Source organism: Rhinoderma darwinii, unplaced genomic scaffold, assembly GCF_050947455.1.
Source record: "Rhinoderma darwinii isolate aRhiDar2 unplaced genomic scaffold, aRhiDar2.hap1 Scaffold_750, whole genome shotgun sequence".
In the NCBI taxonomy this organism is placed as follows: domain Eukaryota; kingdom Metazoa; phylum Chordata; class Amphibia; order Anura; family Rhinodermatidae; genus Rhinoderma; species Rhinoderma darwinii.
In genome coordinates this window covers 4,951-76,422 of record NW_027464312.1, presented here as the reverse complement: position 1 = coordinate 76,422, position 71,472 = coordinate 4,951, and the positions used below count along the sequence as shown (strand labels likewise).

Sequence of the window (71,472 nt, the reverse complement as noted above, 5' to 3'; positions counted from 1 at the left end):
GATATAATAGTGCTGGAGTGTTATAAGAGGAGCGGCTGATATCAGTCACACACATGATGTAATGTCTGGAGGATATAATAGTACTGGAGTGATATAAGAGGAGCGGCTGATATCAGTCACACATATGATGTAATGTGTCTGGAGGATATAATAGTACTGGAGTGATATAAGAGGAGCGCCTGATATCAGTCACATATGATGTAATGTCTCTGGGGGATATAATAGTGCTGGAGTGATATAAGAGGAGCGGCTGATATCAGTCACATATGATGTAATGTCTCTGGAGGATATAATAGTGCTGGAGTGATAGAGGAGCGGCTGATATCAGTCACACATATGATGTAATGTCTCTGGAGGATATAATAGTGCTGGAGTGTTATAAGAGGAGCGGCTGATATCAATCACACATATGATGTAATGTCTCTGGAGGATATAATAGTACTGGAGTGTTATAAGAGGAGCGGCTGATATCAGTCACATATATGATGTAATGTCTCTGGAGGATATAATAGTGCTGGAGTGATATAAGAGGAGCGGCTGATATCAGTCACATATGATGTAATGTCTCTGGAGGATATAATAGTGCTGGAGTGTTATAAGAGGAGCGGCTGATATCAGTCACATATGATGTAATGTCTCTGGAGGATATAATAGTGCTGGAGTGATATAAGAGGAGCGGCTGATATCAGTCACATATGATGTAATGTCTCTGGGGGATATAATAGTACTGGAGTGATATAAGAGGAGCGGCTGATATCAGTCACATATGATGTAATGTCTGGAGGATATAATAGTGCTGGAGTGATATAAGAGGAGCGGCTGATATCAGTCACATATATGATGTAATGTCTCTGGAGGATATAATAGTACTGGAGTGATATAAGAGGAGCGGCTGATATCAGTCACACATATGATGTAATGACTCTGGAGGATATAATAGTGCTGGAGTGATATAAGAGGAGCGGCTGATATCGGTCACATATGATGTAATGTCTGGAGGATATAATAGTACTGGAGTGTTATAAGAGGAGCGGCTGATATCAGTCACACATGATGTAATGCCTCTGGAGGATATAATAGTACTGGAGTGTTATAAGAGGAGCGGCTGATATCAGTCACACATATGATGTAATGTCTCTGGAGGATATAATAGTACTGGAGTGATATAAGAAGAGCGACTGATATCAGTCACACATATGATGTAATGTCTCTGGAGGATATAATAGTACTGGAGTGATATAAGAGGAGCGGCTGATATCAGTCACATATGATGTAATGTCTCTGGGGGATATAATAGTGCTGGAGTGATATAAGAGGAGCGGCTGATATCAGTCACACATATGATGTAATGTCTCTGGAGGATATAATAGTACTGGAGTGATATAAGAGGAGCGGCTGATATCAGTCACACATATGATGTAATGTCTCTGGAGGATATAATAGTGCTGGAGTGTTATAAGAGGAGCGGCTGATATCAGTCACACATATGATGTAATGTCTCTGGAGGATATAATAGTACTGGAGTGTTATAAGAGGAGCGGCTGATATCAGTCACACATATGATGTAATGTCTCTGGAGGATATAATAGTACTGGAGTGATATAAGAGGAGCAGCTGATATCAGTCACACATATGATGTAATGTCTCTGGAGGATATAATAGTACTGGAGTGATATAAGAGGAGCGGCTGATATCAGTCACACATATGATGTAATGTCTCTGGAGGATATAATAGTACTGGAGTGATATAAGAGGAGCGGCTGATATCAGTCACACATATGATGTCATGTCTCTGGAGGATATAATAGTGCTGGAGTGATATAAGAGGAGCGGCTGATATCAGTCACATATGATGTAATGTCTCTGGAGGATATAATAGTACTGGAGTGATATAAGAGGAGCAGCTGATATCAGTCACACACATGATGTAATGTCTCTGGAGGATATAATAGTGCTGGAGTGATATAAGAGGAGCAGCTGTTATCAGTCACACATATGATGTAATGTCTCTGGAGGATATAATAGTACTGGAGTGATATAAGAGGAGCGGCTGATATCAGTCACACATATGATGTAATGTCTCTGGAGGATATAATAGTGCTGGAGTGATATAAGAGGAGCGGCTGATATCAGTCACACATATGATGTAATGTCTCTGGAGGATATAATAGTACTGGAGTGATATAAGAGGAGCGGCTGATATCAGTCACATATGATGTAATGTCTCTGGAGGATATAATAGTACTGGAGTGTTATAAGAGGAGCGGCTGATATCAGTCACACATATGATGTCATGTCTCTGGAGGATATAATAGTGCTGGAGTGATATAAGAGGAGCAGCTGATATCAGTCACACACATGATGTAATGTCTCTGGAGGATATAATAGTGCTGGAGTGATATAAGAGGAGCAGCTGTTATCAGTCACACATATGATGTAATGTCTCTGGAGGATATAATAGTGCTGGAGTGATATAAGAGGAGCGGCTGATATCAGTCACACATATGATGTAATGTCTCTGGAGGATATAATAGTACTGGAGTGATATAAGAGGAGCGGCTGATATCAGTCACATATGATGTAATGTCTCTGGAGGATATAATAGTACTGGAGTGTTATAAGAGGAGCGGCTGATATCAGTCACATATGATGTAATGTCTCTGGAGGATATAATAGTACTGGAGTGATATAAGCGGAGCGGCTGATATCAGTCACACATATGATGTAATGTCTCTGGAGGATATAATAGTACTGGAGTGATATAAGAGGAGCGGCTGATATCAGTCACATATGATGTAATGTCTCTGGAGGATATAATAGTACTGGAGTGTTATAAGAGGAGCGGCTGATATCAGTCACACATATGATGTAATGTCTCTGGAGGATATAATAGTGCTGGAGTGATATAAGAGGAGCGGCTGATATCAGTCACATATGATGTAATGTCTGGAGGATATAATAGTACTGGAGTGAGAAAAGAGGAGCGGCTGATATCAGTCACATATGATGTAATGTCTCTGGAGGATATAATAGTACTGGAGTGATATAAGAGGAGCGGCTGATATCAGTCACACATATGATGTAATGTCTCTGGAGGATATAATAGTGCTGGAGTGATATAAGAGGAGCGGCTGATATCAGTCACATATGATGTAATGTCTGGAGGATATAATAGTACTGGAGTGATATAAGAGGAGCGGCTGATATCAGTCACATATGATGTAATGTCTCTGGAGGATATAATAGTACTGGAGTGATATAAGAGGAGCGGCTGATATCAGTCACACATATGATGTAATGTCTCTGGAGGATATAATAGTGCTGGAGTGATATAAGAGGAGCGGCTGATATCAGTCACACATATGATGTAATGTCTCTGGAGGATATAATAGTACTGGAGTGATATAAGAGGAGCGGCTGATATCAGTCACACATATGATGTAATGTCTCTGGAGGATATAATAGTGCTGGAGTGTTATAAGAGGAGCGGCTGATATCAGTCACACATATGATGTAATGTCTCTGGAGGATATAATAGTACTGGAGTGTTATAAGAGGAGCGGCTGATATCAGTCACACATATGATGTAATGTCTCTGGAGGATATAATAGTACTGGAGTGATATAAGAGGAGCAGCTGATATCAGTCACACATATGATGTAATGTCTCTGGAGGATATAATAGTACTGGAGTGATATAAGAGGAGCGGCTGATATCAGTCACACATATGATGTAATGTCTCTGGAGGATATAATAGTACTGGAGTGATATAAGAGGAGCGGCTGATATCAGTCACACATATGATGTCATGTCTCTGGAGGATATAATAGTGCTGGAGTGATATAAGAGGAGCGGCTGATATCAGTCACATATGATGTAATGTCTCTGGAGGATATAATAGTACTGGAGTGATATAAGAGGAGCAGCTGATATCAGTCACACACATGATGTAATGTCTCTGGAGGATATAATAGTGCTGGAGTGATATAAGAGGAGCAGCTGTTATCAGTCACACATATGATGTAATATCTCTGGAGGATATAATAGTGCTGGAGTGATATAAGAGGAGCGACTGATATCAGTCACATATATGATGTAATGTCTCTGGAGGATATAATAGTACTGGAGTGATATAAGAGGAGCGGCTGATATCAGTCACACATATGATGTAATGTCTCTGGAGGATATAATAGTACTGGAGTGTTATAAGAGGAGCGGCTGATATCAGTCACATATGATGTAATGTCTCTGGAGGATATAATAGTACTGGAGTGATATAAGAGGAGCGGCTGATATCAGTCACACATATGATGTAATGTCTCTGGAGGATATAATAGTGCTGGAGTGATATAAGAGGAGCGGCTGATATCAGTCACATATATGATGTAATGTCTCTGGAGGATATAATAGTACTGGAGTGTTATAAGAGGAGCGGCTGATATCAGTCACACATATGATGTAATGTCTCTGGAGGATATAATAGTACTGGAGTGATATAAGAGGAGCGGCTGATATCAGTCACATATATGATGTAATGTCTCTGGAGGATATAATAGTACTGGAGTGTTATAAGAGGAGCGGCTGATATCAGTCACATATATGATGTAATGTCTCTGGAGGATATAATAGTGCTGGAGTGATATAAGAGGAGCGGCTGATATCAGTCACACATGTGATGTAATGTCTCTGGAGGATATAATAGTGCTGGAGTGATATAAGAGGAGCGGCTGATATCAGTCACATATGATGTAATGTCTCTGGAGGATATAATAGTGCTGGAGTGTTATAAGAGGAGCGGCTGATATCAGTCACATATGATGTAATGTCTCTGGAGGATATAATAGTGCTGGAGTGATATAAGAGGAGCGGCTGATATCAGTCACATATGATGTAATGTCTCTGGGGGATATAATAGTACTGGAGTGATATAAGAGGAGCGGCTGATATCAGTCACATATGATGTAATGTCTGGAGGATATAATAGTGCTGGAGTGATATAAGAGGAGCGGCTGATATCAGTCACATATATGATGTAATGTCTCTGGAGGATATAATAGTACTGGAGTGATATAAGAGGAGCGGCTGATATCAGTCACATATGATGTAATGTCTCTGGAGGATATAATAGTGCTGGAGTGATATAAGAGGAGCGGCTGATATCGGTCACATATGATGTAATGTCTGGAGGATATAATAGTACTGGAGTGTTATAAGAGGAGCGGCTGATATCAGTCACACATATGATGTAATGCCTCTGGAGGATATAATAGTACTGGAGTGTTATAAGAGGAGCGGCTGATATCAGTCACACATATGATGTAATGTCTCTGGAGGATATAATAGTACTGGAGTGATATAAGAAGAGCGACTGATATCAGTCACACATATGATGTAATGTCTCTGGAGGATATAATAGTACTGGAGTGATATAAGAGGAGCGGCTGATATCAGTCACATATGATGTAATGTCTCTGGGGGATATAATAGTGCTGGAGTGATATAAGAGGAGCGGCTGATATCAGTCACACATATGATGTAATGTCTCTGGAGGATATAATAGTACTGGAGTGATATAAGAGGAGCGGCTGATATCAGTCACACATATCATGTAATGTCTCTGGAGGATATAATAGTGCTGGAGTGTTATAAGAGGAGCGGCTGATATCAGTCACACATATGATGTAATGTCTCTGGAGGATATAATAGTACTGGAGTGTTATAAGAGGAGCGGCTGATATCAGTCACACATATGATGTAATGTCTCTGGAGGATATAATAGTACTGGAGTGATATAAGAGGAGCAGCTGATATCAGTCACACATATGATGTAATGTCTCTGGAGGATATAATAGTACTGGAGTGATATAAGAGGAGCGGCTGATATCAGTCACACATATGATGTAATGTCTCTGGAGGATATAATAGTACTGGAGTGATATAAGAGGAGCGGCTGATATCAGTCACACATATGATGTCATGTCTCTGGAGGATATAATAGTGCTGGAGTGATATAAGAGGAGCGGCTGATATCAGTCACATATGATGTAATGTCTCTGGAGGATATAATAGTACTGGAGTGATATAAGAGGAGCAGCTGATATCAGTCACACACATGATGTAATGTCTCTGGAGGATATAATAGTGCTGGAGTGATATAAGAGGAGCAGCTGTTATCAGTCACACATATGATGTAATATCTCTGGAGGATATAATAGTGCTGGAGTGATATAAGAGGAGCGACTGATATCAGTCACATATATGATGTAATGTCTCTGGAGGATATAATAGTACTGGAGTGATATAAGAGGAGCGGCTGATATCAGTCACACATATGATGTAATGTCTCTGGAGGATATAATAGTACTGGAGTGTTATAAGAGGAGCGGCTGATATCAGTCACATATGATGTAATGTCTCTGGAGGATATAATAGTACTGGAGTGATATAAGAGGAGCGGCTGATATCAGTCACACATATGATGTAATGTCTCTGGAGGATATAATAGTACTGGAGTGATATAAGAGGAGCAGCTGATATCAGTCACACATATGATGTAATGTCTCTGGAGGATATAATAGTACTGGAGTCATATAAGAGGAGCAGCTGATATCAGTCACACATATGATGTAATGTCTCTGGAGGATATAATAGTGCTGGAGTGATATAAGAGGAGCGGCTGATATCAGTCACACATATGATGTAATGTCTCTGGAGGATATAATAGTACTGGAGTGATATAAGAGGAGCGGCTGATATCAGTCACACATATGATGTAATGTCTCTGGAGGATATAATAGTGCTGGAGTGATATAAGCGGAGCGGCTGATATCAGTCACACATATGATGTAATGTCTCTGGAGGATATAATAGTACTGGAGTGATATAAGAGGAGCGGCTGATATCAGTCACATATGATGTAATGTCTCTGGAGGATATAATAGTACTGGAGTGTTATAAGAGGAGCGGCTGATATCAGTCACACATATGATGTAATGTCTCTGGAGGATATAATAGTGCTGGAGTGATATAAGAGGAGCGGCTGATATCAGTCACATATGATGTAATGTCTGGAGGATATAATAGTACTGGAGTGATATAAGAGGAGCGGCTGATATCAGTCACATATGATGTAATGTCTCTGGAGGATATAATAGTGCTGGAGTGTTATAAGAGGAGCGGCTGATATCAGTCACATATGATGTAATGTCTCTGGAGGATATAATAGTGCTGGAGTGATATAAGAGGAGCGGCTGATATCAGTCACACATATGATGTAATGTCTCTGGAGGATATAATAGTGCTGGAGTGATATAAGAGGAGCGGCTGATATCAGTCACACATATGATGTAATGTCTCTGGAGGATATAATAGTACTGGAGTGATATAAGAGGAGCGGCTGATATCAGTCACATATGATGTAATGTCTCTGGAGGATATAATAGTACTGGAGTGATATAAGAGGAGCGGCTGATATCAGTCACACATATGATGTAATGTCTCTGGAGGATATAATAGTGCTGGAGTGATATAAGAGGAGCGGCTGATATCAGTCACACATATGATGTAATGTCTCTGGAGGATATAATAGTACTGGAGTGATATAAGAGGAGCGGCTGATATCAGTCACACATATGATGTAATGTCTCTGGAGGATATAATAGTACTGGAGTGTTATAAGAGGAGCGGCTGATATCAGTCACACATATGATGTAATGTCTCTGGAGGATATAATAGTACTGGAGTGATATAAGAGGAGCAGCTGATATCAGTCACACATATGATGTAATGTCTCTGGAGGATATAATAGTACTGGAGTGATATAAGAGGAGCGGCTGATATCAGTCACACATATGATGTAATGTCTCTGGAGGATATAATAGTACTGGAGTGTTATAAGAGGAGCGGCTGATATCAGTCACATATGATGTAATGTCTCTGGAGGATATAATAGTGCTGGAGTGATATAAGAGGAGCGGCTGATATCAGTCACACATATGATGTAATGTCTGTCTCTGGAGGATATAATAGTACTGGAGTGATATAAGAGGAGCGGCTGATATCAGTCACATATGATGTAATGTCTGGAGGATATAATAGTGCTGGAGTGATATAAGAGGAGCGGCTGATATCAGTCACATATATGATGTAATGTCTCTGGAGGATATAATAGTGCTGGAGTGATATAAGAGGAGCGGCTGATATCAGTCACATATGATGTAATGTCTCTGGAGGATATAATAGTGCTGGAGTGATATAAGAGGAGCGGCTGATATCAGTCACACATATGATGTAATGTCTGTCTCTGGAGGATATAATAGTACTGGAGTGATATAAGAGGAGCGGCTGATATCAGTCACATATGATGTAATGTCTGGAGGATATAATAGTGCTGGAGTGATATAAGCGGAGCGGCTGATATCAGTCACACATATGATGTAATGTCTCTGGAGGATATAATAGTACTGGAGTGTTATAAGAGGAGCGGCTGATATCAGTCACATATGATGTAATGTCTCTGGAGGATATAATAGTACTGGAGTGTTATAAGAGGAGCGGCTGATATCAGTCACATATGATGTAATGTCTCTGGAGGATATAATAGTGCTGGAGTGTTATAAGAGGAGCGGCTGATATCAGTCATATATGATGTAATGTCTCTGGAGGATATAATAGTGCTGGAGTGATATAAGAGGAGCGGCTGATTTTAGAATAGTGACAACTACTCTGGATGTGACTGGAGTATAGACATGATGTTAGCAGTAGATTAGTGTCTGCAGCTCTGGATGTGACTGGAGTATACACATAACGTGAGCAGTAGTACAGTAGGGAGTAGTTTCTCAGTGTTATTTGGGGAGGCTTCTGGTTGGTGGGAGTTGTAGTCTTGATTTTGGTCCCTTTCATTCTTCATGTTTTCTTCGGCGATTGCAGCGTAGGAGACCCCCCCCCCCCTGAGGATGAGGACCGGTCGTGGGTCTGCTCTGTCCCTCTCTACATGTGGGGTCGGGGTCCTTCCGTTCGCTGGTGTCTCAGGGGCTCCTGGACCATCACCTGCAGATTCTTCATCCTGAATATTCCTGAGTCCCACGATCTAAACCCTTTCCTTCCTCCCATCCAATCATTCTACCTGTTTTGCGGGGACGCTCATTCCTCCGGATCGCCTGTGCGTGCCGCGCTCATTAATACGGCTAACATCGGGGGAGGGTCGGTAACATCGTATAGCGGAGCTCTCCATGTTACATTTCTAGATCCCTGTTCCATCTTCACCCCCTCCCCTCCTCTATAGCCTCCATTGTTATCATCACTCCTCCCCCTCCTCTATAGCCCCCATTATTATCTTCACTCCTGCCCCTCCTCTATAGCCCCCATTATTATCTTCACCCACTCCCCTCCTCTATAGCCTCCATTATTATCTTCACTCCTGCCCCTCCTCTATAGCCCACATTATTATCTTCACTCCTGCCCCTCCTCTATAGCCCCCATTAATATCTTCACCCACTCCCCTCCTCTATAGCCTCCATTGTTATCTTCGCCCCCTCCCCTCTTCTATAGCCCCCATTATTATCTTCACCCCCTCCCCTCCTCTATAGCCCCCATTATTATCTTCACCCACTCCCCTCCTCTATAGCCTCCATTGTTATCTTTGCCCCCTCCCCTCCTCTATAGCCCCCATTATTATCTTCACCCACTCCACTCCTCTATAGCCTCCATTGTTATCTTTGCCCTCTCCCCTCCTCTATAGCCTCCATTGCTATCTTCGCCCCCTCCCCTCCTCTATAGCCCCCATTATTATCTTCACTCCCTCCCCTCCTCTATAACCCCCATTATTATCTTCACCCACTCCCCTCCTCTATAGCCTCCATTGTTATCTTCCCCCCATCCCCTCCTCTATAGCCCCCATTATTATCTTCACCCACTCCCCTCCTCTATAGCCCCCATTATTATCTTCACCCCCTCCCCTCCTCTATAGCCTCCATTGTTATCTTCGCCCCCTCCCCTCCTCTATAGCCCACATTATTATCTTCACCCACTCCCCTCCTCTAGCCTCCATTGTTATCTTCACCCCCTCCCCTCCTCTATAGCCCCCGTTGTTATATTAACCCCTCCCCCTCTTCTATAGCCTCCATTGTTATCTTCACCGCCTCCCCTCCTCTATAGCCTCCATTGTTATCTTCACCCCCTCCCCCTCCTCTATAGACCCCATTGTTATATTCACCCCTCCCTCTCTTCTATAGCCCCCATTGTTATCTTCACCCCTCCCCCTCCTCTATAGCCTCCATTGTTATCTTCACCGCCTCCCCTCCTCTATAGCCTCCATTGTTATCTTCACCCCTCCCCTCCTCTATAGCCCCTGTTGTTATATTAACCCCTCCCCCTCTTATATAGCCTCCATTATTATCTTCACCGCCTCCCCTCCTCTATAGCCTCCATTGTTATCTTCACCCCCTCCCCCTCCTCTATAGCCCCATTGTTATATTCACCCCTCCCCCTCTTCTATAGCCCCCATTGTTATCTTCACCCCTCCCCCTCCTCTATAGCCTCCATTGTTATCTTCACCCCCTCCCCCTCCTCTATAGCCTCCATTGTTATCTTCACCCCCTCCCCCTCCTCTATAGCTTCCATTGTTATCTTCACCCCTCCCCCTCCTCTATAGCCTCCATTGTTATCTTCACCCCCTCCCCTCCTCTATAGCCCCCATTGTTATCTTCACCCCTCCTCTATAGCCCCCATTGTTATCTTCACCCCTCCTCTATAGCCCCCATTATTATCTTCACCCCTCCTCTATAGCCCCCATTGTTTTCTTCTGCCTCCCCCCGCAGGGCTCTATAGACATTGGCACTGCTCAGTGTCTCAGCCTTGGGCCCCCAATAGACGGCCACTTCTCTCTATGGATAGTGTATACACCGGCCTGGAGCATTATAACTATATAGCGATCCAGTCACAAGGGCTCAGGGCCGTTCCCACCACATGGGATGCTGGGAGTAGTACACGCCACCCCATAACATGGCATGATTAATTACCCCGCTGACAACTCTCTTCCCGTCAGTTGTCAGTCTCCTCCCATTGTCGGTGTTCGGTGGATTGTTGCATGTTCCTCGGGGGCTTCTTGGCCGTCTTTTATCTTCTCCTTTCTCATTTACAGTAAGAACAGGTTTTCGGTGGCGTACGCCGGACAGAAGCCATGGCTGCTCAACGCCACCGTGGAGGAGAACATCACGTTTGGGAGTCCATTCAGCAAGCACAGGTAACCACCCGAATCCATGTGGCCTGAGCTGCGCCCTGTGCCCAGTGTTGGGCTTCATGTACAGTTCTGTGGGGCTCCACTGTACCCCCAAATGTCTCTGATGTCACACAGACTCATACCGAGGGATTTCTGGCGGGTTCCATGTGAATGAGTGTCTAGAGCTCCATAGTACGAACCGTAGGGACTCCACGCGCCTCCATAAAGGCTCTAAATCTGAGCTGCGTAGCATTGTGGGAGATGTAGTGTTTTCTAATCATTACTACTGTCATACACGACCTCTCCCATGTCTATGGCTAATACAGGCTGGAGGGCTGGTACGATCGGATCCTGTCGTTTCCGTTTTCGCGGCGGTCTCCAGTGACCTCGTTTTCCTGGTTTATAAGGACTGAATCCCTATTTTTCTATTCCGTAGATATAAAGCGGTGACTGACGCCTGCTCCCTACAGCCGGATATCGACCTCCTGCCATTCGGGGATCAAACCGAAATTGGAGAACGGGTAAAGTGACTCCGTGGACGAGTGCGCTGCGGGGGAGGGGAGCCGCTCCTCGTATTAGGGATCATATCGTACATCGCAGTACAATGAAACTTTCTGCCGCAGTGTAATAGACTTTGTGCTTCAATTCCTCAGCGTTTCCAAGTCCTCTGCTTGCTGCCACTGAATGGTAATATTGATTATTTACATCCAGAGGTTGAGAACCCATCCTGACCTAATACTTCTCACAGCTGAAAGCTTGTTACAGTGTATCAGTGTAGTCAATGCTCTGAGCAGCAGCACAATCTCTCTCCCGTTCTAATGGTTTGCTACAATGTATCAGTGTCAGGATTATCTAGACTGGATACTATTGTAGCGAACGCCCAGCCTTGACCAGTGTTATATCTGAATGGTTTGGTGCAATGTATCGTTGTAGATAATCCTCTGTAAATAGTAGCACAAATCTCTCTTCTGCCTTGAGCTCCAGGGGTTATATTACAGCTCTTGCCTACACTGATACAGTGTAGCAAACCCTCAGCTGTGTGCGAAGGACAAGGTCTTGACAGGATTTCAATCTCTGGATGTTAACAAGAATGTTCCCATTCACTGACTGCAAGCCAAGATCTTGAAAACAGGGAGGAATTGAAAGACACTCTATTAGACGGTTGCAGATCTCAGGGGATCTCTCTGTGCCGCTTTTTCCTGGTCTATAATTGACAGATCGTTATAATCTGTCCGGCCCCCGCGTCGCTCTGGACGGGAAATATTTCTACAAATCCTGAAAACTGTAAAGATGAAAAGAGAGAAAACATAAATATACGATCAGCCCCTCCCCCATATATACCCCCATTATATACCCCCCCATTATATACCCCCATTATATACCCCCCATTATATACCCCCATTATATACCCCCCATTATATACCCCATTATATACCCTCCATTATACACCCCATTATATACCCCCATTATACACCCCATTATATACCCTCCATTATACACCCCCATTATATACCCTCCATTATACACCCCATTATACACCCCATTATATACCCCCATTATATACCCCCCATTATATACCCCCCATTATATCCCTCCATTATATACCCCCCATTATATACCCCCATTATATACCCCCATTATATACCCCCCATTATACACCCCCATTATACACCCCCATTATATACCCCCCCATTATATACCCCCCATTATATACCCCCATTATATACCCCCCATTATATACCCCCATTATATACCCCCCATTATATACCCCCATTATATACCCCCATTATATACCCCCCATTATATACCCCCATTATATACCCCCATTATATACCCCCATTATATACCCCCCCATTATATACCCCCCATTATATACCCCCATTATATACCCCCATTATATACCCCCATTATATACCCCCATTATATACCCCCCATTATACACCCCCCATTATATACCCCCCCATTATATACCCCCCCATTATATACCCCCATTATATACCCCCATTATACACCCCCATTATATACCCCCATTATATACCCCCATTATACCCCCACATTATATACCCCCATTATATACCCCCCATTATATACCCCCCCATTATATACCCCCCATTATATACCCCCCATTATATACCCCCCATTATATACCCCCATTATATACCCCCATTATACACCCCATTATATACCCTCCATTATATACCCCCATTATATACCCCCCATTATATACCCCCCATTATATCCCTCCATTATATACCCCCCATTATATACCCCCATTATATACCCCCATTATATACCCCCCATTATACACCCCCATTATATACCCCCATTATATACCCCCCCATTATATACCCCCCATTATATACCCCCATTATATACCCCCATTATATACCCCCCATTATATACCCCCATTATATACCCCCATTATATACCCCCCATTATATACCCCCATTATATACCCCCATTATATACCCCCATTATATACCCCCCATTATACACCCCCATTATACACCCCCATTATATACCCCCATTATATACCCCCCCATTATATACCCCCCATTATATACCCCCCATTATATACCCCCATTATATACCCCCATTATATACCCCCATTATATACCCCCCATTATACACCCCCATTATATACCCCCATTATATACCCCCCCATTATATACCCCCCCATTATATACCCCCATTATATACCCCCATTATATACCCCCATTATACACCCCCATTATATACCCCCATTATATACCCCCATTATACCCCCACATTATATACCCCCATTATATACCCCCCATTATATACCCCCCATTATACACCCCCATTATACACCCCCCCATTATACACCCCCCCATTATATACCCCCCCATTATATACCCCCCCATTATATACCCCCCATTATATACCCCCCCATTATATACCCCCCCATTATATACCCCCCCATTATATACCCCCCATTATACCCCCCATTATATACCCCCCATTATATACCCCCCATTATATATACCCCATTATATACCCCCATTATATACCCCCCATTATATACCCCTTCATTATATACCCCCCCATTATATACCCCCCCATTATATACCCCCCATTATATACCCCCCATTATATACCCCCCCATTATATACCCCCCATTATATACCCCCCATTATATACCCCCCATTATATACCCCCCATTATATACCCCCCATTATATACCCCCCATTATATACCCCCCATTATATACCCCTCATTATATACCCCCCATTATATACCCCCCCATTATATACCCCCATTATATACCCCCCATTATATATCCCCCCATTATATACCCCCCATTATACAACCCCCATTATATACCTTCTATTACACCCCCCCATTATATACCCCCCATTATATACCCCCCATTATATACCCCCCATTATATACCCCCCATTATATACCCCCATTATATACCCCCCCATTATATACCCCCCATTATATACCCCCCATTATATACCCCCCATTATATACCCCCCCCATTATATACCCCCCATTATATACCCCCCATTATATAACCCCCATTATATACCTTCTATTACACCCCCATATTATATTACCCTCTATTAAATTCTTCCCATTATACCCCCCTATTAAACATCCTCCGTCTTATTTTATCCCCCCCTCCCGTTCGCTGGCGTGATAAATGATGGATCTCCGGACGTGTAAATGTTTATCAGCCGATCTCGCCCGCCATAAATGCTGCGACGCTCTCTCTGGGGCTGACGCCGCGGCGCGCGATCTGTATATCTGTGTATAGCGCGGTCTGTGTGTAGCGCGGTCTGTGTGTGGCGCGGTCTGTGTGTAGCGCGGTCTGTGTATAGCGCGGTCTGTGTATAGCGCGGTCTGTGTATAGCGCGGTCTGTGTGTAGCGCGGTCTGTGTGTAGCGCGGTCTGTGTGTATAGCGCGGTCTGTGTGTAGCGCGGTCTGTGTGTGGCGCGGTCTGTGTGTGGCGCGGTCTGTGTGTGGCGCGGTCTGTGTGTGGCGCGGTCTGTGTGTAGCGCGGTCTGTGTGTAGCGCGGTCTGTGTGTAGCGCGGTCTGTGTGTGTAGCGCGGTCTGTGTGTGTAGCGCGGTCTGTGTGTGTAGCGCGGTCTGTGTGTGTAGCGCGGTCTGTGTGTGGCGCGGTCTGTGTGTGGCGCGGTCTGTGTGTAGCGCGGTCTGTGTGTAGCGCGGTCTGTGTGTAGCGCGGTCTGTGTGTAGCGCGGTCTGTGTGTATAGCGCGGTCTGTGTGTAGCGCGGTCTGTGTGTAGCGCGGTCTGTGTGTAGCGCGGTCTGTGTGTGTAGCGCGGTCTGTGTGTGTAGCGCGGTCTGTGTGTGTAGCGCGGTCTGTGTGTGTAGCGCGGTCTGTCTGTAGCGCGGTCTGTGTGTGGCGCGGTCTGTGTGTGGCGCGGTCTGTGTGTGGCGCGGTCTGTGTGTGGCGCGGTCTGTGTGTGGCGCGGTCTGTGTGTAGCGCGGTCTGTGTGTAGCGCGGTCTGTGTGTAGCGCGGTCTGTGTGTATAGCGCGGTCTGTGTGTAGCGCGGTCTGTGTGTAGCGCGGTCTGTGTGTAGCGCGGTCTGTGTGTAGCGCGGTCTGTGTGTAGCGCGGTCTGTGTGTAGCGCGGTCTGTGTGTAGCGCGATCTGTGTGTAGCGTGATCTGTGTGTAGCGCGATCTGTGTGTAGCGCGATCTGTGTGTAGCGCGGTCTGTGTGTGTGGCGCGGTCTGTGTGTGTGGCGCGGTCTGTGTGTGGCGCGGTCTGTGTGTGGCGCGGTCTGTGTGTGGCGCGGTCTGTGTGTGGCGCGGTCTGTGTGTAGCGCGGTCTGTGTGTATAGCGCGGTCTGTGTATGGCGCGGTCTGTGTATGGCGCGGTCTGTGTGTGGCGCGGTCTGTGTGTGGCGCGGTCTGTGTGTAGCGCGGTCTGTGTGTATAGCGCGGTCTGTGTATGGCGCGGTCTGTGTATGGCGCGGTCTGTGTGTAGCGCGGTCTCTGTGTAGCGCTGTCTGTGTGTAGCGCGGTCTGTGTGTGTAGCGCGGTCTGTGTGTGTAGCGCGGTCTGTGTGTGTAGCGCGGTCTGTGTGTGTAGCGCGGTCTGTATGTAGCGCGGTCTGTGTATAGCGCGGTCTGGGTGTAGCGCGGTCTGTATATAGCGCGGTCTTTGTATAGCGCGGTCTTTGTGTGTAGCGCGGTCTGTGTGTATGGCGCGGTCTGTGTATGGCGCGGTCTGTGTGTGTAGCGCGGTCTGTGTGTATAGCGCGGTCTGTGTGTATGGCGCGGTCTGTGTGTGTAGCGCGGTCTGTGTGTGGCGCGGTCTGTGTGTGTAGCGCGGTCTGTGTGTGGCGTGGTCTGTGTGTGGCGCGGTCTGTGTGTGTAGCGCGGTCTGTGTGTAGCGCGGTCTGGGTGTAGCGCGGTCTGTGTGTAGCGCGGTCTGTGTGTATAGCGCGGTCTGTGTGTAGCGCGGTCTGTGTGTAGCGCGGTCTGTGTGTAGCGCGGTCTGTGTGTGGCGCGGTCTGGGTGTAGCGCGGTCTGTGTGTAGCGCGGTCTGTGTGTGGCGCGGTCTGTGTGTAGCGCGGTCTGTGTGTAGCGCGGTCTGGGTGTAGCGCGGTCTGTGTGTAGCGCGGTCTGGGTGTAGCGCGGTCTGGGTGTAGCGCGGTCTGGGTGTAGCGCGGTCTGGGTGTAGCGCGGTCTGGGTGTAGCGCGGTCTGGGTGTAGCGCGGTCTGGGTGTAGCGCGGTCTGTGTGTAGCGCGGTCTGTGTGTAGCGCGGTCTGTGTGTAGCGCGGTCTGTGTGTAGCGCGGTCTGTATATAGCGCGGTCTGTGTGTGTAGCGCGGTCTGTATATAGCGCGGTCTGTGTGTGGCGCGGTCTGTATATAGCGCGGTCTGTATATAGCGCGGTCTGTGTATATAGCGCGGTCTGTATATACTCCCGCTGTTTACATTCCTGCGGCTCCCGGCCGGGTCATTATTTCTGGCGCACGGATTGTTTGGACGCGCTCAGTGATAACATTTCCCCAGCGGCTGCCACTGAGGGGGGGCAGGGACTTGTCATGACGTCTCGTTCCTCTCTTTTCTGAAGGGGATCAATTTAAGTGGCGGACAGCGGCAGAGAATATGCGTGGCGCGAGCGCTGTATCAGAACACCGGCATCGTATTCCTGGTAAGACGGGTATAAATGTCTCTGCCCCTCCCCCATGCTGTCATCTGTATACATGTCCGCCTTTATACCTGTTTCTGGGAAAGCTGGGTAACATCAAATATGGCTGCCACTACAAAGACGAAGGGCGTCATCCAGCTTTCCCCGACCTCTGAATGTCACGCGTCCATATGGAAGATACTTCACTGCCCAGCTAGACAGATTTGTCATTCTTTATTTATAAACATATGTCTCAACAGGAAAATGGTTATGAGGGCTAGGTCACCAGCATGTGCGGATTTAAACCTCCCTTTGTCAGAATAGAAACTCCAAGATAATTATGAAAAACACTAGAAACAGGAGTCATGCACTATTGTAATACAATTTGCCAATGGCATAGAAAAATAATTTTTATTAGACAATACAAAATACATAGAGTTAAAAAAGACTACAAATCTGAAGACTGTACACCTCCCAAGTGATGAGGATGAACCTAAAGGAACCGCTCCTTGTATTGGCAGTTGCAGGAGGGAAGAACTTAACTAACAGATAGCAAATACTAACTAGGACTAAGGCAGAGAATACAAAAAAGTAATACTCGGTATAAAAGTTAGGGTATGCAAATGTAAGTAAGTACCAGCATACATACAGCCAGAGTCACAAAAGTAAACGAAGGTAAATATTGTGAATGGATTCCAAACTGAGCAAAACAGTATGTGCTCTCAAAGAATCCTCACAAAAATAGACAAAGTCTTCCCAGAATATTATCGCCACAAGAAAGGAGCAGGTAAATATGTACAGCACAGCATAGAGGGGTCTCTCTGTACTCTGGAAGATACTGAACTACAGGAACCATATGGGTTAGTAACACTCTATGCTGTGCTGTACATATTTACCTGCTCCTTTCTTGTGGCGATAATATTCTGGGAAGACTTTGTCTATTTTTGTGAGGATTCTTTGAGAGCACATACTGTTTTGCTCAGTTTGGAATCCATTCACAATATTTACCTTCGTTTACTTTTGTGACTCTGGCTGTATGTATGCTGGTACTTACTTACATTTGCATACCCTAACTTTTATACCGAGTATTACTTTTTTGTATTCTCTGCCTTAGTCCTAGTTAGTATTTGCTATCTGTTAGTTAAGTTCTTCCCTCCTGCAACTGCCATACAAGGAGCGGTTCCTTTAGGTTCATCCTCATCACTTGGGAGGTGTACAGTCTTCAGATTTGTAGTCTTTTTTAACTCTATGTATTTTGTATTGTCTAATAAAAATTATTTTTCTATGCCATTGGCAAATTGTATTACAATAGTGCATGACTCCTGTTTCTAGTGTTTTTCAGATTTGTCATTCTGTGGTCTGGGAAAGCTGGGTGACAACTACAATGGACACCATAAGGCTTCAAAATGGAACGATCACTCAGCTTTCCCAGAGTCCGGAAGGGCGGATCTGCCTAGATGTGCGGTGACACGGGGTCAGGGGATGTGATTGATTCTTCCTCTCCCTTCTCTTTCATTTACCCTGATGGTGGAATAATCCAGAAATCCCTCTAACCAACGCCTAACCTCTGACCCCACAGCCACTGACTTTAACCTCTGACCCTACCGCAGCCACTGACTTCAACCTCTGACCCTACCGCAGCCATTGACTTCAACCTCTGACCCTACCGCAGCCATTGACTTCAACCTCTGACCCCACCACAGCCACTGACCTTAACATCTGACCCCACCGCAGCCACTGACCTTAACCTCTGACCCCACCACAACCACTGACCTTAACCTCTGACCCCACCACAACCACTTACCGTAACCTCTGACCACACCACAACAACTTACCGTAACCTCTGACCCCACCACAACCACTGACCTTAACCTCTGACCCTACCGCAGCCACTGACCTTAACCTCTGACCCAACCGCAGCCACCGACTTTAACCTCTGACCCTACCGCAGCCATTGACTTCAACCTCTTACCCTACCGCAGCCACTGACCTTAACCTCTGACCCCACCACAGCCACTGACCTTAACCTCTGACCCCACCACAGCCACTGACCTTAACATCTGACCCCACCACAACCACTTACCTTAACATCTGACCCCACCACAACCACTGACCTTAACCTCTGACCCTACCGCAGCCACTGACCTTAACCTCTGACCCTACCGCAGCCACTGACTTCAACCTCTGACCCTACCGCAGCCATTGACTTCAACCTCTGACCCTACCGCAGCCATTGACTTCAACCTCTGACCCCACCACAGCCACTGACCTTAACATCTGACCCCACCACAACCACTGACCTTAACCTCTGACCCTACCGCAGCCACTGACCTTAACCTCTGACCCTACCGCAGCCACTGACTTCAACCTCTGACCCTACCGCAGCCATTGACTTCAACCTCTGACCCTACCGCAGCCACTGACCGTTCCTGCAATTCAGACCCTACCACAACAAGTAACCTGAACCTCACCCCTACACCTCAACTAATCCTTTAACCCCAACCCCTAATTCTAACATTCAAGCCCCTAATTTTAATCCAACCCTCTAACCTTAATCTAATCTCTAACATTTTTTACTCTAAAGGCCCCTTTACAGCGGCCAATTATGGGGCGAGCGCCGGGTCATCGGCTGATCGTGACGGTTTAAAAAAGTGAAATATTCCGGTTGTCGGCGGCTCATCTTGGCGTGTAAACAGGAGACGCGCCGCCGACATGATAATAAAGTAGGGACCGGAGTAACGAGCGCTCGTCCCCATCCAGAGCTCCGTGTGACGGGAGCAAATGAGCACCGATCATCCAGCTGTCTCGGTGATCGGCGCTCGCTGCACCGTCCAGGATGGACCTTAAGGGTATGTTCACATGGCCTATTTACGGACGTAAATCGGGCGTATTAACCCCCGAATTACGTCCGAAATTACGGCTTGAATGTGTTGACAAACATCTGCCCATTGAAAGCAATGGGCTGACGTTTGTCTGTTCACACGAGGCGTAATTTACGCGCCGCTGTCAAAAGACGGTGCGTAAATAGACGCCCGCGCCAAAGAAGTGACCTGTCACTTCTTGGGGTGTAATTGGAGCCGTTATTCATTGACTCTGTAATTTCGGCCGTTACGGACGCTGCCGTGTGAACAGACCCTCACTCTTAATCCTCTAAAATGAACCCCTGATAATTAATCCCAAACCTCTCCCCTAATCCCATCCACTAACCTCTTACCCAAACCTTAATCCCTTCCCCCGGCCCAGCTCCTCGGCTGCCCTTTCAGTAATCGTTGTATAGATGACGGGTTGTGCGGATTAACAAGAAGTGACCTGATAGTCCGGCACTCCGGTCCTCAGCGGGTCTATGGGGCATCGGGGGCCACACCCTCCAGGGCCACACAAGGTGATTCAGAGCGTCTGCACTGACGATGACAGGACTTTGTGTCATCATCTGAGGAGCCCCCAGAAGGTGCGGACCCCAATGCCAATCATCAAGTAAATATGAGCCTGTCCAACGGTCCGAACGTTCTGATAATCTGACACGTTGGTGGTCCGCGGGATGCCGGATTATCGGAATATTCCTGCGTTATTCTGTAACGAGCCCCATGATGGGGGGGGGGGCGAGTGACCCCATAAAACACTGACCCCTGATGTTCCCTTGTAGGATGATCCGTTCTCGGCTCTGGACATTCATCTCAGCGACCACCTGATGCAGGACGGGATCCTGAAGTTTCTGCAGGAGGCGAAGAGGACGGTGGTCCTGGTGACGCACAAGCTGCAGTACCTGACGCACGCCGACTGGGTAATGACCGCGCCGCCGCCAATCACAAACCTCAGCGACGAGGAAAGCTGCGTCACCCCCGGTGCCCGGCATTGCTGCAGAGTAGACCTAGCTGATACCACCGAGCAATAGCTGCTTCTGTAAATAACATGATAGGCTTTGTCTTACAATTCCTCACCATGATCATGATCTTTTGCTGCACTGATACATTGTAACAAAGCATTAGCTGTAGTCAGGACAGGTTTCCGCATCTGGATGTCAACGGTAAGTGTTTCCATTTGCTGTCAGCAAGCAGAGATCTTAAAAATGGTGCTTTAAATAAAAAGTAAAGTCTATGAGAAAGTTGCAGAATGTTTCCCGGATTCTGCTTTATACACAGGAGACCGGCCCGTCGCTTCTGTTAACCCTTCCATGGTTTATCGGTCACGTGACGTTCGTTGCTCTCGTCATGGTTTATCGGTCACGTGACGTTCGTTGCGCTCGTCATGGTTTATCGGTCACGTGACGTTCGTTGCTCTCGTCATGGTTTATCGGTCACGTGACGTTCGTTGCTCTCGTCATGGTTTATCGGTCACGTGACGTTCGTTTCTCTCGTCATGGTTTATCGGTCACGTGACGTTCGTTGTTCTCGTCATGGTTTATCGGTCACGTGACGTTCGTTGCTCTCGTCATGGTTTATCGGTCACGTGACGTTCGTTGCTCTCGTCATGGTTTATCGCTCAGGTCACGTGACGTTCGTTGCGCTCGTCATGGTTTATCGGTCACGTGACGTTCGTTGCTCTCGTCATGGTTTATCGGTCACGTGACGTTCGTTGCTCTCGTCATGGTTTATCGGTCACGTGACGTTCGTTGCTCTCGTCATGGTTTATCGGTCACGTGACGTTCGTTGCTCTCGTCATGGTTTATCGGTCACGTGACGTTCGTTGTTCTCGTCATGGTTTATCGGTCACGTGACGTTCGTTGCTCTCGTCATGGTTTATCGGTCACGTGACGTTCGTTGCGCTCGTCATGGTTTATCGGTCACGTGACGTTCGTTGCTCTCGTCATGGTTTATCGGTCACGTGACGTTCGTTGCTCTCGTCATGGTTTATCGGTCACGTGACGTTCGTTGCTCTCGTCATGGTTTATCGGTCACGTGACGTTCGTTGCTCTCGTCATGGTTTATCGGTCAGGTCACGTGACGTTCGTTGCTCTCGTCATGGTTTATCGGTCACGTGACGTTCGTTGCTCTCGTCATGGTTTATCGGTCAGGTCACGTGACGTTCGTTGCTCTCGTCATGGTTTATCGGTCACGTGACGTTCGTTGCTCTCGTCATGGTTTATCGGTCAGGTCACGTTCGTTGCTCTCGTCATGGTTTATCGGTCACGTTCGTTGCTCTCGTCATGGTTTATCGGTCACGTTCGTTGCTCTCGTCATGGTTTATCGGTCACGTGACGTTCGTTGCTCTCGTCATGGTTTATCGGTCACGTGACGTTCGTTGCTCTCGTCATGGTTTATCGGTCACGTGACGTTCGTTGCTCTCGTCATGGTTTATCGGTCAGGTGACGTTCGTTGCTCTCGTCATGGTTTATCGGTCACGTGACGTTCGTTGCTCTCATGGTTTATCGGTCACGTGACGTTCGTTGCTCTCGTCATGGTTTATCGGTCACGTGACGTTCGTTGCTCTCGTCATGGTTTATCGGTCATGTGACGTTCGTTGCTCTCGTTATGGTTTATCGGTCACGTGACGTTCGTTGCTCTCGTCATGGTTTATCGCTCAGGTCACGTGACGTTCGTTGCTCTCGTCATGGTTTATCGGTCATGTGACGTTCGTTGCTCTCGTCATGGTTTATCGGTCACGTTCGTCGCTCTCGTCATGGTTTATCGGTCACGTGACGTTCGTTGCTCTCGTCATTGCAGATCGTGGCGATGAAGGACGGCTTCGTTCTCAGGGAGGGGACCTTGAAGGATATTCAGAATAATGACAATGAACTTTACGAGCACTGGAAGACCTTGATGAATCGTCAGGACCAGGAGCTGGAGAAGGTAGGGTGAATCCCGGCTCTTAAAGGGATATTACACAGACATGCCAAAAGATTGCACGACCAATGGGCTGTCATGCGGCCAAACACTTCACGTGTATATCCTGCGCAATGATAGAGATCTCAGACCAGTGCAAACCCCTCCTTCATTCAGGGAATCATTGGGGTCCCGGTATATCGCCCTTCTGCCCCCCACCCCACTAATAGGACACCAGGTGATAGGTAAAGGTGGACTTCCCCTTTAATCCCCAACATTTGTAATATGACTGGTTTCTATGTTCATGAATCACCGTCAGAGTCAGGAGAGGACGGGCCTAATAAGGTCCGGACGCTGCGGCAGACGCGGCGTTTATTACCCGACAGTGAAATGTTTACAGCTGTCTATGTAATGTCCTCCACACACACCCAAAGCTTCCAGAAACTCGGCCTATCTGGTATCTACTATCACTGGGCAGAAACACTCCCCCTACAGGATTCAGGGCGGCCGCCATACAGGGTCATAAAGCCCCAGACACATCATTATTTCATGCCCAGACCCCCTAGGACCCCACTATTCAGTGCTGGGATGGAGGGGCCGGTGTTAGTGACTGGGCCCTGAATCTGTCCGTGGAGCAGCCGGTCGTATGACTGAACGTCTCCCGTGGGTGATTTCCCCATCTCAGACTCGGTGCACTATTAGTCCCAGTCTGGGGGCAGAGGGCTCGGTGTCAGCGTCCACTCTGGGTCACCTTATATTCAGACATAATCTGCTTATAATGTTCAGTAACTTGACTTATAATGTGCTGTGCTGCATCGTGTCCTTTACTCTAGTCACATCCGGAGCTGCATTTCTCATACTCCAGTCACATCCAGAGCTGCAGCCACACTTCTGCTATTACAGCATGTCTAATATGCAGGATGCTTGGAGGGCAGTGAAACCTGGAATATTTACTGTGTGCAGTGATCATTATTGTTCCCGGTCATTCACCTGCAGGACACAGAAGCAGATCAGGCCTCATTGGAGAGGAAGACCCTCAGACGAGCCATGTACTCCCGGGAGGCCAAAGCGCATCAGATTGAGGAGGAGGGGGAAGGTAATATAACCTCTCCGTGTGAATTAACCAGCAGGGTATATAGAGGAAACGGGGATGGGGGGGGGGGGGCAGGACGGGGGTGTCATAGTCCTAGGGGGCCCCTCTTATAAAACGGGCCTGTCAGAACTGTACAGAGGCAGCCGATGCTGTGTCATTGTCACATCCGCTATTGTCTCTGGTGTCACTTGTCAGAGTCTTTGCTCTCATCACACAGAGGAAGAAGAGGAGGAGGATGAAGAAGACGACATGTCCACCGCCTTGAGGCTCCGCACCAAGATGCCGTGGAGAACCTGCTGGAGATACTTGACCTCCGGGGGATACTTTCTGCTTTTTCTGATGGTTTTCTCTAAGCTCTTGAAGCACTCGGTGATCGTGGCCATCGACTACTGGCTGGTCTGCTGGACGTCCGGATCACAAAGTGTCAGCGGAAACGGCACCACGTCTAACACGACGGTAATACAGAATATCATACAGCCTATCATACAGCCTATCATACATCATATCATACAGCCTATCATACAGCCTATCATACAGCCTATCATACAGCATATCATACAGCCTATCATACAGCCTATCATACATCATATCATACAGCCTATCATACAGCCTATCATACATCATATACAGCCTATCATACATCATATCATACAGCCTATCACACAGCCTATCATACATCATATACAGCCTATCATACATCATATCATACAGCCTATCATACAGCCTATCATACATCATATACAGCCTATCATACATCATATCATACAGCCTATCATACAGCCTATCATACATCATATCATACAGCATATCATACACCATATACAGCCTATCATACATCATATCATACAGCCTATCATACAGCATATCATACAGCCTATCATACATCATATCATACAGCATATCATACAGCCTATCATACAGCCTATCATACAGCCTATCATACAGCCTATCATACAGCATATCATACAGCCTATCATACAGCATATCATACAGCCTATCATACAGCATATCATACAGCCTATCATACATCATATCATACAGCCTATCATACATCATATCATACAGCCTATCATACAGCCTATCATACAGCCTATCATACAGCCTATCATACAGCCTATCATACAGCCTATCATACACCCTATCATACAGCCTATCATACAGCCTATCATACATCATATCATACAGCCTATCATACAGCCTATCATACAGCCTATCATACATCATATCATACAGCCTATCATACAGCATATCATACAGCCTATCATACATCATATCATACAGCCTATCATACACCATATCATACAGCCTATCATACAGCATATCATACATCATATCATACAGCCTATCATACAGCCTATCATACAGCATATCATACAGCCTATCATACAGCCTATCATACAGCCAGTCATACAGCCTATCATACATCATATCATACAGCCTATCATACAGCCTATCATACAGCCTATCATACATCATATCATACACCATATCATACAGCATATATCATACAGCCTATCATACATCATATCATACATCATATCATACAGCCTATCATACAGCCTATCATACAGCCAGTCATACAGCCTATCATACATCATATCATACAGCCTATCATACAGCCTATCATACAGCCAGTCATACAGCCTATCATACATCATATCATACAGCCTATCATACAGCCTATCATACAGCCAGTCATACAGCCTATCATACATCATATCATACAGCATATCATACAGCCTATCATACAGCCTATCATACATCATATCATACAGCCTATCATACAGCCTATCATACAGCCTATCATACAGCCTATCATACATCATATCATACAGCATATCATACAGCCTATCATACAGCCTATCATACAGCCTATCATACATCATATCATACAGCCTATCATACAGCCTATCATACATCATATCATACAGCCTATCATACAGCCTATCATACAGCCTATCATACAGCCTATCATACACCATATCATACATCATATCATACAGCCTATCATACAGCCTATCATACATCATATCATACAGCCTATCATACAGCATATCATACATCATATCATACAGCCTATCATACAGCCTATCATACATCATATCATACAGCATATCATACAGCCTATCATACAGCATATAATACATCATATCATACAGCCTATCATACAGCCTATCATACAGCCTATCATACATCATATCATACAGCCTATCATACAGCCTATCATACAGCCTATCATACATCATATCATACAGCCTATCATACAGCCTATCATACATCATATCATACAGCCTATCATACAGCCTATCATACAGCCTATCATACAGCATATCATACATCATATCATACAGCCTATCATACAGCCTATCATACAGCCTATCATACATCATATCATACAGCCTATCATACAGCCTATCATACAGCCTATCATACAGCCTATCATACAGCCTATCATACAGCATATCATACAGCATATCATACAGCCTATCATACAGCCTATCATACAGCCTATCATACAGCCTATCATACAGCCTATCATACAGCATATATCATACAGCCTATCATACATCATATCATACATCATATCATACAGCCTATCATACAGCCTATCATACAGCCTATCATACAGCCTATCATACAGCCTATCATACAGCCTATCATACAGCCTATCATACAGCATATATCATACAGCATATCATACAGCATATATCATACAGCCTATCATACAGCCTATCATACAGCCTATCATACATCATATCATACACCATATCATACAGCCTATCATACAGCATATCATACAGCCTATCATACAGCATGTCATACAGCCTATCATACAGCCTATCATACAGCCTATCATACAGCCTATCATACAGCCTATCATACATCATATCATACAGCCTATCATACACCATATCATACAGCCTATCATACAGCCTATCATACAGCCTATCATACAGCCTATCATACAGCCTATCATACAGCCTATCATACACCATATCATACAGCCTATCATACAGCCTATCATACAGCCTATCATACAGCCTATCATACAGCCTATCATACAGCCTATCATACAGCCTATCATACAGCCTATCATACATCATATCATACAGCCTATCATACAGCATATCATACACCATATACAGCCTATCATACATCATATCATACATCATATCATACAGCCTATCATACACCATATCATACAGCCTATCATACAGCCTATCATACAGCCTATCATACAGCCTATCATACAGCCTATCATACAGCATATATCATACAGCATATATCATACAGCATATATCATACAGCATATATCATACAGCATATATCATACACCCTATCATACAGCATATATCATACAGCATATATCATACAGCCTATATCATACAGCATATATCATACACCCTATCATACACCCTATCATACAGCCTATCATACAGCCTATCATACAGCCTATCATACAGCCTATCATACAGCCTATCATACAGCCTATCATACAGCCTATCATACATCATATCATACAGCCTATCATACACCATATCATACAGCCTATCATACAGCCTATCATACAGCCTATCATACAGCATATATCATACAGCCTATCATACAGCATATATCATACAGCATATCATACACCATATCATACAGCCTATCATACAGCCTATCATACAGCCTATCATACAGCCTATCATACACAATATCATACAGCCTATCATACAGCCTATCATACAGCCTATCATACAGCCTATCATACATCATATCATACAGCATATCATACATCATATCATACAGCATATCATACATCATATCATACAGCATATCATACATCCTATCATACAGCCTATCATACAGCCTATCATACATCCTATCATACACAATATCATACAGCCTATCATACACCATATCATACATCATATCATACAGCATATCATACATCATATCATACAGCATATCATACAGCCTATCATACAGCTTATAACACAGCATATCATACATCATATCATACAGCATATCATATCATACACCATATCATACAGCCTATCATACAGCAAATAATACAGCATATCATACAGCCTATCATACATCATATCATACAGCATATCATACAGCCTATCATACATATCATACAGCCTATCATACATATCATACAGCATATCATACAGCCTATCATACACCATATCATACAGCCTATCATACATCATATCATACAGCCTATCATACAGCATATCATACAGCGAATAATACAGCAAATAATACAGCATATCATACACCATATCATACAGCCTATCATACAGCCTATCATACAGCCTATCATACAGCCTATCATACAGCCTATCATACAGCCTATCATACAGCCTATCATACAGCATATCATACAGCCTATCATACACCATATCATACAGCCTATCATACAGCCTATCATACAGCCTATCATACAGCCTATCACACAGCCTATCACACAGCCTATCACACAGCCTATCATACAGCATATCATACAGCGAATAATACAGCAAATAATACAGCATATCATACAGCATATCATACAGCCTATCATACAGCATATCATACAGCCTATCATACAGCCTATCATACATCATATCATACAGCCTATCATACAGCCTTTCATACATCATATCATACATCATATCATACAGCATATCATACAGCATATCATACAGCCTATCATACAGCCTTTCATACATCATATCATACAGCCTATCATACACCATATCATACAGCATATCATACAGCCTATCATACAGCCTATCATACAGCCTATCATACAGCATATCATACAGCATATATCATACAGCCTATCATACATCATATCATACAGCCTATCATACAGCCTTTCATACATCATATCATACATTATATCATACACCATATCATACAGCATATCATACATCATATCATACAGCCTATCATACAGCCTATCATACACCATATCATACAGCCTATCATACAGCATATCATACAGCCTATCATACAGCCTATCATACATCATATCATACAGCCTATCATACAGCCTATCATACAGCCTATCATACAGCCTATCATACACCATATCATACAGCCTATCATACAGCCTATCATACAGCCTATCATACAGCCTATCATACAGCCTATCATACAGCCTATCATACAGCCTATCATACAGCCTATCATACAGCCTATCATACACCATATCATACACCCTATCATACAGCCTATCATACAGCCTATCATACAGCCTATCATACAGCCTATCATACAGCCTATCATACATCATATCATACAGCATATCATACAGCCTATCATACAGCCTATCATACAGCATATCATACATCATATCATACAGCATATCATACATCATATCATACAGCATATCATACATCATATCATACATCATATCATACAGCCTATCATACAGCCTATCATACAGCATATCATACAGCCTATCATACAGCCTATCATACAGCATATCATACAGCCTATCATACAGCCAGTCATACATCATATCATACATTATATCATACACCATATCATACAGCCTATCATACAGCCTATCATACAGCCTATCATACAGCCTATCATACATCATATCATACAGCCTATCATACAGCCTGTCATACAGCATATCATACAGCGAATAATACAGCAAATAATACAGCATATCATACAGCCTTTCATACACCATATCATACACCATATCATACATCATATCATACAGCCTATCATACACCATATCATACATCATATCATACAGCATATCATACCTCCTATCATACAGCCTATCATACAGCCTATCATACAGCCTATCATACAGCATATCATACAGCCTATCATACAGCCTATCATACAGCATATCATACAGCCTATCATACAGCCTATCATACAGCATATCATACATCATATCATACAGCCTATCATACATCATATCATACAGCCTATCATACAGCCTTTCATACAGCCTATCATACAGCAAATAATGCAGCATATCATACAGCATATCATACAGCATATCATACACCATATCATACACCATATCATACAGCATATCATACAGCATATCATACAGCATATCATACAGCATATCATACATCATATCATACATCATATCATACATCATATCATACATATCATACAGCATATCATACAGCAGAAGTCCATTAATCGGGCACCGTCACGTGTTTAGTAGTTCCGTGTAGATGACATGATCCTCTCCATCACAGGTAGGGAAGGATCTGGGCGATCAGAGATATTATGTGATGGGGTTCAGCATCCTCAGCGCCTCCGGGATCATCCTCTGTCTCATCACCTCGCTGACTGTGGAGTGGTTGGGCCACACGGCAGCCAGGAATCTGCATGACAATCTGCTGAAAAAAATCATCCTGGCGCCGATCAGGTGAGTCAATCAGGATCCTGTGCCGAGTGATCGCTGCCATGTTAACTCTCATGGAGCTGCTTTTCTGTCACCTGGTCACCCAAATACAACTTCCCATCCCTCCCTCAATTCTCCCTGGCAGTCAATCACAGTGAAAGATCCTACCGGCTCCTATCTCTCGTTCAGTTCGGCAATGGTTCCCAGAGGTCATTGTGTTGGAGATTTGAGCTGGAATCTCCGAGCCTCGTTAAAGGGGTTTAGTCGCTCTACAAAACCTTCCATTTTGTGACTCTGTGAAGTCTGAGCTCTGCACCGTGGCTTAGAGGATACATTTCAGTGTAATTCCCCTTTAAGTAATGACACGATGCATCTTTGTATCTGCAGGTTCTTCGACACGACGCCGCTCGGCTTAATCCTAAACCGTTTCTCGGCTGATACAAACATCATCGATCAGGTGAGACGGCGGCGTGGAGCGCCCTGCGCCGGCAGCGGGGGAGAGATGCTGCGCTAATACTGATGTGACCCTTGTGTCTCCCCCAGCACATCCCCCCCACCCTGGAGTCGCTCACCCGCTCCACCCTCCTCTGTCTCTCCGCCATCGGGGTCATCAGCTACGCCAATCCCTACTTCCTGATCGCGCTCTTCCCGCTCAGCGTCGCCTTCTACTTCATCCAGAAATATTTCAGAGTCGCCTCTAAGTGAGTATGACGGGACACAATCCCTGCAGGGTCTGGGATCCCCAAATAAAAGTGGGGGCAAGGAAACGCGGAAACGTAAAACTAGACGCAACTTTATGGTTACGGCGGAAAATCCACAAACGTCAGAAGTTTTTGTGACGTCACCGCGTAAATCTGCAACGACCAGTGCGCTGTATAAGGGTCTGTTCACACGGCTTAACAAAACACCTCTGAAAATACGGCGCTCGGGCGAAAACTGCTCCTGATTTTCAGACGTTTTTGTAGCAAGTCGCATTTTTCGCAGCGTATTTTACGGACGTTATCAGTGGAGTCCATGAAAAACGGCTCCAATTACGTCTGAAGATGGGTCGGGCACAGACCCTAAAGCGCTGCCGGGAGGACGTTCCCCACCATCACAGCGGTCGTCACCCAACTTTCCCCGGCTCCTCTCCTCACTACAGCAGCGATCTGGGAGTCATGTCACTAAATGTCTAGGCAGATCTTCTCAGGAGTCTGGGAAAGTTGAGTAGCAACACATGCAGGGCTGCAGGGAGGATCACAGCATCAAGTCCTCACCAAGAATGGAAATCAAGGGGAACCAAACAAATGACCACCAAAAGAAAAAAAAAGAATGCGGATGAACCCCCATTGTTGTGAGAGTCCTGGGGGCCCCTCAGGGACGTTTCAGTCATTTGATCAGCCCCGGCGTCCCCTTCTCTCTGTCTCTCAGGGATCTCCAGGAGTTGGATGACAACACTCAGCTGCCGCTGCTCTGCCACTTCTCCGAGACGGCCGAAGGTCTCACCACGATCCGCGCCTTCAGGTATCCGCAATGCCCCTGTGTTATCACATGTTTAATATATAAGCGGATTATATACAATCTGTAGTCTGGGGGGGCGGCTCGTCAGGGGGGGGGGCGGCTCGTCGGGGGGGGGGCGGCTCGTCAGGGTGGGGGCGGCTCGGGGGGGCGGCTCAGTGGGGACGGCTCGTCAGGGGGGGCGGTTCGTCAGGGTGGGGGCAGCTCGTCGGGGAGGGCGGCTCGTCAGGGAGGGCGGCTCGTCAGGGGGGGCGGCTCGTCAGGGGGGGCGGCTCGTCAGGGGGGGGTTGCGGCTCGTCAGGGGCCCCCGTGTTGCTCTCACCTCCATTTACTATTCGGAATGACCCCGATGTGTTGCGGCTCAGCGCAGGTTCTGTTCTCTTCTGAGACGTCAACATTGCACTGGGGTCTGTGGGACTGGGCAGAGAATGACGGGGGTGCCGTACTGACTGCTGCAACTTGCCCCCCATCCCCTGGTGTCATCTAGTATAAGGATATATCCATTAATATGGGGGAGGGTCTGTTACCTACGTATTCTGGAGATCAGGGCTCAGACAGATCCGAGGAAAGACGATGCAGAAAGATCATTTCTATGATTGGTAAACGCTGTGCGGTCCGTGCGCCGTCCTGTATAATCAGCGACTTCTCATCCACAGACACGAATCCAGATTCAAACAGCGAATGCTGGAGCTGACGGACACCAACAACCTGGCCTACCTGTTCCTATCAGCGGCCAACCGGTGGCTGGAAGTCAGGACGGTGAGAAGGAGAACTACACCCAACCTCCCCACTCGTCATCCAACCACCCCACGCGTCATCCAACCACCCCACTCATCATCCAACCTCCCCACTCATCATCCAACCTCCCCACTCATCATCCAACCTCCCCGCTCATCATCCTTCCACAATGCACACATCACACTCATCATCCAACCACCCCACCCATCATCCAACCACCCCACTCATCATCCAACCTCCCCACTCATCAAGCCAACCTCCCCACCCATCATCCAACCTCCCCACTCGTCATCCAACACCCCACCCGTCATCCACTCCCCACTCGTCATCCAACCTCCCCACTCGTCTCCAACCTCCCCACCCATCATCCAACCACCCACCCATCATCCAACCACCCCACCCTCATCCAACCTCCCCCACTCTCATCCAACCTCCCCACCCGTCATCAAACCTCCCCACTCATCATCCAACCTCCCCACCCATCATCCAACCACCCCACCCATCATCCAACCACCCCACCCATCATCCAACCTCCCCACTCGTCATCCAACCTCCCCACCCGTCATCAAACCTCCCCACTCATCATCCAACCTCCCCACTCGTCATCCAACCACCCCACCCGTCATCCAACCACCCACCCATCATCCAACCACCCCACCCATCATCCAACCTCCCCACCCATCATCCAACCACCCACCCATCATCCAATCCTCCCACTCGTCATCCAACCTCCCCACCCGTCATCCAACCTCCCACCATCATCCAACCACCCCACCCATCATCCAACCTCCCCACTCGTCATCCAACCTCCCCACCCGTCATCCAACCTCCCACCCGTCATCCAACCTCCCCACCCATCATCCAACCTCCCCACCCATCATCCAACCACCCCACCCATCATCCACCTCCCCACTCGTAATCCAACCACCCCACCCATCATCCAACCTCCCCACCCGTCATCCAACCTCCCCACCCGTCATCCAACCTCCCCACCCGTCATCCAACCTCCCCACTCGTCATCCAACCTCCCACCCGTCATCCAACCTCCCCACCCGTCATCCAACCTCCCACCCGTCATCCAACCTCCCCACCCGTCATCCAACCTCCCACCCGTCATCCAACCTCCCCACCCTCATCCAACCTCCCCACCCGTCATCCAACCTCCCCACCCGTCATCCAACCTTCCCACCCGTCATCCAACCTCCCCACTCGCCATCCACCTCCCCACTCGTCATCCAACCTCCCCACTCGTCATCCAACCTCCCCACTCGTCATCCAACCTCCCCACTCGTCATCCAACCTCCCCACTCATCATCCAACCTCCCCACTCATCATCCAACCTCCCCACTCATCATCCAACCACCCCACTCATCATCCAACCACCCCACTCATCATCCAACCTCCCCGCTCATCATCCTTCCACAATGCACACATCACACTCATCATCCAACCACCCCACCCATCATCCAACCTCCCCACTCATCAGCCAACCTCCCCACCCATCATCCAACCTCCACACCCATCATCCAACCTCCCCACTCATCATCCAACCTCCCCACTCATCATCCAACCTCCCCACCCATCATCCAACCTCCCCACTCATCATCCAACCACCCCACCCGTCATCCAACCTCCCCACTCGTCATCCAACCTCCCCACTCGTCATCCAACCTCCCCACTCGTCATCCAACCTCCCCACCCGTCATCCAACCTCCCCACCCGTCATCCAACCTCCCCACTCCGTCATCCAACCTCCCCACCCGTCATCCAAACTCCCCACTCGTCATCCAACCTCCCCACTCGTCATCCCAACCTCCCCACTCGTCATCCAACCTCCCCACTCGTCATCCAACCTCCCCACTCGTCATCCAACCTCCCCACCCGTCGTCATCCAACCTCCCCACCCGTCATCCAACCTCCCCACTCGTCATCCAACCTACCCACTCGTCATCCAACCTCCCCACTCGTCATCCAACCTCCCCACTCGTCATCCAACCTCCCCACTCGTCATCCAACCACCCCACGCGTCATCCAACCACCCCACTCATCATCCAACCTCCCCACTCATCATCCAACCTCCCCACTCATCATCCAACCTCCCCGCTCATCATCCTTCCACAATGCACACATCACACTCATCATCCAACCACCCCACCCATCATCCAACCACCCCACTCATCATCCAACCTCCCCACTCATCAGCCAACCTCCCCACCCATCATCCAACCTCCCCACTCGTCATCCAACCACCCCACCCGTCATCCAACCTCCCCACTCGTCATCCAACCTCCCCACTCGTCACCCAACCTCCCCACTCATCATCCGTCCTCCCAACTCATCATCCGTCCTCCCAACTCATCATCCAACCACCCCACCCATCACCCAACCACCAACCTCATCATCCAACCTCCGCACTCATCATCCAACCTCCGCACTCATCATCCGTCCACACTGCACACATCACACTCATCATCCAACCTCCCCACTCATCATCCAACCACCCCACTCATCATCCAACCTCCCCACTCATCATCCAACCTCCCCACTCATCATCCAACCTCCCCACTCATCATCCAACCTCCCCACTCATCATCCAACCTCCCACTCATGATCCGTCCACACTGCACACCCTGTGATGAGTTCTGTGGCCCTTGCACCTTGTTTGAGTTTAGGAGCCGGGAATCCTCATCAGGAATTACACAACCAATCATTACAATTTCCCTCGTATTCCGCTGGGGGTGATGGTCGTGCTCGTCGTATTCCGCTGGGGGTGATGGTCGTGCTCCCTCGTATTCCGCTGGGGGTGATGGTTGTGCTCCTCGTATTCCGCTGGGGGTGATGGTCGTGCTCCCTCGTATTCCGCTGGGGGTGATGGTCGTGCTCCCTCGTATTCCGCTGGGGGTGATGGTCGTGCTCCCTCGTATTCCGCTGGGGGTGATGGTCGTGCTCCCTCGTATTCCGCTGGGGTGATGGTCGTGCTCCGTCGTATTCCGCTGGGGGTGATGGTCGTGCTCCCTCGTATTCCGCTGGGGGTGATGGTCGTGCTCCCTCGTATTCCGCTGGGGGTGATGGTCGTGCTCCCTCGTATTCCGCTGGGGGTGATGGTCGTGCTCCGTCGTATTCCGCTGGGGGTGCTGGTCGTGCTCCCTCGTATTCCGCTGGGGGTGATGGTCGTGCTCCCTCGTATTCCGCTGGGGGTGATGGTCGTGCTCCCTCGTATTCCGCTGGGGGTGATGGTCGTGCTCCCTCGTATTCCGCTGGGGGTGATGGTCGTGCTCCCTCGTATTCCGCTGGGGGTGATGGTCGTGCTCCCTCGTATTCCGCTGGGGGTGATGGTCGTGCTCCCTCGTATTCCGCTGGGGGTGATGGTCGTGCTCCCTCGTATTCGCTGGGGGTGATGGTCGTGCTCCCTCGTGTGTTTGGCGGTCACGCTGCGAACACCTGACATGAAGTTTTTTGGGAAAGATGACAGAACACAGAGAGCAGCAGCTGCCGCCCCTTGGACATAAAGGACGCGCCCGGTGCCCGGATACTGCGCAGCCGCTCTCCCTTCCCACAATGCTCATGTTCTGGGGGCTCAGGCTGATAAGTTCCCCACGTTTATGTATCAGGATAAGAAGGCGCTACCAGAAAATCCTGTGAATTGTGGGGTGTCCTGATCATGACCAGATGACACTGGAACTGACAGACTCTTAAAGGGGAACTCCACCTCAATATATCAGATGTTACCCAGAATCCTTCAGTGTGTCCCCCAGAATGAGACACCTAACCTGTCAGGGGGGGGGGGTGATCGGTAATTATGAGATATGGGTCGACCTCCGTCCATGAATATCCCATAATCCGCTGCACTTCTTCCGATGTGATCGCCCGCGCTGACGCTCCCTCTTCTTTGTAGGATTACCTCGGCGCTTGCATCGTGCTCATGGCTGCCGTCACCTCCATCACCTCTGGATTCACCTCTGGGATCGTCGGATTGGGTCTCACCTACGCCCTGACGGTTTGTATCCATCTCTCCGAGAAGAATTGTACTTTCCTGCTGAGTTCATACAAACTCCAGTCACATCCAGAGCTGCATTCAAAATTCTAACAGTTTCCTGTTTTATAAATCCAGCATCTAAACGTACAATTCTGTCAGTTTTCACTTCGCCGTCAGCCCAGATCTATTGCCCTGGGGTGTCTGTACAGGGCACAGTCCGCTGCAATACATTATGGGAGATGTAGTGTTTACATTAGACACTGCACAGTATTCTGGTGTAGAAAGGAGCAAGCAGTGCATTATGGGGACTCAACTGAGATATTTACTCAGACAGCACAATTGTCACTACAGCTCTGGATGTGACTGGAGTATAAGACATAATGTAACAGCAGAATAGTGACTGCAGCTGTGGGTGTGACTGGAGTATGAGACATGATGTAACAGCCGAATAGTGACTGCAGCTCTGGATGTGACTGGAGTATAGACATGATCTACAGTAGAATAGTGACCGCAGCTCTGGATGTGACTGGAGTAGGAGACATAATGTATGCACAGAATAGTGACCGCAGCTCTGGATGTGACTGGAGGAAGGAGACATGATGTAGCAGTAGAATAGTGACTGCAGCTCTGGATGTGACTGGAGAAGGAGACATGATGTAACAGTAGAATAGTGACTGCAGCTCTGGATGTGACTGGAGTAGGAGACATGATGTAGCAGTAGAATAGTGACTGCAGCTCTGGATGTGACTGGAGTAGGAGACATGATGTAGCAGTAGAATAGTGACCGCAGCTGTGGGTGTGACTGGAGTTTAAGACATGATGTATGCACAGAATAGTGACCGCAGCTCTGGATGTGACTGGAGTAGGAGACATGATGTAACAGTAGAATAGTGACCGCAGCTCTGGATGTGACTGGAGTAGGAGACATAATGTATGCACAGAATAGTGACCGCAGCTGTGGGTGTGACTGGAGTTTAAGACATGATGTATGCACAGAGTAGTGACCGCAGCTCTGGATGTGACTGGAGTAGGAGACATGATGTATGCACAGAGTAGTGACTGTAGCTCTGGATGTGACTGGAGTAGGAGACATGATGTATGCACAGAATAGTGACCGCAGCTCTGGATGTGACTGGAGTAGGAGACATGATGTCGCTCAGGATCAGTACTAGATGACTGTGGTCGTGTTTTCCGGTAGATGACGACGTTGTGGGGAGTAGTTGATGGAGCTGTCGCTGCGTCTCCCCCACATTCTGTAGGTAACGAACTACCTGAACTGGGTGGTGAGGAATCTGGCGGATTTGGAGGTTCAGATTGGCGCGGTGAAGAAGGTGAACAGTTTCCTGAACATCGAATCTGAGTGTTACGAGGGGACGATGGGTACAGTATGACGCTCACGGGCTCTGCTATATTTACTTCATGCGGGGGAGGGGCAGCTTTATTCCTCACACTTCTTCAGAATGGCGCTGTCCGGCGCGGTCACCCGGTACTCGCGCTTGCTTTTAGCTGTTTCATCATAAAAACCTCCACGAGAATGTTGAGTTCCGCTCACGCCCGCGGTTTTGCCCTTTTTACACAATTTTCCTGCCGAATAATGGAATAAAGTTCTCCATAAAATATGTGATGACATCATCGCGAGGCGGCAGCGAGATCCCAGGTTTCCACGGGGCAAACCGCGCCAAAGCTGCTGATTTATGGCGCGGTGCGATGCGGTGCCGCTTTGTGTTACCTCTTTGTAAATCTTCTCTATGTTTGACCTGATTCCAGATTCGCAGCAAGTGCCGGACGACTGGCCGAAGGACGGAGAGATCAAGATCAGCGACTTGTGCGTGCGATACGAGAGCAACCTGAAGCCGGTGCTGAAACACGTGAAGGCGAATATCAAGCCGGGGCAGAAGGTGCGGCGCCCAAAACTGCACAGGGGCAAACCGGGAGCAGAACCGCTACCCCTCCCATAACCACACACCCAGCTACCCCCCCCCAGAAACCACACCCCCAGCCGCCAGCTACCCCCCGTAACCACACACCCAGCCGCCAGCTACCCCCCCCGTAACCACACCCCCAGCTACCCCTCCCCGTAACCACACACCCAGCTACCCCTCCCCCCAGAAACCACACCCCCAGCCGCCAGCTACCCCCCCGTAACCACACACACAGCCGCCAGCTACCCCCCCCCCCCCGTAACCACACACCCAGCTACCCCCCCCCAGAAACCACACCCCCAGCCGCCAGCTACCCCCCCGTAACCACACCCCGTCGCCAGCTACCCCCCCCCCGTAACCACACCCCCAGCCGCCAGCTACCCCCCCGTAACCACACACCCAGCCGCCAGCAACCCCCCCGTAACCACACACCCAGCCGCCAGCTACCCCTCCCCGTAACCACACACCCAGCTGCCAGCTACCCCCCCCCCCCCCCGTAACCACACACCCAGCTACCCCCCCCCAGAAACCACACCCCCAGCCGCCAGCTACCCCCACGTAACCACACCCCCAGTCGCCAGCTACCCCCCCCCCGTAACCACACACCCAGCTACCCCTCCCCGTAACCACACACCCAGCTGCCAGCTACCCCCCCCCGTAACCACACACCCAGCTACCCCCCCCCAGAAACCACACCCCCAGCCGCCAGCTACCCCTCCCCGTAACCACACCCCCAGTCACCAGCTACCCCCCCCCCATAACCACACACCCAGCTACCCCCCCCCAGAAACCACACCCCCAGCTACCCCCCCGTAACCACACACCCAGCCGCCAGCTACCCCCCCCCGTAACCACACACCCAGCTACCCCTCCCCGTAACCACACACCCAGCTGCCAGCTACCCCCCCCCGTAACCACACACCCAGCTACCCCCCCCCAGAAACCACACCCCCAGCCGCCAGCTACCCCCCCGTAACCACACCCCCAGTCGCCAGCTACCCCCCCCCGTAACCACACACCCAGCTACCCCTCCCCGTAACCACACACCCAGCTGCCAGCTACCCCCCCCCCCCCGTAACCACACACCCAGCTACCCCCCCCCAGAAACCACACCCCCAGCCGCCAGCTACCCCCCCGTAACCACACACCCAGCCGCCAGCAACCCCCCCTGTAACCACACACCCAGCTACCCCTCCCCGTAACCACACACCCAGCTGCCAGCTACCCCCCCCAGAAACCACACCCCCAGCCGCCAGCTACCCCCACGTAACCACACCCCCAGTCGCCAGCTACCCCCCCCGTAAACACACACCCAGCTACCCCTCCCGTAACCACACACCCAGCTGCCAGCTACCCCCCCGTAACCACACACCCAGCCGCCAGCTACCCCCCGTAACCACACACCCAGCCGCCAGCTACCCCCACGTAACCACACCCCCAGTCGCCAGCTACCCCCCCCCCCGTAACCACACACCCAGCTACCCCTCCTCGTAACCACACACCCAGCTGCCAGCTACCCCCCCGTAACCACACACCCAGCCGCCAGCTACCCCCCTGTAACCACACCCCCAGCCGCCAGCTACCCCCCCGTAGCCACACCCAGCCTCCAGCTACCCCTCCCATAACCACACACCCAGCCACCAGCTACCCCCCCGTAGCCACACCCAGCCTCCAGCTACCCCCCGTAACCACACACCCAGCCGCCAGCTACCCCCCCGTAACCACACACCCAGCCGCCAGCTACCCCCCCGTAACCACACACACAGCCGTATTCTATGTCATGGATTCTATGTCATGGATTCAGCTTATCGTTTGTAGCCACAATCCCTTCTCTGCAGCTTCCAGTATCTGGGGGGGGGGGCGTTCCCTGGTTCATGAATAAAATTCCAGCACTACAGTGAAGACTGACACAAGGGCAGGGGAGTAGGGAGCTAGGAGGGGTGTAATTCTACAACGCAGCTTCTACCCCATTATATGAACAGCTGAGGGTTCGCCCCTCTGGACTCTGTTACCCACGTAGGAGACCAAGATGCGATTCAGGGGCTGAGATTTCTAGGGAACGTTCTCAGTATCTATAATGCATTGACACGTTCAGCTCCGATACAGAACTATGTGTCTCCATGGTAACAGACTACGAGGTCCCCTAATACTAACATTCTGGGGGTCAGTATGATGCAGGGGAGATCAGACTGCAGGATCAGACTACACGGGGTTTGTTTGTAGTCTGTTGCCATGGAGACACATAGGTCTGTATCGGAGCTGTGGATAAGACTATTTGTAAAGTTGCTCCATTTTTTATTTGAGATGTTCTGGAGGAATCCGGATCGTTGTTTGTGAAGTTCTCGCTGTGCGTTACGTGTTGTGCGATTCCTTCTCTCCTCAGGTCGGGATCTGCGGCCGCACGGGGAGCGGTAAATCGTCCTTGTCCCTGGCGTTCTTCAGGATGGTCGATATATTTGACGGTTGGTTCATATTATTTCTTGTTCACACATCCGAGTAAAACCTGAAATCTCGCGCCGCAAATAAGTTCCCACGTTCCGGGCGCCGAGATTCCGGTTAATGACATGAGGGGGAGGGGCTTTGTAAATCTACAGTTCTGCTGATTTCCTGTTAGCTCTCAGGCTGCAGAACCACGCTGCCCCCTGCTGGTTCAGTGTCTCCACAGAGGATGTGGTGCATTGTGGGAGTTATAGTTTTAGAAGCTTGATAAAGGAAATGCCGCTCCCCCTCAGAGAGCAATGCATTATGGGGGTGTCGGCGCGGTGTATTATGGGGGTGTCGGCGCGGTGTATTATGGGGGGTGTCGGCGCGGTGTATTATGGGGGGTGTCGGCGCGGTGTATTATGGGGGTGTCGGCGCGGTGTATTATGGGGGTGTCGGCGCGGTGTATTATGGGGGGTGTCGGCGCGGTGTATTATGGGGGGTGTCGGCGCGGTGTATTATGGGGGTGTCGGCGCGGTGTATTATGGGGGGTGTCGGCGCGGTGTATTATGGGGGTGTCGGCGCGGTGTATTATGGGGGTGTCGGCGCGGTGTATTATGGGGGGTGTCGGCGCGGTGTATTATGGGGGGTGTCGGCGCGGTGTATTATGGGGGTGTCGGCGCGGTGTATTATGGGGGGGTCGGTGTATTATGGGGGTGTCGGCGCGGTGTATTATGGGGGTGTCGGCGCGGTGTATTATGGGGGGGTGTATTATGGGGGTGTCGGTGCAGTTGTGGGGTCTCCAGTGCGGAGGTTACAGGTTTTTCTGAGTGTTGTGTTTGGGGTCTGTGGGCAGGGGTGACCTGCGCCGGATATTACCATGAAAAGGGCCAAACTAATCAGGGGTCCCCCCGCTCCACGGGCCTCGTTGCCGCCGCAAGGGTTGATGTGGTTAATTAGTACTACAACTCCCAGCATGTCCGGACCTCGGCCGGTTGCTCAGTTGTTTCCGGGGGGTCGGGTCACATGGTGATAATCGGGCGACGGGTCCAGAACTTTTTATTTATGTTTTTTTCTCTCCATATTTTTGTGTAGGATCCATCATCATTGATGGACTGGACATCGCTCGGATCCCGCTGCACACGCTGCGCTCCCGGCTCTCCATCATCCTCCAGGACCCCGTGCTGTTCAGCGGCTCTATACGGTAAGTGGGGGGTCTGGGGTGTATAATATAACACTAAGGCCGGCGCAGCGATCACTTGTACAGCACTTTGTATTTTTCATTTTGAGATTTTACATTTTTGGGGCGACTGGTTTTTGGTAATGGGGGATTATTCTTCTGTTGGGGGGTTACATAGGACTGCAAATAAACCTTCTGAGTTATCACACTGTACAAAGGAACAATTCCAGCACTGCTACATCTGTATGTGACTGATTCCGACTGCTCCTCTGATAAGCGGCTGCTCCTCTGATAAGCGGCTGCTCCTCTGATAAGCGGCTGCTCCTCTGATAAGCGGCTGCTCCTCTGATAAGCGGCTGCGCTGTTATAACCTCTGGACTTTAGTGTTACTGGCCCTTTAATGCTCCTGAGCTGCTTATTTCCCTCGTTACAGTGTGTTATGTAGCACTGCATCTGGTCTCCGTCCTTCCCCTGAATGTCTCTGTGACGGAGGCAGCAGGAATGTTGTGTTAACGTCCCGCGCAGAGACGTTTGCACAATTCCTCTGTGCTGCTGTGACTGCAATCAGCGCTTCTGTTTCATGTACAGGCTGAACTTGGATCCGGAATGTAAGTGCACAGACGACCGGCTCTGGGAAGCGCTGGAGATCGCGCAGCTCAAGAACCTGGTGAAGGCTCTGCCGGGAGGTCTAGGTATGTGCGCTCGGGGGAGGGGCGTCACGTGCGGAGGAGCCGCGCACTTCTCCATTTAAAGGAAGGAATAGAAGCGGAAAACTGGAAGACCTAAAAGACGAGGAGCGGGAGACGGGGCCGCGACACGCCTGACGATCTGCAGCCCCGGCTCCGTCAGCGACACCACATGCAGTCGCACATTTCATCCGTTATTCCCATAGAGACCAGCGGCGCCAAACACCTAAAGATTGTTCTGAAAAACCGTAAATGATCCAAAAAAAACATGGCGCACTTTATGGGTCCGTCCCCCCCCCCCCCCCGTTCCTGCGTTTGTGCCGGACACTCCGGGGACCCCCGTACATGGGCCGGGACGTTGCGGCGGTTTTATTCTTCTGTATTGAATGTAAGGAATGCCGTTGTTTTGTCCCCGTTCTGCAGACGCCATGGTGACGGAGGGCGGTGAGAACTTCAGCGTCGGTCAGAGGCAGCTCTTCTGCTTGGCCCGAGCGTTCGTCCGGAAGAGCAGCATCCTCATCATGGACGAGGCCACCGCCTCCATCGACATGGCCACCGTGAGCTCCGCACCACCCGCCGTCTCAGTCACATGATGTCACCCCCCGCGTCCTTCACCAATCCTCCCGCTCCCCCTGCTGCGCCAATCTTCTGCTCTCTGCTATCAGCCACATTTACTGTGAGGGCTCGGGAAACCCACAAGAGTCAAAAAACAAGGAGTCCATAGAGAACGTGAGGAGGGCGCGCTCAGGAGGAGGTGCAGCGGGGGAGCAGGAGGAGGGCGCGCGCAGGAGGAGGCGCAGCGGGGGAGCAGGAGGAGGGCACGCGCAGGAGGAGGCACAGCGGGGGAGCAGGAGGAGGGCGCGCGCAGGAGGAGGCGCAGCGGGGGAGCAGGAGGAGGGCACGCGCAGGAGGAGGCGCAGCGGGGGAACAGGAGGAGGCGCAGCGGGGGAACAGGAGGAGGCGCAGCGGGGGAACAGGTGGAGGCGCAGCGGGGGAGCAGGAGGCGCAGCGGGGGAGCAGGTGGAGGCGCAGCGGGGGAGCAGGAGGGCGCGCGCAGCGGGGGAGGAGGAGGAGGGCGCGCGCAGGAGGATGCGCAGCGGGGAGCAGGAGGAGGCGCAGCGGGGGAGCAGGAGGAGGGCGCGCGCAGGAGGAGGCGCAGCGGGGGAGCAGGAGGAGGGCACGCGCAGGAGGAGGCGCAGCGGGGGAACAGGTGGAGGCGCAGCGGGGGAACAGGTGGAGGCGCAGCGGGGGAGCAGGTGGAGGCGCAGCGGGGGAGCAGGAGGGCGCGCGCAGCGGAGGAGGAGGAGGGCGCGCGCAGGAGGATGCGCAGCGGGGAGCAGGAGGAGGCGCAGCGGGGGAGCAGGAGGAGGGCGCACGCAGGAGGAGGCGCAGCGGGGGAGCAGGAGGAGGGCGCGCGCAGGAGGAGGCGCAGCGGGGAAGCAGGAGGAGGGCGCGAGCAGGAGGAGGCGCAGCGGGGGAGCAGGAGGAGGGCGCGAGCAGGAGCAGGGCGCGCGCAGGAGGAGGCGCAGCGGGGGAGCAGGAGGAGGGCGCGCGCAGGAGGAGGCGCAGCGGGGGAGCAGGAGGAGGCGCAGCGGGGGAACAGGAGGAGGCGCAGCGGGGGAGCTGGAGGAGGGCACGCGCAGGAGGAGGCGCAGTGGGGGAGCAGGAGGAGGGCGCGCGCAGGAGGAGGCGCAGCGGGGGAGCAGGAGGAGGGCGCACGCAGGAGGAGGCGCAGCGGGGGAACAGGAGGAGGGCGCGCACAGGAGGAGGGCACGCACAGGAGGATGCGCAGCGGGGGAGCAGGAGGATCTGCCGGCTCTTGTCATGGCGCAGAGGAAGGGTCATGAAGGTTTATTTGGAGGGAGGTTCACTGTAATGAGGACCCGTCGCCTCTCCTGACATCAGTTTTCACCTTTTCCTAGGACTCTACATTGTGCCATTCCTCTGTTATTCCTCCTAGAAATTTGTAAATACATTGGCATATTGGTGTTACCAGTTGGGGGTGTGTCCATACAGTCTGACCATTGCCAATCAGTGTCCGTCACCCCCTTTGACAAGGAGAATGTTTACACCCAGATGTCAATTCATTCATAAATTTCTAGGAGGAGTAACAGAGGAACGGCACAATGCACAATTGTAATAAAACCTAATCCAAAATTGTTATTTTATGGGGAATACAAGGATTTAATAATACAGAAGCGACCGCTCCTCTTTAAGTCGCGGGGCCTCCGACACATTCCTGGGCGATGGGCGGGGCCTCCGACACATTCCTGGGCGATGGGCGGGGCCTCCGACACATTCCGGGTGTATTGGGATTTACTTACCTCCGTGTCACTGGCCGGAGCCGCTTCTGCGCCATTTATACATTTTACATTAGAACAACATTTTCCCTACATGAGCCCCAATGTGTCTGCGCGGTCAGACGAGCCCCCATAAAACGATGAGCGGTTACTATGGGATGTGACGGATTTCTGCCTGATACACTGTATTCTGCTTCTCTGCGCAGGAAAATATTCTGCAGAAGGTGGTGATGACGGCGTTCGCTGACCGCACGGTAGTGACTATTGCAGTAAGTACGGGGGAGGGGAGTACCCGGGGGGCTGACGGGCGAGGAATATAACCCCCGAGGTGCCGCGTGTCTCCGCTGTCACGTTCATATGTTAGTAAATAATCCTGAGGTCTCGTTAGAGTGGAGGTTCCGTCACACATGTCGCGCTGTCTCTGCTGTCTCTCTGAGGTGTCGCGCTGTCTCTGCTGTCTCTCTGAGGTGACGCGTCTGTCTCTTCTCTCCTGTGTCTCTCTGAGGTGACGCGTCTGTCTCTTCTCTCCTGTGTCTCTCTGAGGTCACGCGTCTGTCTCTTCTCTCCTGTGTCTCTCTGAGCTGACGCGTCTGTCTCTTCTCTCCTGTGTCTCTCTGAGCTGACGCGTCTGTCTCTTCTCTCCTGTGTCTCTCTGAGGTGACGCGTCTTTCTCTTCTCTCCTGTGTCTCTTGTCTCTCTGAGGTGGCGCGTCTGTCTCTTCTCTCCTGTGTCTCTCTGAGGTGACGCGTCTGTCTCTTCTATCCTGTGTCTCCTCTGAGCTGACGCGTCTGTCTCTTCTCTCCTGTGTCTCTCTCTTCTCTCCTGTGTCTCTCTGAGGTGACGCGTCTGTCTCTTCTCTCCTGTGTCTCTGCTGTCTCTCTGAGGTGGCGCGTCTGTCTCTTCTCTCCTGTGTCTCTTGTCTCTCTGAGGTGACGCATCTGTCTCTTCTCTCCTGTGTCTCTCTGAGGTGACGCGTCTGTCTCTTCTCTCCTGTGTCTCTCTGAGGTGACGCGTCTGTCTCTTCTCTCCTGTGTCTCTGCTGTCTCTCTGAGGTGACGCGTCTGTCTCTTCTCTCCTGTGTCTCTCTGAGGTGGCGCGTCTGTCTCTTCTCTCCTGTGTCTCTCTCTTCTATCCTGTGTCTCTCTGAGGTGGCGCGTCTGTCTCTTCTCTCCTGTGTCTCTTGTCTCTCTGAGGTGACGCGTCTGTCTCTTTTCTCCTGTGTCTCTCTCTTCTATCCTGTGTCTCTCTGAGGTGACGCGTCTGTCTCTTCTCTCCTGTGTCTCTCTGAGGTGACGCGTCTGTCTCTTCTATCCTGTGTCTCTCTGAGGTGACGCGTCTGTCTCTTCTCTCCTGTGTCTCTGCTGTCTCTCTGAGGTGACGCGTCTGTCTCTTCTCTCCTGTGTCTCTTGTCTCTCTGAGGTGACGCATCTGTTTCTTCTCTCCTGTGTCTCTTGTCTCTCTGAGGTGACGCGTCTGTCTCTTCTCTCCTGTGTCTCTCTGAGGTGACGCGTCTGTCTCTTCTATCCTGTGTCTCTCTGAGGTGACGCGTCTGTCTCTTCTCTCCTGTGTCTCTCTGAGGTGACGCGTCTGTCTCTTCTCTCCTGTGTCTCTCTCTTCTATCCTGTGTCTCTCTGAGGTGACGCGTCTGTCTCTTCTCTCCTGTGTCTCTGCTGTCTCTCTGAGGTGACGCGTCTTTCTCTTCTCTCATGTGTCTCTGCTGTCTCTCTGAGGTGACGCGTCTGTCTCTTCTCTCCTGTGTCTCTCTGACGTGACACGTCTGTCTCTTCTCTCCTGTGTCTCTCTGAGGTGACACGTCTGTCTCTTCTCTCATGTGTCTCTGCTGTCTCTCTGAGGTGACGCGTCTGTCTCTTCTCTCCTGTGTTTCTCTGAGGTGACACGTCTGTCTCTTCTCTCCTGTGTCTCTCTGAGGTGACGCGTCTGTCTCTTCTATCCTGTGTCTCTCTGAGGTGACGCGTCTGTCTCTTCTCTCCTGTGTCTCTGCTGTCTCTCTGAGGTGACGCGTCTGTCTCTTCTCTCCTGTGTCTCTCTGAGGTGGCGCGTCTGTCTCTTCTCTCCTGTGTCTCTCTCTTCTATCCTGTGTCTCTCTGAGGTGGCGCGTCTGTCTCTTCTCTCCTGTGTCTCTTGTCTCTCTGAGGTGACGCGTCTGTCTCTTCTCTCCTGTGTCTCTCTCTTCTATCCTGTGTCTCTCTGAGGTGACGCGTCTGTCTCTTCTCTCCTGTGTCTCTGCTGTCTCTCTGAGGTGACGCGTCTGTCTCTTCTCTCCTGTGTCTCTCTGAGGTGACGCGTCTGTCTCTTCTCTCCTGTGTCTCTGCTGTCTCTCTGACGTGACGCGTCTGTCTCTTCTGTCCTGTGTCTCTCTCTTCTCTCCTGTGTCTCTCTGACGTGACGCGTCTGTCTCTTCTCTCCTGTGTCTCTCTTCTCTCCTGTGTCTCTCTGACGTGACGCGTCTGTCTCTTCTCTCCTGTGTCTCTCTCTTCTCTCCTGTGTCTCTTGTCTCTCTGAGGTGACGCGTCTGTCTCTTCTCTCCTGTGTCTCTCTGAGGTGACGCGTCTGTCTCTTCTATCCTGTGTCTCTCTGAGGTGACGCGTCTGTCTCTTCTCTCCTGTGTCTCTCTGAGGTGACGCGTCTGTCTCTTCTCTCCTGTGTCTCTGCTGTCTCTCTGAGGTGACGCGTCTTTCTCTTCTCTCATGTGTCTCTGCTGTCTCTCTGAGGTGACGCGTCTGTCTCTTCTCTCCTGTGTCTCTCTGACGTGACACGTCTGTCTCTTCTCTCCTGTGTCTCTCTGAGGTGACACGTCTGTCTCTTCTCTCATGTGTCTCTGCTGTCTCTCTGAGGTGACGCGTCTGTCTCTTCTCTCCTGTGTCTCTCTGAGGTGACGCGTCTTTCTCTTCTCTCATGTGTCTCTGCTGTCTCTCTGACGTGACGCGTCTGTCTCTTCTGTCCTGTGTCTCTCTCTTCTCTCCTGTGTCTCTCTGACGTGACGCGTCTGTCTCTTCTCTCCTGTGTCTCTCTTCTCTCCTGTGTCTCTCTGACGTGACGCGTCTGTCTCTTCTCTCCTGTGTCTCTCTCTTCTCTCCTGTGTCTCTTGTCTCTCTGAGGTGACGCGTCTGTCTCTTCTCTCCTGTGTCTCTCTGAGGTGACGCGTCTGTCTCTTCTCTCCTGTGTCTCTTGTCTCTCTGAGGTGACGCGTCTGTCTCTTCTATCCTGTGTCTCTCTGAGGTGACGCGTCTGTCTCTTCTCTCCTGTGTCTCTCTGAGGTGACGCGTCTGTCTCTTCTCTCCTGTGTCTCTGCTGTCTCTCTGAGGTGACGCGTCTGTCTCTTCTCTCCTGTGTCTCTCTCTTCTATCCTGTGTCTCTCTGAGGTGACGCGTCTGTCTCTTCTCTCCTGTGTCTCTGCTGTCTCTCTGAGGTGACGCGTCTTTCTCTTCTCTCATGTGTCTCTGCTGTCTCTCTGAGGTGACGCGTCTGTCTCTTCTCTCCTGTGTCTCTCTGAGGTGACACGTCTGTCTCTTCTCTCCTGTGTCTCTGCTGTCTCTCTGAGGTGACGCGTCTGTCTCTTCTCTCCTGTGTCTCTCTGAGGTGACACGTCTGTCTCTTCTCTCCTGTGTCTCTCTGAGGTGACGCGTCTGTCTCTTCTCTCCTGTGTCTCTTGTCTCTCTGAGGTGACGCATCTGTCTCTTCTCTCCTGTGTCTCTTGTCTCTCTGAGGTGTCGCGTCTGTCTCTTCTCTCCTGTGTCTCTCTGAGGTGACGCGTCTGTCTCTTCTCTCCTGTGTCTCTTGTCTCTCTGAGGTGACGCGTCTGTCTCTCTATCCTGTGTCCTCTCTGAGGTGACGCGTCTGTCTCTTCTCTCCTGTGTCTCTCTGAGGTGACGCGTCTGTCTCTTCTCTCCTGTGTCTCTCTCTTCTATCCTGTGTCTCTCTGAGGTGACGCGTCTGTCTCTTCTCTCCTGTGTCTCTGCTGTCTCTCTGAGGTGACGCGTCTTTCTCTTCTCTCATGTGTCTCTGCTGTCTCTCTGAGGTGACGCGTCTGTCTCTTCTCTCCTGTGTCTCTCTGACGTGACACGTCTGTCTCTTCTCTCCTGTGTCTCTCTGAGGTGACACGTCTGTCTCTTCTCTCATGTGTCTCTGCTGTCTCTCTGAGGTGACGCGTCTGTCTCTTCTCTCCTGTGTCTCTCTGAGGTGACACGTATGTCTCTTCTCTCCAGTGTCTCTGCTGTCTCTCTGAGGTGACGCGTCTGTCTCTTCTCTCCTGTGTCTCTCTTCTCTCCTGTGTCTCTCTGACGTGACGCGTCTGTCTCTTCTCTCCTGTGTCTCTCTCTTCTCTCCTGTGTCTCTTGTCTCTCTGAGGTGTCGCGTCTGTCTCTTCTCTCCTGTGTCTCTCTGAGGTGACGCGTCTGTCTCTTCTATCCTGTGTCTCTCTGAGGTGACGCGTCTGTCTCTTCTCTCCTGTGTCTCTCTGAGGTGACGCGTCTGTCTCTTCTCTCCTGTGTCTCTCTCTTCTATCCTGTGTCTCTCTGAGGTGACGCGTCTGTCTCTTCTCTCCTGTGTCTCTGCTGTCTCTCTGAGGTGACGCGTCTTTCTCTTCTCTCATGTGTCTCTGCTGTCTCTCTGAGGTGACGCGTCTGTCTCTTCTCTCCTGTGTCTCTCTGACGTGACACGTCTGTCTCTTCTCTCCTGTGTCTCTCTGAGGTGACACGTCTGTCTCTTCTCTCATGTGTCTCTGCTGTCTCTCTGAGGTGACGCGTCTGTCTCTTCTCTCCTGTGTCTCTCTGAGGTGACACGTATGTCTCTTCTCTCCAGTGTCTCTGCTGTCTCTCTGAGGTGACGCGTCTGTCTCTTCTCTCCTGTGTCTCTCTGAGGTGACGCGTCTTTCTCTTCTCTCCTGTGTCTCTCTGAGGTCACGCGTCTGTCTCTTCTCTCCTGTGTCTCTCTGAGGTGACACGTCTGTCTCTTCTCTCCTGTGTCTCTCTGAGGTGACACGTCTGTCTCTTCTCTCCTGTGTCTCTGCTGTCTCTCTGACGTGACGCGTCTGTCTCTTCTGTCCTGTGTCTCTCTCTTCTCTCCTGTGTCTCTCTGACGTGACGTGTCTGTCTCTTCTCTCCTGTGTCTCTCTTCTCTCCTGTGTCTCTCTGACGTGACGCGTCTGTCTCTTCTCTCCTGTGTCTCTCTCTTCTCTCCTGTGTCTCTCTGACGTGACGCGTCTGTCTCTTCTCTCCTGTGTCTCTTGTCTCTCTGAGGTGACGCGTCTGTCTCTTCTCTCCTGTGTCTCTCTGACGTGACGCGTCTGTCTCTTCTCTCCTGTGTCTCTCTCTTCTCTCCTGTGTCTGAGGTGACGCGCCTGTCTCTTCTCTCCTGTGTCTCTCTCTTCTCTCCTGTGTCTCTCTGACGTGACGCGTCTGTCTCTTCTCTCCTGTGTCTCTCTCTTCTCTCCTGTGTCTCTCTGACGTGACGCGTCTGTCTCTTCTCTCCTGTGTCTCTCTCTTCTCTCCTGTGTCTGAGGTGACGCGCCTGTCTCTTCTCTCCTGTGTCTCTCTCTTCTCTGTCCTGTAGCACCGGGTGTCCACCATCTTGGCTGCAGACCTGGTGTTGGTCTTTTCCGAGGGTATTTTGACAGAGAATGACTCGGCGACCGCGCTCCTCTCCAACCCGGACGGTCTCTTTACCTTTCTGGTCAAGAGTCACAAGTAGATTGAGTCACTGCTGTCTGTCTGGTACGATGACCCTGTAATACTCTTATATCCGCACTGTACACACAGGTCCACCCCCTGCAGACCCCTATACATAGTGAGTCACCCCGGGGCTATCTCCGCCATATTCCCCTATATAAGACTATGGAGCCTAAAAAAAGGAGATTCACCAACAAGGCACCTGTAATACTGAGATGCACCTGTAACTGTGGGGGGAGCCGCAGCCATAGGAGAACAGTCCCAGCAACCAGACACATCTCACATGTAATATCGCTGTAATACATCCCTCCTCCTCATCTATATACTCCTCTCCTCCACTCATTTCCAGCAGCCTGAAGGCCCCTCTCCCTGCCTGCAACCTCCTCAGTCATCAAGAAATCCATCTAGTGTAAAACACGGAGGAGGGGGATGCAGCTTCTCTCTCTCTGTGAGGCTGCGTGCTGTGAGAGGGGAGGAGGGGATGCAGCTGCAGCTTCCCTCTTTCCTTCTCTATCGCTCTCTCTTTCTGTGAGGCTGCGTGCTGTGAGAGGGGAGGTGGAGCCGCAGAAAAGAGACATGTAATTGGCTGACATCACACATAGAAGCGCCCGCCCACTCATCACCATGCGAGAGCAAATAACAGCAGAGGGAAGGAAATGCCCCAAAATCTGCAGGACTCCCCCCCCCCCCCCCCCCCACACTTGTCTGCTCCACATGTGCAGCTGCAGGAGAGGGAGGGGGCTGTTATCTAGTACTGATAGGGGCCCCTGACCCAGTGACATGACTCTCCGCCGACCCAGTGACATGACTCTCCTCCGACCCAGCGACATGACCCTCCCCCGACCCAGCGACATGACCCTCCCCCGACCCAGCGACATGACCCTCCCCCGACCCAGCGACATGACCCTCCCCCGACCCAGCGACATGACTCTCCCCCGACCCAGCGACATGACTCTCCCCCGACCCATCGACATGACTCTCCCCCGACCCAGCGACATGACTCTCCCCCGACCCAGCGACATGACTCTCCCCGACCCAGCGACATGACTCTCCCCCGACCCAGCGACATGACTCTCCCCCGACCCAGCGACATGACTCTCCCCCGACCCAGCGACATGACCCTCCCCCGACCCAGCGACATGACTCTCCCCCGACCCAGCGACATGACTCTCCCCCGACCCATCGACATGACTCTCCCCCGACCCAGCGACATGACTCTCCCCCGACCCAGCGACATGACTCTCCCCCGACCCAGCGACATGACTCTCCCCCGACACAGCGACATGACTCTCCCCCGACACAGCGACATGACTCTCCCCCGACACAGCGACATGACTCTCCCCCGACCCAGTGACATGACTCTCCCCTCGCCCGGCCTCCCTACGACTCCTCCTGTCATGGCCTCACGCTCTGTTTCTCCGCAGCACCGGGTTCACACCATCCTCACCGCAGACCTGGTGATCGTGATGCGTCGGGGGAACATTCTGGAGTACGATACCCCGGAGAGTCTCCTGGCGCAGGACGGGATCTTCGCCTCCTTTGTCCGCGCCGACATGTGACGCTTTATAAACAGCGTGAAGTATTTTTCTAGCTTTTTATATGAAGTGTTTATATTTTCTATTTATGAAACGCATGAGAAGAAACGAGAATTTCTACGTCTCCGGCATTTGTATCGCACTAAGAATAAAGGTTTGATCACAGATTTCAAGAAAACGACGCGTCCCCTTTATTGCTTCACCGGAGATCATAGTTATCAGGGTGGAGAGGCAAGTGACAGAGTGCCCAGCAGCACAGAGGATGTCAGGAGAGGAGTGTGCTGCTCATGTGGGAGGTGACAGGCTGAGAGTTACATAGTGGAAGGAGCAGTATCTCCAGCAGCACAGAGTATGTCAGGAGAGCAGTGTGCTGATCATGTGGGAGGTGACAGGCTGAGAGTTACATAGTGGGAGGAGCAGGATCTCCAGCAGCACAGAGTATGTCAGGAGAGGAGTGTGCTGATCATGTGGGGGGTGACAGGCTGAGAGTTACATAGTGGAAGGAGCAGGATCTCCAGCAGCACAGAGTATGTCAGGAGAGGAGTGTGCTGATCATGTGTGTGGGGGTCACAGGTTGAGAGTTACATAGTGGGAGGAGCAGGATCTCCAGCAGCACAGAGTATGTCAGGAGAGGAGTGTGCTGATTATGTGGGGGGTGACAGGCTGAGAGTTACATAGTGGGAGGAGCAGGATCTCCAGCAGCACAGAGTATGTCAGGAGAGGAGTGTGCTGATCATGTGGGGGGTGACAGGCTGAGAGTTACATAGTGGGAGGAGCAGGATCTCCAGCAGCACAGAGTATGTCAGGAGAGGAGTGTGCTGATCATGTGGGGGGTGACAGTCTGAGAGTTACATAGTGGGAGGAGCAGGATCTCCAGCAGCACAGAGTATGTCAGGAGAGGAGTGTGCTGATCATGTGGGGGGTGACAGGCTGAGAGTTACATAGTGGGAGGAGCAGGATCTCCAGCAGCACAGAGTATGTCAGGAGAGGAGTGTGCTGATCATGTGGGGGGTCACAGGCTGAGAGTTACATAGTGGGAGGAGCAGGATCTCCAGCAGCACAGAGTATGTCAGGAGAGGAGTGTGCTGATCATGTGGGGGGTGACAGTCTGAGAGTTACATAGTGGGAGGAGCAGGATCTCCAGCAGCACAGAGTATGTCAGGAGAGGAGTGTGCTGATCATGTGGGGGGTGACAGGCTGAGAGTTACATAGTGGGAGGAGCAGGATCTCCAGCAGCACAGAGTATGTCAGGAGAGGAGTGTGCTGATCTTGGGGGGGTCACAGGCTGAGAGTTACATAGTGGGAGGAGCAGGATCTCCAGCAGCACAGAGTATGTCAGGAGAGGAGTGTGCTGATCATGTGGGGGGTGACAGGCTGAGAGTTACATAGTGGGAGGAGCAGGATCACCAGCAGCACAGAGTATGTCAGGAGAGGAGTGTGCTGATCTTGGTGGGGTCACAGGCTATAAATTACTTGTGAACTTGCCCCCCCCTATGGAAATTCCAGTCTCGTTTGATCATAAAAAGTGTGTTTTTTTTGTATTTTGTTGGAACTTTCCGTGTTTAGATAAGCGGTGATCTCTCCAGCTGTGGTAGCGGGCGCCGTATCTCTGCTCCGATGACTGATCGGGGGGTCGCCGGCCCGATCACTTCCGCTGCGCTCTTATCATATAATGAGCAGTGCTGCAGCCTAATATTTTGTTTCGATTCATCACCATTTTCAAGATCTTTGCTTGCGGTCACTGATTGGGAACGTTAATATTTTCAGCAGCTGGATGTAAAAGATAAATTCTTCTCACTGCTGAGGATTTGTTACAATTGTATGGACTCCAGACTAATACATTGTAACAAACTAATTGGACAGAAAAGAGATTTGTGCTTTAGCTCTCAGAGGATTGTCTAAACCAGGGGTCTCAAGCACGCGGCCCCTGAGGCTGTCATCTGCGGCCTGCGGGACACAGCTAGCATAGGCTCTGCTCCGGGACTCTGTGGAATTCCCTGACATCGCTGTCCATATATGGACAGTTTTGTCAGAGTCTTCCCCAGAGCAGAGTCACCGGCTCTGGGGTTGCCCCTGACATCACATTCCGGTCCAGGAAGATCCCCTGACGTCACTGTGTATGAACAGTGACATCAGGGGCTCCTCCAGCAGAGGAATCCCTGGCCAAAGCGTCGGCAACGCGCTGGCTGGGGATTCCACTCCTAGAGGGAGCCCCAATGGAGCGATCTACTGGGGGTGTGTGGCAGCATCTGCGGAGGGCTAAAAAGGGGCTGCCTAATTTTGACATTTGTGTGTCTGCCAAACGCTGCCAACTGAGCGGCCGGCCTGCACTGAGCGGCACTCAAACTGTAAAAGTGGATTGTTGAAATAAGCACGTGGAGGAAACACGCAAATTTCCGGTAAGTTTAAACCTAGCGCTATTATTACAGTAACGTAGGATTATTATTATTGTAGTTCAAATAACTCATTAACAATTATTTTGTAATGTATCAAATTTGAAAGTAATTTTTTCTGTATGTGGCCACTTACCCGGCCGAGTTGGAGACCCCTGGTCTAAACTGATACATTGTAACAAACACTTAGCTATGCGAAGTATTAAGTCAGGAAAGGTTTTCAGTCTCTGGATACAAACAAGAATGTTCCCATTCACTGACAACAAGCAGGGATCTTCAAAAAGTATAATAGAAAGTTACAGAACTGATATCGTTTTATTTTACCCTTTTATTCCGGGCTCGTCCAGACGCTGCGTAAATATTCCGAGCAGAATTTGACCTGCGCTTCGTAGTTTTGGTATTTGTCAGTCTGGTGAAAGTGACGGAATTGCTGCGTTTATCAGAGGAGACCCCCCCCCAACATAGAGAAAAACGCAGGAAACGGTGTAGAAATTGTGTGGACAAACCCCATCGTGTCTGCTACTCATAGGAGGGGGGTGGGGAGGGGATCCAGAGACCCCAATACACAAATAGGAGGGGAAAACTGGCTTCACATCTATCAGTGTTACTTACCTGTAAACTGATGGGTGGGGGTCTAAGCGGTGAGACCCCTGTTACTACATCATCACATTCCAGACGTGTGTAGAATTTTCTTGGAGTTACAAATTATGTATAGACATTGACTGACACCACTGTGTATACAGACTGCCCCCTGGTGGAGAGGAGGTCACTGACACCACTGTGTATACAGACTGCCCCCTGGTGGAGAGGAGGTCACTGACACCACTGTGTATACAGACTGCCCCCTGGTGGAGCGGAGGTCACCGACATCACTGTGTATAGAGACTGCCCCCTGGTGGTGTGGAGGTTACCGACACCACTGTGTATACAGACTGCCCCCTGGTGGTGCGGAGGACACTGACACCACTGTATACAGACTGCCCCCTGGTGGTGGGGAGGTCCCGTCTCCAGACATCTGCAGGTTCTTCAAGTGCAGGGAGTGCCGATCTGCATGTTCTCCCGGTGCAGGAAGGTCCCGTCTCCAAACGTCTCCAAAGGTTTTCTGGGTGCAGGGAGGCCTTGTCTCCAGGCGTCTGCAGGTTCTTTGGGTGCAGGGAGGTCCTGTCTCCAGACGTCTCCAGGTTCTCTGGGTGCAGGGTGGTCCCATCTTCAGACATCTCCAGGCGTCATGCAGGTCCTTAGGGTGCAGGGTCGTCTAGTCTCCGGACCTCTGCAGGTTCTCCGAGTGCAGGGAGGTCCCGTCTCCAGACGTCATCGAGGTTCTCCAGGTGTAGGAAGGTCCTGTCTTTAGACATTTGCAGGTTCTGTAGGTGCAGGGAGGTCCCGTCTCCAGACGTCTGCAGGTTCTCCGGGTGCAGGGTAGTCCCGTCTCCAGACATCTGCAGGTTCTCCGGGTGCAGGCAGGTCCCGTCTCCAGACGTCTGCAGGTTCTCCGGGTGCAGGGTAGTCCCGTCTCCAGACGTCTGCAGGTTCTCCGGGTGCAGGCAGGTCCCGTCTCCAGACGTCTGCACGTTCTCCGGGTGCAGGCAGGTCCCGTCTCCAGACGTCTGCAGGTTCTCCGGGTGCAGGCAGGTCCCGTCTCCAGACGTCTGCAGGTTCTCCGGGTGCAGGCAGGTCCCGTCTCCAAACGTCTGCAGGTTCTCCGGGTGCAGGGAGGTCCCGTCTCCAGACGTCTGCAGGTTCTTCGGGTGCAGGGAGGTCCCGTCTCCAGACGTCTGCAGGTTCTCCGGGTGCAGGGAGGTCCCGTCTCCAGACGTCTGCAGGTTCTCCGGGTGCAGGGAGGTCCCGTCTCCAGACGTCTGCAGGTTCTCCGGATGCAGCGAGGTCCCATCTCCAGATGTCTACAGTTTCTTTGGGTGCAGGGAGGTCCCGTCTCCAGACGTCTGCAGGTTCTCCGGATGCAGCGAGGTCCCGTCTCCAGACGTCTACAGGTTCTTTGGGTGCAGGGAGGTCCCGTCTCAAGACGTGTGCAGGTTCTCCGGGTACAGAGAGGTCTCATCTTCAGACATCTGCAGGTTCTCCGGGTGCAAGGGGATCCCATCTCCAGACGTCTGCGGGTTCTCTGGATGCAGGGTGGTCTGGTCTTTGGACATCTGCAGGTTCCCCGGGTGCAGGGTGATTCTGTCTCCAGACGTCTGCAGGTTCTGCGGGTGCGGATAGGTCCCGTATTCCAATATCTGCAGGTTCTCCGGGTGCAAGAAGGTCCCATCTCCGGACGTCTGCAGGTTCTCTGTGTGCAGGGAGTGCCGATCTGCAGGTTCTCCGGGTGCAGGAAGGTCCCATCTCCAAACATCTGCAGTTTTTCTGGGTGCAGGGAGGTCCCATCTTCAAACATCTGCAGGTTCTCCGGGTGCAAGGATGTCCTGTCTCCAGACGTCTGCAGGTTCTCAGGGTGCAGGGAGGTCCTGTCTCCAGACATCTGTATGTTCTTCGGGTGCAGAGAGGTCCCGTCTCAAGACATCTGCAGGTTCTTTTAGTGCAGGGAGTGCCGATCTGCAGGTTCTCCGGGTGCAGGAAGGTCCCATCTCCAAACATCTGCAGTTTTTCTGGGTGCAGGGAGGTCCCATCTTCAAGCATCTGCAGTTTCTCCGGGTGCAAGGATGTCCTGTCTCCAGACGTCTGCAGGTTCTCAGGGTGCAGGGAGGTCCTGTCGCCAGACATCTGTATGTTCTTCGGGTGCAGAGAGGTCCCGTCTCCAGATGTCTGCAGGTTCTCCGGGTGCAGGGTGGTCCCATCTTCAGACATCTACAGGCGTCATGTAGGTCCTTAGGGTGCAGGGTTGTCTAGTCTCCGGACCTCTGCAGGTTCTCCGAGTGCAGGGAGGTCCCGTCTCCAGACGTCATGGAGGTTCTCCAGGTGTAGGAAGGTCCTGTCTTTAGACATTTGCAGGTTCTGTAGGTGCAGGGAGGTCCCGTCTCCAGATGTCTGCAGGTTCTCCGGGTGCAGGGTGGTGCCATCTCCAAACGTCTGCAGGTTCTCCCAGTGCAGGTAGGTCCCATCTTTTGATGTCTGCAGGTTGTCCGGGTGCAGGGAGGTCCCGTCTCCAGACGTCTGCAGGTTCTTCAGGTGCAGGGAGGTCCCGTCTTCAGACGTCTGCAGGTTCTCCGGGTGCAGGGAGGTCCTGTCTCCAGACGCCTGCAGGTTTTCCGGGTGCAGGGAGGTCCTGTCTCCAGACGCCTGCAGGTTCTCCGGGTGCAGGGAGGTCCTGTCTCCAGACGTCTGCTGGTTCTTCGGGTGAAGGGTAGTCCTGTCTCCAGACGTCTGCAGGTTCTCCGGGTGCAGGCAGGTCCCGTCTGCAGGTTCTCCGGGTGCAGGGAGGTCCCGTCTTCAGACGTCTGCAGGTTCTCCGGGTGCAGGGTAGTCCCGTCTCCAGACGTCTGCAGGTTCTCCGGGTGCAGGGTAGTCCTGTCTCCAGACGTCTGCAGGTTCTCCGGGTGCAGGCAGGTCCCGTCTCCAGACGTCTGCAGGTTCTCCGGATACAGCGAGGTCCCGTCTCCAGATGTCTACAGGTTCTTTGGGTGCAGGGAGGTCCCGTCTCCAGACGTCTGCAGGTTCTCCGGATGCAGCGAGGTCCCATCTCCAGATGTCTACAGGTTCTTTGGGTGCAGGGTAGTCCTGTCTCAAGACGTGTGCAGGTTCTCCGGGTACAGAGAGGTCCCGTCTTCAGACATCTGCGGGTTCTCTGGATGCAGGGTGGTCTGGTCTTTGGACATCTGCAGGTTCCCCGGGTGCAGGGTGATTCTGTCTCCAGACGTCTGCAGGTTCTGCGGGTGCGGATAGGTCCCGTATTCCAATATCTGCAGGTTCTCCGGGTGCAAGAAGGTCCCATCTCCGGACGTCTGCAGGTTCTCTGTGTGCAGGGAGGTCCTGTCTCAAGACATCTGCGGGTTCTTTCAGTGCAGGGAGTGCCGATCTGCAGGTTCTCCGGGTGCAGGAAGGTCCCATCTTCAAACATCTGCAGGTTCTCCAGGTGCAGGGAGGCCTTGTCTCCAGACGTCTGCAGGTTCTTCGGGTGCATGAAGGTCCCGTCTTCAGACATCTGAAGTTTCTCCGGGTGCAGAGAGGTCCCGTCTCCAGACAGCTGTATGTTCTCCGGGTGCGGGGTGGTCCCATCTTCAGACATCTACAGGCGTCATGTAGGTCCTTAGGGTGCAGGGTTGTCTAGTCTCCGGACCTCTGCAGGTTCTCCGAGTGCAGGGAGGTCCCGTCTCCAGATGTCATGGAGGTTCTCCAGGTGTAGGAAGGTCCTGTCTTTAGACATTTGCAGGGTCTGTAGGTGCAGGGAGGTCCCGTCTCCAGATGTCTGCAGGTTCTTCGGGTGCAGGGTGGTGCCGTCTCCAAACGTCTGCAGGTTCTCCGGGTGCAGGGACGTCCCGTCTTCAGACGTCTGCAGGTTCTCCGGGTGCAGGGAGGTCCTGTCTCCAGACGTCTAGAGGTTCTCCGGGTGCAGGGAGGTCCCATCTTTAGATGTCTGCAGGTTCTCCGAGTGCAGGGAGGTCCTGTCTCCAGACGTCTGCAGGTTCTCCGGGTGCAGGGAGGTCCCGTCTCCAGACGTCTGCAGGTTCTTCAGGTGCAGGGAGGTCCCGTCTTCAGACGTCTGCAGGTTCTTCAGGTGCAGGGAGGTCCCGTCTTCAGACGTCTGCAGGTTCTCCGGGTGCAGGGAGGTCCTGTCTCCAGACGTCTGCAGGTTCTCCGGGTGCAGGGAGGTCCCGTCTCCAGGTTCTTCAGGTGCAGGGAGGTCCCGTCTCCAGGTTCTTCAGGTGCAGGGAGGTCCCGTCTTCAGACGTCTGCAGGTTCTCCGGGTGCAGGGAGGTCCTGTCTCCAGACGTCTGCAGGTTCTCCGGGTGCAGGGAGGTCCCATCTTTAGATGTCTGCAGGTTCTCCGGGTGCAGGGAGGTCCCATCTTCAGACATCTGCAGGTTCTCCGGGTGCAGGCAGGTCCCGTCTCCAGACGTCTGCAGGGAGGTCCTGTCTCCAGACATCTGCAGGTTCTCCGGGTGCAGGGAGGTCCCGTCTTCAGACATCTGCAGGTTCTCCAGGTGTAGGGAGGTCCCGTCTTCAGACATCTGCAGGTTCTCCGGGTGCAGGAAGGTCCCGTCTTCAGACGTCTGCAGGTTCTCCGGGTGCAGGAAGGTCCCGTCTTCAGACATCTGCAGGTTCTCCAGGTGTAGGGAGGTCCCGTCTTCAGACATCTGCAGGTTCTCCGGGTGCAGGGAGGTCCCGTCTTCAGACATCTGCAGGTTCTCCAGGTGTAGGGAGGTCCCGTCTTCAGACGTCTGCAGGTTCTCCGGGTGCAGGGAGGTCCCGTCTCCAGACCTCTGCAGGTTCTCCTGGTGCAGGGAGGTCCCGTCTTCAGACATCTGCAGGTTCTCCGGGTGTAGGGAGGTCCTGTCTCCAGACGTCTGCAGGCTCTCCGGGTGTAGGGAGGTCCCGTCTTCAGACGTCTGCAGGTTCTCCGGGTGCAGGGAGGTCCCGTCTTCAGACGTCTGCAGGTTCTCCGGGTGCAGGGAGGTCCCGTCTCCAGACGTCTGCAGGCTCTCCGGGTGTAGGGAGGTCCCGTTAGATGATTTTTCTGCAGGATTCCCTGTGGGCGCTTTGATATATCGGAAGATTTCATATTTGTTTTATTTTATCTACTTCGTGTTTTTTTGCTGCACGTTTATTTCACTTGATAGGGGGCGCTGGCTGACTGTGTCTTCTGTATTCTGGGGTCACGGCTCCTGTTTGATGTTCCTGCATGCGGTGCCAGGGCTGGTTGTACCCGGGCACATTACCCGGATAGTGCAGAGCCCGGGCCTCCCGGGACACACAGTCCATCCCTAGGACAGGAATCCCTCTGCTCCCAGATCCTCCCCTCACGTCACCACATGCTGCTGCTGCTGCTGAAGAAAAACTTCCAAACAGTTCTGGACAGGAGAGCAGACTTATGTGCTACGATTCTGGGAGAAACAAGATCAACTGCTCTGGAGCCGGAGGGGGTTATCCAGGATTGACCGCAAACCCGGTGCAGGACATCGAGGAGCAGGGACTGGTCAGTCCAGGGTCAAGACTCTAGACATTGAGGAGCAGGGACTGGTCAGTCTGGGGTCAGGACCGAAGACATTGAGGAGCAGGGACTGGTGAGGACTGAAGCCATTGAGGAGCAGGGACTGGTCAGTCTGGGGTCAGGACTGAAGACCTTGAGGAGCAGGGACTGGTCAGTCTGGGGTCAGGACTGAAGACCTTGAGGAGCAGGGACTGGTCAGTCTGGGGTCAGGACTGAAGACATTGAGGAGCAGGGACTGGTCAGTCTGGGGTCAGGACTGAAGCCATTGAGGAGCAGGGACTGGTCAGTCTGGGGTCAGGACTGAAGACATTGAGGAGCAGAGACTAGTCAGTCTGGGGTCAGGACTGAAGACATTGAGGAGCAGGGACTGGTCAGTCTGGGGTCAGGACTGAAGACATTGAGGAGCAGGGACTGGTCATTCTGGGGTCAGGACTGAAGACATTGAGGAGCAGGGACTGGTCAGGACTGAAGCCATTGAGGAGCAGGGACTGGTCAGTCTGGGGTCAGGACTGAAGACATTGAGGAGCAGGGACTAGTCAGTCTGGGGTCAGGACTGAAGACATTGAGGAGCAGGGACTGGTCAGTCTGGGGTCAGGACTGAAGACATTGAGGAGCAGGGACTGGTCAGTCTAGGGTCAGGACTGAAGACATTGAGGAGCAGGGACTGGTCAGGACTGAAGCCATTGAGGAGCAGGGACTGATCAGTCTGGGGTGAGGACTGAAGACATTGAGGAGCAGGGACTGGTCAGTCTGGGGTCAGGACTGAAGACATTGAGGAGCAGGGACTGGTCAGTCTGGGGTCAGGACTGAAGACATTGAGGAGCAGGGACTGGTCAGGACTGAAGCCATTGAGGAGCAGGGACTGATCAGTCTGGGGTCAGGACTGAAGACATTGAGGAGCAGGGACTGGTCAGGACTGAAGCCATTGAGGAGCAGGGACTGGTCAGTCTGGGGTCAGGACTGAAGACATTGAGGAGCAGGGACTGGTCAGTCTGGGGTCAGGACTGAAGACATTGAGGAGCAGGGACTGGTCAGTCTGGGGTCAGGACTGAAGACATCTATCACCAGCTCCATCGGTGCCCTGCTCAGAAAGGACTATAAGGTTGAAGGATCCAGGACCGGCAGCTGAGACCTCAGGACATTTGGCAGCAGAGATTTGTATCTCCTGGTGGGACCCTCTGATCCCTACAATGCGGACGTCCGGTAAGTCACGGCTGTTTCAGCAATGATGAGACATTCTATTTGGTGCATACACAGGTGGAGGGGACTGCGGTGTATGTGGGTGCACGTCCAGTACAGCAGTGACATCACCAGAATACTCCTAATAATTAACCCATTCATCTACAAAACTGATGAATATATATATACAACATACAGTATATACCGCAGCCTCTGTATACTGCAGATCATGTGCACAGGCAGGTGAGCCTCCCCCACCGAGGACACCGCTGCTCTCTAGTGTATGGATAGGCTGCATTCTCAGGGATGTCACCGCTGCTCTCTAGTGAGTGGATAGGCTGCATTCTCAGTGATGTCACTGCTGCTCTCTAGTGAATGGATAGGCTGCATTCTCAGTGATGTCACCGCTGCTCTCTAGTGAATGGATAGGCTGCATTCTCAGTGATGTCACCGCTGCTCTCTAGTGAATGGATAGGCTGCATTCTCAGTGATGTCACCGCTGCTCTCTAGTGAATGGATAGGCTGCATTCTCAGTGATGTCACCGCTGCTCTCTAGTGAATGGATAGGCCGCATTCTCAGTGATGTCACCGCTGCTCTAGTGAATGGATAGGCTGCATTCTCAGTGATGTCACCGCTGCTCTCTAGTGAATGGATAGGCTGCATTCTCAGTGATGTCACCGCTGCTCTCTAGTGAATGGATAGGCTGCATTCTCAGGGATGTCACCGCTGCTCTCTAGTGAATAGATAGGCTGCATTCTCAGGGATGTCACCGCTGCTCTCTAGTGAGTGGATAGGCTGCATTCTCAGTGATGTCACCGCTGCTCTCTAGTGAATGGATAGGCTGCATTCTCAGTGATGTCACTGCCGCTCTCTAGTGAATGGATAGGCTGCATTCTCAGTGATGTCACCACTGCTCCCTAGTGAATGGATAGGCTGTATTATCAGTGATGTCACCACTGCTCTCTAGTGAATGGATAGGCTGCATTCTCAGGGATGTCACCGCTGCTCTCTAGTGAATGGATAGGCTGCATTCTCAGTGATGTCACCGCTGCTCTCTAGTGAATGGATAGGCTGCATTCTCAGTGATGTCACCGCTGCTCTCTAGTGAATGGATAGGCTGCATTCTCAGTGATGTCACCGCTGCTCTCTAGTGAATGGATAGGCTGCATTCTCAGTGATGTCACCGCTGCTCTCTAGTGAATGGATAGGCTGCATTCTCAGTGATGTCACCGCTGCTCTCTAGTGAATGGATAGGCTGTATTCTCAGTGATGTCACCGCTGCTCTCTAGTGAATGGATAGGCTGCATTCTCAGTGATGTCACCGCTGCTCTCTAGTGAATGGATAGGCTGCATTCCCAGTGATGTCACCGCTGCTCTCTAGTGAATGGATAGGCTGCATTCTCAGTGATGTCACCGCTGATCTTTAGGCTTCGTTCTCATGTTTCTGGACCTCCCTGGACTGAACCCCTTTTGTCTGTTTTGTCTCCTTCAGATTGGGCTCCTCGGGGGTAGCAGCCTCCCGTTCTCGCCCCCCGCACCCTTTGTATTCCAGTTTATAATTGGAGCATGAAATCAGCAGAATGTTGGCCAGAAAGAGCATAATACCCGAGGAATACGTTCTGGCGAGAATCGCTGCTGAAAATCTACGGAAACCGACAATTCGTGACCGTCTGAGGAAAGCGCGTTTTGTAGCAAAGAATGGAGCGTGCAACGTGGCGCACAAGAATATCCGTGAACAAGGCCGATTCCTACAAGACGTCTTCACCACGCTGGTGGACCTGAAGTGGCGGCACACCCTCGTCATCTTCACCATGTCCTTCCTCTGCAGTTGGCTGCTGTTCGCCATGATGTGGTGGCTCGTGGCCTTTGCTCACGGGGACTTGGCCATCAGAGACAATATAATGAGCCCGGAGCCGTGCGTGGCCAACGTCAAGTAAGTGGAGGGGCGCAGCGTCCGGAGGTCTCAGGGCCCGCTCCGTGTTCTGACCCGTTCAAAAAGGAGCTCAGCTGCCGATCCTGGTAGCTCCTCCCCCGCTTAATGCAAACCACCCCCCCGCCGGGCTCCACTCAGTGGGTGGCATCCCCTCCCTCAGCAGTAACGGCAGCCATATTGGTTGTCACCCAGCTTTCCCAGGTACAGATACAACCACAGAGACTTCTCATTTCGGGGGCTGCTCTGGGTTCACATTGTTCTTATTCTGTGATGGAGAAACCTTTTCCTTCCATTTGATTGGACAGATTTGCGCAGTCATTTCGCGGTCTGTAAATACGTCACGTTGTAATATTTCAGAAAAACAAGAACAATTCTGCAAATCACATTCATTCTGCTTCATATCCAATGCTCTGCCGCATGCAAATATAACAATGACAGCAACAGTGCCCCCATAACAGTGACAGCCACAGTGCCCCCGTAACAGTGACAGCCACAGTGCCCCCATAACAGTGACAGCCACAGTGCCCCCGTAACAGTGACAGCCACAGTGCCCCCGTAACAGTGACAGCCACAGTGCCCCCGTAACAGTGACAGCCACAGTGCCCCCGTAACAGTGACAGCCACAGTGCCCCCGTAACAGTGACAGCCACAGTGCCCCCGTAACAGTGACAGCCACAGTGCCCCCGTAACAGTGACAGCCACAGTGCCCCCGTAACAGTGACAGCCACAGTGCCCCCGTAACAGTGACAGCCACAGTGCCCCCATAACAGTGACAGCCACAGTGCCCCCGTAACAGTGACAGCCACAGTGCCCCCGTAACAGTGACAGCCACAGTGCCCCCGTAACAGTGACAGCCACAGTGCCCCCGTAACAGTGACAGCCACAGTGCCCCCATAACAGTGACAGCCACAGTGCCCCCGTAACAGTGACAGCCACAGTGCCCCCGTAACAGTGACAGCCACAGTGCCCCCGTAACAGTGACAGCCACAGTGCCCCCGTAACAGTGACAGCCACAGTGCCCCCGTAACAGTGACAGCCACAGTGCCCCCGTAACAGTGACAGCCACAGTGCCCCCGTAACAGTGACAGCCACAGTGCCCCCGTAACAGTGACAGCCACAGTGCCCCCATAACAGTGACAGCCACAGTGCCCCCATAACAGTGACAGCCACAGTGCCCCCGTAACAGTGACAGCCACAGTGCCCCCGTAACAGTGACAGCCACAGTGCCCCCGTAACAGTGACAGCCACAGTGCCCCCATAACAGTGACAGCCACAGTGCCCCCGTAACAGTGACAGCCACAGTGCCCCCATAACAGTGACAGCCACAGTGCCCCCGTAACAGTGACAGCCACAGTGCCCCCGTAACAGTGACAGCCACAGTGCCCCCGTAACAGTGACAGCCACAGTGCCCCCATAACAGTGACAGCCACAGTGCCCCCATAACAGTGACAGCCACAGTGCCCCCTGTAACAGTGACAGCCACAGTGCCCCCTGTAACAGTGACAGCCACAGTGCCCCCGTAACAGTGACAGCCACAGTGCCCCCGTAACAGTGACAGCCACAGTGCCCCCGTAACAGTGACAGCCACAGTGCCCCCGTAACAGTGACAGCCACAGTGCCCCCGTAACAGTGACAGCCACAGTGCCCCCGTAACAGTGACAGCCACAGTGCCCCCGTAACAGTGACAGCCACAGTGCCCCCGTAACAGTGACAGCCACAGTGCCCCCGTAACAGTGACAGCCACAGTGCCCCCGTAACAGTGACAGCCACAGTGCCCCCGTAACAGTGACAGCCACAGTGCCCCCGTAACAGTGACAGCCACAGTGCCCCCGTAACAGTGACAGCCACAGTGCCCCCGTAACAGTGACAGCCACAGTGCCCCCGTAACAGTGACAGCCACAGTGCCCCCGTAACAGTGACAGCCACAGTGCCCCCGTAACAGTGACAGCCACAGTGCCCCCGTAACAGTGACAGCCAGTGCCCCCGTAACAGTGACAGCCACAGTGCCCCCGTAACAGTGACAGCCACAGTGCCCCCGTAACAGTGACAGCCACAGTGCCCCCGTAACAGTGACAGCCACAGTGCCCCCGTAACAGTGACAGCCACAGTGCCCCCGTAACAGTGACAGCCACAGTGCCCCCGTAACAGTGACAGCCACAGTGCCCCCGTAACAGTGACAGCCACAGTGCCCCCGTAACAGTGACAGCCACAGTGCCCCCGTAACAGTGACAGCCACAGTGCCCCCGTAACAGTGACAGCCACAGTGCCCCCGTAACAGTAGCAGCCAGTGCCCCCGTAGCAGTAGCAGCCACAGTGCCCCCGTAACAGTAGCAGCCACAGTGCCCCCGTAACAGTAGCAGTCACAGTGCCCCCAAAAACGGGGACAGCCACAGTGCCCCCAAAAACGGGAACAGCCACAGTGCCCCCAAAACCGGGAACAGCCACAGTGCCCCCAAAAACGGGAACAGCCACAGTGCCCCCAAAAACGGGGACAGCCACAGTGCCCCATAACAGGGACAGCCACAATGCTCCCCGTTGCAGTAGCAGCCACAGTGCCCCCCGTAGCAGTAGCAGCCACAGTGCCCCCACCAGTGTATTTACTGTATGATATGGACAGTGTTATAAGTTTGACCCCGTTTTCATCTCCGCAGGTCCTTCACCGCCGCCTTCCTGTTCTCCATTGAGGTTCAGGTGACTATTGGATTTGGGGGGCGCATGATGACGGAGGAGTGCCCCCTCGCCATTTCCCTCCTCATTATACAGAACATTGTCGGTTTAATCGTCAACGCCGTCATGTTGGGCTGCATCTTCATGAAAACGGCGCAGTCCCACCGCCGGGCCGAGACCTTGATCTTCAGCCGCCACGCCGTCATCACCGTGAGGAACGGGAAACTTTGCCTCATGTTCCGGGTGGGAGACCTGCGCAAGAGCATGATCATCAGCGCCTCCGTGCGCATTCAGGTGGTCAGGAAAACGGTCACCCCCGAAGGCGAGGTCGTCCCCATCCATCAGATCGACGTCCCGGTGGACAACTCCATCGAGAGCAATAACATTTTCTTGGTGGCGCCGCTGATCATCTGCCACATCATAGACAGGAGGAGTCCCCTGTACGACGTCTCGGCCTCCGACCTGTCCACTCAGGACCTGGAGGTCATCGTCATCCTAGAGGGAGTGGTGGAGACCACCGGGATCACCACCCAGGCCCGGACCTCCTACATCACCGAGGAAATCCTGTGGGGTCACCGCTTCGTGTCCGTGGTGTCGGAGGAGGAGGGCGTCTACTGCGTGGACTATTCCAAGTTCGGTAACACGGTGAAAGTGGCGACGCCGCGCTGCAGCGCCCGGGAACTAGACGAGAAGCCGTCCATATTAATCCAGACCCTCCAGAAGAGCGAGCTGTCCCACCAGAACTCCCTGCGGAAACGCAACTCCATGCGGCGGAACAACTCCATGCGACGCACCAACTCCATGCGGCGGAACAACTCGGGACTCATCGTGCCCAAGGTCCAGTTCATGGCCCCGGAGCAGAACCAGTCAGCGGCGGAGACATGACCCTCCCCCGCCACCATCCCCCGTTACTTATATTTATACTTCTAGAATGAGCACATTGAATAAAAGTCTTACCCAGAATCCTCTTGTGTCCGTCCTGCACTGAAGCCTCCGGCGGAGATGATAAGAGCGGTGGGGTCAGAACCGCGGGTGACTAGAGCCGATCCTCCAGTATAATGAAGCCCAGCACAAGACATCGCCCGCTTATTCTGCGTAAAATAGGAAAAGACTGGAAACCATCAGCATGTTGCTGTTGACTGATCTATTTTCTAATCCTGTGCGTCTATGATGGAATACAATGTACTCATCTGGGCCGGCCGCTCCCCCGCCTCTCCTCACCCTCTTTTAATGCCACCTGAGGTACCTGCCCATATACTCAGCGGGATCAATCATTTGGGTTTGTTACAATGTATCAGTGTAGACAATCCTCTGTGAGGTAAACAGATCAGCAGCACAAATCTCTCTCTTGTCACAGTTTGTTACAATGTATCAGTGCAGGTAAAATGTATCAGTCTGGAGTCCCAGCTGTTCACCTCACAGAGGATTGTCTGGACTGGATACAAATGTAACAAACCCTCAGCTGTGAGAAGTATAAGGTCAGGACAAATTGTCAGGCTCCGAATGTAAACAAGATTGTTCTAATTCACTGAGCGCAAGCAGAGATGTTGAAAATGATGAGGAGTGGAAACTTTTCATTCTACAATGAGGAAGCTTTATTTACATAGGACTGCAGCGGCCGTCCCCTCTAAGCTGGGCGCTCTGGAAATGATAGAGTTAAAAATGACGGCAGGGAACGGAGTCACGTAGCGGCCGCGATGCAGCGGAAAAATATGGACAAGATGCTCGGTGAAGTGGCGGCGCGGTTTTGTGAGCGATATCACGCGGCCACCGATGATCTCGCCCTGATGATTGGCCGCCTGATATTACAGGCCGCAGTTTTAGGGTGATGTTCACACGGCCGTTAACGCCCCGAAAAACGGCTGAAAATACGGACGCTGAACGCCTCCAAACATCGGCCCATTCATTTCAATGGGAAAAACGGCGTTTCGTTCCCATGGGGCGTTTTTTTTTTAAGCACTGTTTGCAAAAAGGGCGCGTAAAAAACGCCCCATAAAAAGAAGCGCATGTCACATCCGGAGCCAAAGACGCTGCAATAAATCAGAGTCTTCCCCTTGATATCCGCTCCGTATTTTCTGCCGTTTTTGCTTTGCGTGTGAACGTCGCCTCAGAAGCGGCGGCCGCACCCGTGGAGCGGTAATTCATTAACTCTTCCCTGTCCAGAGCGCCCGGCTGAGAGGGAGCGCCGCTCCGGATATAATAACATGTGACGGGGAGATCAGCAGCGGCCGCGGCGCCGCAGACATGTCCTTATAAGGAGAATTCATCGCAGCCTGGAACGTCTCATTACATTAACCCCTCGAGCGCCACTGAGGGTCGTAGCCGGGGTGCACATACTTATTCCCGTGGATTCCGGTCATGGACGGAGTATTTAGGGAATGGTAAATGAGTAACAATCACTTCACACCTCCCCCGCAGCCTTCCCAGGCCCCCAAAACCTGCCGACTCATGTAGTGACCCCCCCTGTTATAGCCGCTCAGGAGTCTGGGAAAGCTGGATTGCCGGAGACAGCTGTAATGTTCTCCATAATACTGGAGTCACAGCCACCAGCTTAGGATGTGACTGGAGTAAAAGACATGATGTAGCAGCAGAACTGTGACTGCAGCTCTGGATGTGACTGGAGTATGGGACATAATGTAAAGCAGAATCCTGGATGTGACTGGACTATAAGACATGATGTAGCAATAGGATTGTAACTGCAGCTCTGGATGTTACTGGAGTATAAGACATGATGTAGCAGTAGAACTGTGACTGCAGCTGTGGATGTGACAGGAGTATAAGACATGATGTAACAGCAGATTTGTGACTGCAGCTCTGGATGTTACTGAAGTAAAAGACATGATGTAGCAGTAGAATTATCACTGCAGCTCTGGATATGACTAGAGTATAAGACAGGATGTAAAGCAGAATTCTGACTGCAGCTCTGGATGTGACTGGACTATAAGACATGATGTAGCAGTAGGATTGTAACTGCAGCTCTGGATGTGACTGGAGAATAATATTGGACATAATGTAAGGGCTCCCCCTAGTGGTAACATGGTGTGTGATAATGGCGGTACACGAAATCTCCTTGGAGCGCAGTGATATTCGGCAGGTTTTTTAGGGCCTTGTTCACATCTCTTTTTTCCCTCTGCCGCAGATTTATTGTGGGAGGAGTCCAGACGTAACACGTCAGCGGAAGGTGGCGACATATCCCACCGTATAGGCGCACAGAAGCGCGACCGGGGAAGACTCTGACGTCACAATGCCGGGGTCCTCGTATATGGGCAGTGACGTCAGGTGCTCCCCGGGGTCAGCGCTGCCGGGACTCTGGACCTCCGTGCGGTCAGAAGTTCATTACACGGCGCAAATCCCAGGACATGAGAGCCACAAGTCACGTATAATCACGAGCGAAGAACCGGAGGTCCCAGCAGCAGCACGGACGCCACCAGCAAAACCACCGCCACCCCCACCCATCACCCACCGCCACCCCCACCCATCACCCACCGCCACCCCCGCTCCCATCACCGTCACTCAGGCAGAATGTCCCACAGAAATATTCTCCCTGCATGTCCTTATAAAGAGCGGAGGACGAAACCAGAACATACAGCAAATTCCAGGAGGAGAGAAGACGTCACTGACAGAAGATACCCAGGTTATACCAGCTGTACCTATATAATTATATACAGGAGATACCCAGGTTATACCAGCATGCTCCATATCACTATATACAGGAAGATGTATAACTTATACCAGCTGTACATATATAATTATATACAGATACCCAGGTTATACCAGCATGCTCCATATCACTATATACAAGAAGATGTATAACTTATACCAGCTGTACATATATAATTATATACAGAATATACCCAGGTTATACCAGCATGCTCCATATCACTATATACAAGAAGATGTATAACTTATACCAGCTGTACATATATAATTATATACAGAAGATACCCAGGTTATACCAGCATGCTCCATATCACTATACACAAGAAGATGTATAACTTATACCAGCTGTACATATATAATTATATACAGAAGATACCCAGGTTATACCAGCATGCTCCATATCACTATACACAAGAAGATGTATAACTTATACCAGCTGTACATATATAATTATATACAGAAGATACCCAGGTTATACCAGCATGCTCCATATCTCTATATACAAGAAGATGTATAACTTATACCAGCTGTACATATATAATTATATACAGGAGATACCCAGGTTATACCAGCATGCTCCATATCACTATATACAGGAAGATGTATAACTTATACCAGCTGTACATATATAATTATATACAGAAGATAGCCAGGTTATACCAGCATGCTCCATATCACTATATACAAGAAGATGTATAACTTATACCAGCTGTACATATATAATTATATACAGAAGATACCCAGGTTATACCAGCATGCTCCATATCACTATATGCAGGAAGATGTATAACTTATACCCGCTATACATATATAATTATATACAGGAGATACCCAGGTTATACCAGCATGCTCCATATCACTATATACAAGAAGATGTATAACTTATACCAGCTGTACCTATATAATTATATACAGAGGATACCCAGGTTATACCAGCATGCTCCATATCACTATATACAGGAAGATCTATAACTTATACCAGCTGTACATATATAATTATATACAGAGGATACCCAGGTTATAC

General features: G+C 50.9%; 2 protein-coding genes across 5 annotated transcripts; both read left to right on the top strand.

Annotated features, from left to right (window-relative positions):
• The first annotated feature begins 10,849 nt into the window (after window positions 1–10,849).
• On the top strand, window positions 10,850–52,687 carry LOC142730503 (ATP-binding cassette sub-family C member 9-like). Of its 4 annotated transcripts, XM_075849350.1 has the most exons (22): window positions 10,850–11,242; window positions 11,655–11,739; window positions 17,295–17,375; window positions 20,995–21,132; window positions 23,012–23,137; window positions 24,107–24,206; window positions 24,421–24,659; window positions 30,419–30,591; window positions 30,955–31,024; window positions 31,111–31,268; window positions 31,978–32,070; window positions 32,721–32,823; window positions 36,698–36,799; window positions 38,038–38,158; window positions 38,546–38,676; window positions 41,084–41,162; window positions 42,217–42,325; window positions 42,890–42,993; window positions 43,411–43,544; window positions 45,494–45,556; window positions 50,859–51,019; window positions 52,399–52,484. In XM_075849350.1, the coding sequence occupies exons 1-21, from the start codon at window positions 11,007–11,009 to the stop codon at window positions 50,994–50,996; spliced, it is 2,583 nt and encodes an 860-aa protein (XP_075705465.1). In that variant the 5' UTR covers window positions 10,850–11,006; the 3' UTR covers window positions 50,997–51,019; window positions 52,399–52,484. The 4 variants fall into 4 exon arrangements, with proteins under 4 accessions (XP_075705465.1, XP_075705468.1, XP_075705467.1 ...); XM_075849351.1 differs by lacking the exon at window positions 50,859–51,019 and having other exon boundaries at window positions 10,991–11,242; window positions 52,399–52,687; XM_075849353.1 differs by lacking the exons at window positions 43,411–43,544; window positions 52,399–52,484 and having other exon boundaries at window positions 10,851–11,242; window positions 50,859–50,949.
• Window positions 52,688–60,552: 7,865 nt separating this feature from the next.
• Window positions 60,553–67,741, top strand: LOC142730502 (ATP-sensitive inward rectifier potassium channel 8-like). The gene is made up of 3 exons (XM_075849349.1): window positions 60,553–62,211; window positions 63,681–64,121; window positions 66,773–67,741. Exons 2-3 carry the CDS (start codon window positions 63,769–63,771, stop codon window positions 67,671–67,673), a joined length of 1,254 nt encoding a protein of 417 aa, XP_075705464.1. The 5' UTR covers window positions 60,553–62,211; window positions 63,681–63,768; the 3' UTR covers window positions 67,674–67,741.
• The last annotated feature ends 3,731 nt before the right edge of the window (window positions 67,742–71,472 follow it).

What these genes read in the sequence shown, in the direction of transcription:
- LOC142730503 (XM_075849350.1), top strand. Translation starts at nt 11,007, where the DNA reads ATGATTAATTACCCCGCTGACAACTCTCTTCCCGTCAGTTGTCAGTCT. An exon ending in GTGTTACGAGGGGACGATGG is followed by an intron (nt 38,159 to 38,545) that starts GTACAGTATGAC and finishes ACCTGATTCCAG; the next exon opens with ATTCGCAGCAAGTGCCGGAC. An exon ending in ATATCAAGCCGGGGCAGAAG is followed by an intron (nt 38,677 to 41,083) that starts GTGCGGCGCCCA and finishes TTCTCTCCTCAG; the next exon opens with GTCGGGATCTGCGGCCGCAC.
- LOC142730502 (XM_075849349.1), top strand. Translation starts at nt 63,769, where the DNA reads ATGTTGGCCAGAAAGAGCATAATACCCGAGGAATACGTTCTGGCGAGA. An exon ending in CCGTGCGTGGCCAACGTCAA is followed by an intron (nt 64,122 to 66,772) that starts GTAAGTGGAGGG and finishes TCATCTCCGCAG; the next exon opens with GTCCTTCACCGCCGCCTTCC.